At 50.3% G+C, this 60,948-nt stretch overlaps 2 protein-coding genes across 4 annotated transcripts; one reads left to right on the top strand and one right to left on the bottom strand.

Moving 5' to 3' along the window:
* Positions 1 to 1,980: 1,980 nt before the first annotated feature.
* LOC133915661 (protein BIIDXI-like) lies at positions 1,981 to 4,873 on the bottom strand. Its single transcript, XM_062358902.1, has 2 exons — positions 4,707 to 4,873; positions 1,981 to 3,339 (listed from the first exon to the last, which is right to left on the bottom strand). The coding sequence occupies exons 1-2, from the start codon at positions 4,771 to 4,773 to the stop codon at positions 2,294 to 2,296; spliced, it is 1,113 nt and encodes a 370-aa protein (XP_062214886.1). The 5' UTR covers positions 4,774 to 4,873; the 3' UTR covers positions 1,981 to 2,293.
* Positions 4,874 to 13,298: 8,425 nt separating this feature from the next.
* LOC133888720 (uncharacterized) lies at positions 13,299 to 14,484 on the top strand. Of its 3 annotated transcripts, none has more exons than XR_009903822.1 (3): positions 13,299 to 13,792; positions 13,888 to 14,090; positions 14,201 to 14,484. XR_009903822.1 is itself a non-coding variant. In XM_062329070.1 (3 exons), the coding sequence occupies exons 1-3, from the start codon at positions 13,392 to 13,394 to the stop codon at positions 14,254 to 14,256; spliced, it is 618 nt and encodes a 205-aa protein (XP_062185054.1). In that variant the 5' UTR covers positions 13,299 to 13,391; the 3' UTR covers positions 14,257 to 14,484. The 3 variants fall into 3 exon arrangements, 2 of the variants coding, with proteins under 2 accessions (XP_062185054.1, XP_062185047.1); XM_062329070.1 differs by having other exon boundaries at positions 13,299 to 13,773; positions 14,224 to 14,484; XM_062329063.1 differs by having other exon boundaries at positions 13,299 to 13,773.
* The last annotated feature ends 46,464 nt before the right edge of the window (positions 14,485 to 60,948 follow it).

Below are 60,948 nucleotides of genomic sequence, written 5' to 3'. Positions count from 1 at the left end.
CCCCTCAAAATAAGGAAGATCGATTTTAAGCAGGTGACCACCCAGATTACAGTGAGAATTGAAACACAATGGTGCGATCGACTTGTCTCCGAATGAACCGACGACGGCAACTCAAATGGGGTCATGTCTGGCGTACCTTTGACCAGGGTAGGCAATATGGTTGTCACCGACCCATATGCCCATCCCCCGGTGGTCTTGTTCCAAGTGGTGGCCATGAGGCTCGGGTTGGCACGTCGCTGACAGCACCCCCAATACGGAGGTCGGCGCCGATGGCAACGCTGCTCGCCACCTCGCTCGATTAGCTACCCAGCGACAGTGTTCGTCAACGCGAGGTGTTGATGGATTTGATCCACCTGTTATCACAGATCTTCCACGACCTGCTGCAGGCCATCCACGCGATCCTCCACAGACTTCAAGAACTGATGGTCTGCTGGTGCGTCTCCATCCTCACCTTCTGCTCCTCCTGGTCCTCCGTGTACTTCCGCATGAACTCCGTGAATTGGGTCTTCATGGTCAGTGTGTGTTGTTGCTGCCAAGAGAGGTACCAAAGTCGAAGGTACAGGTTCTCGCCGGTGAGGTCGGAGGTCGCCAGATTCGTGAGACTCCTCGACTGGGACTTTCGTCGAGCAGGTGGTGGGCGCTGGCTCTGATACCAGAATGTAACGAACCACGATCACGAGCAGCCTCGGACGCATTGGATGCATGAACACAAGCACAAAAAGCAGATGGTGAATTTAGAAAGGAAGAAGAAGAAGATCCGAGAAAGAAGCCAAGACCGAGGTAGTTCAGAGTGGGCAATTCATGCCACCGCGCTCGAGTTCAATCATTCCATAACCCATCTGTTCCATTCTCTTCCGGTTTATAACATACCGGTTCAGTACAGTTGTTGCCAGCTTGTCAACAGGCGATTAGTTACATATAGCAAGCGTTTACGGACTTCCGTTTGTAGGCATTGCTAGGCTTCCGTTGAGTCTGTCCTGACATAGTCCTGCCTGGAATTCAATCACCACAAATCTGCTGTTCTTGGTGATCTTGAGGTCTAAGGATTAGTTTCGCATGTTAGTCTCGAAGATTTTGCGATTCTATTGGAAATCTTTAGCACTTGTTTGTCTCTCTCGGCCCTCCTCTGTAGTCAGAATCCATAGCCTCGGTAAACACAGATTGAACAGCAAAGAGGGTTGTTCCACGGATACGAGCTCACAAGAAAAAGGATACACCTGTCAGTCCGGCGAAAATTGTTTGATCGTCTGTAGAAGAAGTTTCTGTCGTTGTTATTTCATATTCATTTTGGGGTGCATGTCAATCTATGAGCTCTGAAATACCAACACCTGCTTGGTTGGTCAAGCAGCGCATACGTCACCACTAACAATCTCCTTCCTGGAATTAGGTGAAGAGATCATGAGGTCCGTTTGAGGTACATTAATGTCGTCTGCGGGTAGCAGATCCATTGATCCAATCGTATTTTCCTCTCTCAGGTCCTGCTTGAACATAGAGGATTTTTACAGTATATCTAAATAAGTGCATATCGTCTATTTTTCTTATCCGGTGGTTTAGATTGACCTAATGATACTCTATCGTCCATCAGTATCATGGATATCATTAAAGAGTATCATGGGTATCATAAGGGTAGGATTGAAAAAAAAACCATAATAAACTTGTAAATTATATGTTTAATTAGAAAAGGTCAAAATATTAGTTTATTCTTCGGATAAGCTTTCACTTATTCTGTTCATTTTATTTATTAGGGTTTCCACCCTCCGTCGATCGGTCGATGATGGGTGGTGAAAGTCCGAAGTCCGGTCAGTCAATGACGTAATTACCTCTAAGAGTATCAAGATAATTACAATAATACCTATTAAAATAGACGATTGGATCACAATAATAATACTCTTCACCATCTAGTATTATGGTGTACTGTAAAGGTTCTCTGAACATAATTCTCTCGAGCAAGGCGATGGTTCTTTCGAGGTAGACAATGTCTGAAAGAAAAATACTTGTAACATTTGCCATTAATCCCGTGGCATCTTCAGTCTGGCCCCTCAGGTTAAGTTAATTAAACCCTTGAGCCAAACCACCACCACCTCTTCTTCACAAGGAAACACCAAACACGCGCCACTGCAGCTGCATCTGCAGCCAACCACAGGGCACACATATACCAAGCACGCCAAACCAAAACGCCTACCAATACTAAGAACCACGTACACGTCCCATCACATTACCCGCGCACGTACGTACACTACCCACTCCGGCCGTGCACGCATTGTACGACGTAAAACACGTACGTGGAAAGGCCTTACAGCAGCCGGCGGCCGGCGGCCGGCTTCTTGCGCAGGCCGACGAGCGAAGCGTCGTCGACGACGGGGCCGCAGAGCGTGCCGTCGGCCTTCATGTGGTAGAAGGTGCTCTGGAAGACGACGCGAGTGCGGTTGGCGATGGCCATGAAGTCCAGAACGGCGCGCTTGTACCCTCCGGTCCCCTTGGACTCGTACGGCACCCTGACGGTGGCGCGCGCCGCGTAGGCCTCGGCGACCATGGACCCCGCGCAGCCGTCGGCGGCGTCGCCCACGGCGAAGGACAGCCGGTAGCTCCACCCGGGCACGGTGCGCACCTCCTGCACCAGCGCGCTCTCACTGCCGCCCACCAGCTCCACGGCGCGCGCGCCCCGCGGCACGGCGAAGTGCGCCGAGTCCACGTACTTGACGGCCTTGGAAGACACGATCATCCACGCGGGGAGCGGTGAGTGGTCGTCCTCGATGTTGGGCGGCACGAGCACACCCCACGATGCGTTGGGCAAAAAGTAGGGGCCTTCCTCGAACCCCCCGTTCTTGAGCATGTTCCCCCTGACGAGCTTCGGCGGGTACAACGCCCGGATGGCGATGGCGTCGATGAGCGGGCCGCAGGCCGGGTCCTCCTCGACGCCGGGGTTGTGGATGACGAGCGTGACGACATCGAGCTTGGCCTTGAACGCCCAGGCGTACGAATCCCAGCCGTTGCTGCCGTAGATGGTCTGCATGGGGAGCACCCCCCACTCGGGGCTGACGGACACGTTGAGGCGCTCGGCCTGCGCGCAGGTGCGGGCCGCGCTGAAGGTGATGGCGTAGTAGGAGCCGCGCGTGACGGCGAGGCGCTGCCGGATGGAGGCCTCGTTGCCCAGGCGCACGGCGTGCGCGCCCTGCGGCACCACCAGCAGCATGTCGCCCTGCTTGTGCCCGGACTCGATGTACTCCACGAAGCCGGACGTCTGCCACCGCGGGATGGCGTTCACGCCCCTCACCACCGTGCCGTTCACCAGCTGCGACTTGGGCGGGCCCTCCTCGAAGTTGCCGTTCGGAAGCAGCCCTGCATCCATCCATGCTCGATCGGTTAATTTACTACTACTAGACCAATCGAATTAACCAAGAAAGCCACATGCAGCTGTAGCTTATTCAAGGGCCTGCAGCTGCAGGCTTGGTGATCGCAGATGGAGCTGAAGAGAGAGCCGCATGCAGACACCACAACTCATCAGGACTGCCTCTACTGCTCCTGTGATGTATCTGTAACCAACAGTCTACAGAGCTGACAGGGTGCACGTTACTACGTTAGCATGCCAACTTCGCTACCGTGGCTGTGTGCATGACTACATGTCTGTCGGTTCTGCTGCTGCGTCGGTTGGGGCTCAGACGCATTCACGGCTGCTCCATCTACCACATGCAGAGAACTGCACATGCATGGTGGGTCGGCAGCACTTTGTTCTTTTCTTTTCTTCTGAGATCAACACCGACTAATACTACTAACTAGTACACTGACACGATCGGTCTCTTTTTAAATTTAAAAACGGACGAATCTTTGACGGTGGAACATGTATCGGGTGCCGGGGTGGCATGCAGAATCCTCTTATTTTCTCGCTCTTTCGACCAACATGAGATGGCTAGACTAATCAAGCAGGAACAGCAGGAATATGCGCGCCATGTGAGGTGTACTCTAAAGTGTAAATCATGAGCGTTGATGCATGCATGCATGGTTCTCTAATAATCAGAGCATGAGCGTTGATGCGTGCGAGCGTGCATGATCCGCCCACGACAGCGACCGGAAATCATTTCGTCGTCAAGCTGACAATCAATGACTTGCATGATTCTCTTGATTTTGGAAGGTTCAGATCTAACCAGACAATCAATGACTTGCATGATGATGAAAAACCGATGCTAATTTGCAGATTAATTTGGCACTGGTAGTATTCAATGGGTAGTATTCGTAAACCGACCGATCGGTCATCGGTCTGACAGGGGATTATTATCAGGTCTGTACGGGAAGGTTGGTTACAGTAGAAAGGTGAAAAACTTGTTTGTGAAAGAGCGATTAATTCTATCTCGTGTGCTTGCCGATGGGATGACAGGTTGACAACGGTTAATTCTTACTTTGGTTACACACTCACAAGAGCTACGTAAAAGTTTGTGTCTCTGTAGTACTCTATATTGGACCCCTGTCATTGGTTACGTAACGACAGGGTTAGCAGTGTCATTGGTTACGCAACGACAGGGTTAGCAGGTCGTGTGAAAAATTAACCCCGTGCCTAGATGAAAAACATGGATCGCCGTAACCAGCACTACGTACAGACCATGCCGGAAATGCCACCACGACAGGAAGTGTCTGCTAAGAACTGAACGGCAGCATACATAACGGAGACAGATAGATGTTATTTCACAAGCAAGCTAGCTATGAGCTCTCACCGTCGGTGACGGCCGCGGCGGCGCGCGCCGCCGCGCAGACGAGCAGCAACAGCACGACGCGGCGCATCGTGCCCTCCTCTTCCTCCCGACGCTGCTTGCTGCTCTGATGTAGCCTGCCCTGCTTCGCAGTTCGAGGGGCGTAGGAAACGGGACGACGAGCAGAGCAGCGGGCGCGGCTGCACTTATAGAGCCAGACCGCGGTTAAACGGGCTCGAGGTTGGCGATTAATAGCGGCAATGCCACTCACTGCTCGTTACATCTCGTGGCTGTCAAACCCGCGCCGTACGCGTGTCCCGCGCAGGATCTCGTTTTGGAGCCGCTTCGAAATGGCGGTTCCGCCCTCGCGGGGACAGCCCCTGCGTGCGGTCACATGGCCCGCCTCTCGCTGAGCCTCGGCGTTCGGCTCCCGGAACCGGAGGAGATCGCGGGGGCCTAGTCTCGTCATTTCGGGTACTAATTTAGATTCTTGCTAACCTGACAGAATCAAAGAAATAAAGTTAATTTTTTTCCTTGCTAACCTGACAGGATCGAAGAAATAAAGTTAATTTTTTTCCAGTCAAAGACCAAAACCCATTCATAATCATATAGATTTTGAGGGTCCGGGATCGCCGCCCTGCTTGCCCCCGCCAGCCCTGTCTCCAATTCTAAGCGTACGTGGCTTAGCTCGTTAATCGATCTTTCACGGTTACCACGGCAGCCAAGGTCGATCATAGGGTCGGTCAATCCAACCATAGATCCAAGATTTCTCCGCACGACAAGAGCATGCATGCATCACCGATCAGGAACGTCGCGAAAGATCGATCGAGACCCATCAGCCTCAACAGCTGATACATGGTGCCGTGTGCACGTACGCCTTCAGCTATGCGGCGCTTGCGTGCCCATGCGATCTGCACAGACGAAAACTAATCGCTTGCACTCAACAGCTAAGGAAGCTAGTCATGGCCGGAGGACACGCGAGATCGGCCGCGATCTGGACGCCGAGCAAGGCCGGGGTCTCAGCCAGGTCCAATCATGCATGGTCTACGGGGAGAGACGAACAACGACACGAGTCACCGCATCGGAATCGCTGCACGCTGCGTGCCTGCCCCAGAAACAAGTGATGGTTCCATGTGCAAGGCTCTCTGTCGGAACTAGCCGGATAGATGCATGCACATTGAGTCAGTGCTGCCGCTGCAGCCCCCTGTGCCACTGCCATTGGTTAATGGAGAGCAGGGCTGGATCATATCAGCTGGCCCATGTGAGGGTGCTGTGCCTTACAGACCTACTAGCCTCTTAATTCCCAGGCGCCGATTTGGAGTTCGGAGGGTTTGGCCAGGCGCCATGTAGATGACGGGTCACTTATTAGCTACTACTTGTTGAGAGATTTTTTTTATGGAGTAGCGCTGTGCTTATTTGTTGTTGTTTTATGTTTACTAGCTAAATGCTCTTGTGTTACGACGAAAGTCAAAAAATTCTATGCGATATTGATTAAGTGCCGTAAGACACAATAAATCAACAAGTTCAAATTCATCACGAAGGACATATGATTAAAAAATGCATTCGTATTTTTAAGATCAACATAATCTCATTATAAAAATTCAAATTCTAGCTGAAGCTACAATTAAAAACCACCAATCAGGACAACTAGTACAAAATAATCGTGAAGTTGAAGCTAACATTAGCGCAATAGACAGTCATGCACTTAATATTTCTCATGGTGGGACAGGGCTGAGCGTTTGCGTTTCCGGTTCTCATCATCCTCACAGACAACTTATGGCCAGATATCAGCACCCTCCACTTCAGGTCTATTCTAAGAAGAGTTGTAGGTGAGAATTGTGAAGGTAACTATCAATCCGAGATCTATTCTAAGAAGAGTTGCGTCAAAGATAGGTCTTGAGTTAATTTGCTTATGTTAGAACTGAAGTTGTTGTTGCCAGTGGCTATATAGATTTTGTAGAGTTTGTGATGGCTAGGGTTGAGACGAAGCCCAACCTTGTGATTCATATTGAGGCACCTGAACCAACTGAAGCGGAGTGCACTGCTATATTTAACGCTATTCGTTCCCTATATGGTGATAATGGCCCTATGATTTTGGACCTCAGCTACCACATATTGTGCGACATAGAAAAGAAAGTTGCTTCTACGAGGAGAGAGATACACTTTATTACTAATATCTTAGCCGCGGTCAAAACAATTATTCAGACTGCTCTTGTTACCTTTAAATTGCTCTGCGATAAGTACGATGCATCTTTCACGAAAGGTGCAAGTGGTTCTGACCTTCAATGTATGCTTACTGCTATTGTTGTAGATCTTGAAGAATGCATGAGCTGCACAAAGAAGTGCGTAGCTCAAGTTGAAGAGAACGCTAAGTATGAAGCCTCTTTAGAGGATGTATGACTTGTCATTGATCCACTATAACAAATTGTAATTGTTTCCCTTATAAACCTAAACCAGTTGAGTTGCTTGGCTTTGGATGTTAATGGTTGTGAACGATATTTAACCTTTGCAGAAAATGAACATCCCTCCAGCTGTGCACTCCTGCTATTTTTTTCTAGTGCTAGTTTGTTGTTTATATTATTAGTAAATATTGAAGATCTCAAGTTAATATGCTAAACTAAATGGCAAAACATATAACAGATTTGAACTTCAAGAGGTGTATACCGCAGAATTCATGCAAAAAAGAAGAAATAAGAAAAAAGAGTTGCTACATGCTGATTAAAATCATGTAGAACGAAGGGGATTTCACTCAGTTAATTTCATAACTAAAAATTATGTTAATGTGACAATATCAAAATAGTGAGGTCATATATTGCATCAATCGTCGCACTGCACAATTTATACACATTGCATCAAACCCATCAGAAATAGGTCACAGGCGTAGACGCCGCCCTTGTCAGCCATGTGAGTGTTTATTGTGCGGTTCTATTAATCTGGAAATGGGCAAAAAGACATCCATGTTTATAGTACATATTGCCAATATCTCACACACTTCATTTTTGCACCCAGGATACACTTGATGCCATGTGATAAATGACCTTCATATTCCATCTGCAAGGACAACAGAATCATGGACTATCACTGAGAAACTGAAAATTCTCAAGTTTTTATGCATTTGCTACTACAATGCCAATGTATTGATACCTTGCAATTAGGGCTGGCCAAGGGGCCAGCTCGGCTCGGCTCGGTCCAGCTAGTTAGGATAACGAGCTGGCTCGGCTCGGTCCAGCTAGTTAGGATAACGAGCTGGCTCGGCTTAGCTCATTAGCGAAACGAGCAAAAACGTCAGCTCGGTTCGGCTTGTTAAAAGCTTGAGCCAGCTCGTTTGGCTTGCAAGCCATTTTCCATCGATGCCATTTTCCATCGATGCTCTTCTGACACAGCCGCGAGCAGCCAAGCTTGCCGCCATCCAAACCAAAACCAGAGAACCCATGTGCAGCATCGAGCTCACTTTCCGAGGATGCCATCCGTGGCCACCTGCCACCTCCCATACCATCTAGCACACCAAGGAAGAACATTTGGATCTAGACAAAAGAAAGGAGAAATTTTTGCAAAAAAGAAATGAGCAATCCATCCGTGCAAGCAATGTCATCCTCTTCTCACAAAGAAGGTGTGCTCCATTGGGGAAGCGAATCGAGCCTACTTGCTTGCGGGAGAAAGGGCCGATTCGTCCATCTCGCAGCTCGGGCTGGGCGGAGACGGCTCCCACCCTACTTCCCGTAGCTCGGGATGGGCAGAGACGGCTCGGAGAAGTGGATTCGTTGGCAGCGTCAGAGGAGCTTGGCAGCGTCGTTGAAGAATATGGCATGACTCGACGTCTTCCGGCGAGGAGGAGAGAAGCAAGTGGCGGAGGAAGCTGCAAGGGCTCTTGGCGACGAGCCGATGATCCTCATTGCAGATCTACATCGGAGGAGGCCGGACGCTGGTCGATGATGTTGTTTCCCTCCGACGGTGGCGCTCTGCTCAGTCACGAAGGGAGGGTAACAAAGTGAGGGAGAGGAGAGAGCTGATATGATGGGGGGGGGGGGCTCGGCTCCTCTCACATGCACACGGTGAAGTCTTGGGCTAATAGGGACTTGGACCGGATTGGTTGTGGGCCTGTGGCTGCGTGACTCACGAGCTAGCTCGAGCCAGCTTGTTAATTCAAACGAACAAAATCTCTAACTCGGCTCGTTAGATTTTAGAACGAGCCAAGCTGAGTTAGACACGAGCTGAGCTACTTGCAATGCAAGTCTCCAAACTTTTTGCAGCTTTGCCACTTCGTTTTTATGGACGTCGAGCCGTTCCAACAAGAGCTCGAGGAAGGTGTCCTCCATTGCTTCGATTAATTGTAGAAGAAATTACCTTCACCAGAACATTAGATTTGGTCATGACCTTCACCGAAACCTTGGATTTGCCCATGACCTTCACCACCTTGCCAACATAAGAGCCAGGTTTCTTATCTGTAGTCTTCCTTAAGCATTCTAACTGCAAAATCAAAATTGCGAGACAAATTCAGAGAATGTTAAACAAGATATAACAAACGTAACAAACCAGCTAATTGGACCAAATATTTTAGCACCGCGGATCACCGAGTGCCCAGCCCAACGAGGCAAACAAAACCCGTGCCTTTGGTTATGATCCGCACACGTTGAAAGCTAGGGAATCTATGAACCTTTAATCCGAAGGTATTGAGGCGTTTCTGGGCACAATATCATCAACCTGTAAGACTGAGCCGGTGATGTTGAAACATGAACTTGTAAGATTAGGATGGTGTTGCTTTCTGTATCGTGTTTCATGTCATCATTATAATGAACATGAAAACAAAAATGTAAGGATCAAAAGTTATCTTTGCCGCATCTGAGCGTTAGCTCAGTCGGCAAGGACTACGCCGCACGGAGCGCGCGTACAAGCCGGCCTGCGCTCGAGCTCGGGCTCCCACAGGCATGCAAGGGGTTTTTCCCCATTCTTCGGTGGGCTGCACGGAGCAGCCTCGCCTGGCCCCGCCTCCAACGAAGGCAGTGGAAATAGGCCCCACCATTTAAAAAGAAAGTTATCTTTGCCTGTGCAGAAAGCAGCATATGTTTTCCTTATCCATGATTTCATATTCCATCTGCGCAACAATGAATAACCTGAAACGAACAAAAAAAAAGAGATAGAACAATATAGCACTGCAATAGCTAAAACAAAAAAATAGATCTGAATATATGGGATTAGGTCCCAAAATTGAATTGGACACAGCATTGCCAACCTTCTATACATGCTAGGCACCCAGCGAAAAAGGCCCCTCGTGATCCCCTTTCCGCTGCTGAATTGCTGCGGTTTCATGAATAGACAGGAAATCTCCTTGACAACTATTTTTCACATGTGAAGACCTGAAAATAGATACTGACATATGGACATCCTGGTGCTATGACCACAAAAACAGACCTTCGATCACCAGCCATAAAGGAAAGGAAGAACAAGAAGCAGTGATAAACCGATGGGTTGTCTAAATAATGTCATATCTACGGAGACTTCAACTGAATAACTCATTAGTCTAGGAAATTGTGATCTTAGTCTGGTTGTAGAGATTTATTCTAGTTGTAGAGATTTATGCAGACTTCAACTGAATAGCTGAATAGCTTGAAAGCTCATTAGCCGAATTTGAATAGTTCGTAGGGCTATTTGTTACTTAAAAAAGTACTTGGCTTGTTGTAAAAAAATTGATCCGTGCTACACAATCAAATATTTTAGATACATCATCCCAAAAAGAAACTGTAAAGTCTAGATACACAGAAGCAAATATGTTCAAAAATAAGAATACACTACGATGGTTAAATGATTTTCACAACCTTTCTCAGACCATCCTATTCAAGTGATGTTGCCGCTCATAGTGTTTTGACTAATTGGGTATTGGACGAAATCAAAAGAAGCTATTTATGTATACACCGCTGCAACTTCCTCCTGGTTTATCATCTTGATCAAATTGTTAAGATTTAGCCGAGGAGGAGATGTACAGACAAACCTATGCATCACATTTTTTATATATACATGCCCATCGGTGAAGGGGATGGGTATTCAGGATGAGGATTGGTGGAGATTAGTTGAAAGGAAGTACGGCAGTAGAGCTTTTGACGATGACGACGACAGGGGCGGGGGTCCAATGCCTCCGAAATCTAATGAAAGAAATGATAACATAATAACGCAACACAGGTTAGACAAATCCAATCAAAGAATTGGGGAAAGATATATCCAAATTGGCAAATGGAGATTTTTTATTTCGATGCATTCATGTATGAATTATCCACCATAATTACACAAGTGGAAGGTATTACGCGACAGCTGAGCTGCCAAGCGGCTCCTTCGTGAGGCAGGGAAGGTTAGACCGCGCATGCCTATAGGGTTGGATTCTTAGAGCTATATGCAGCCACAACGTGGACGGAGGGTGACAACGACAGAAGGCAAGGCTGCGTTGTGGGACAAAGGAACAGCGCCACCGCTTGCCGCAGCCTGTATTGAACGGGTAGCCACTGCCGGTGACGGAAATTAGGTCGAGAGGAGCATAAGGGGATGACGTGCCCTCACTCCCTGCCGCCCCCAAGACCAAGAGCCCAATATGCCCCTCCACCCTAAGGTCAACGTCGGCGGCAGCGCTCGCATTGCGGTGACCTCTAACCGGGCACGTTGACCGGTGACACGTGGGCGAGGCCACAAGACTGCGAACGCTGAGAAGGAGTGAGGAGGTTGTTGCGGTGGGCCTCTAGGTGGTTGAAGTTGTGGGCCTTCTGCTGGATCCGGAGGTGCAGGCCATGGATGTGTTGTAGGTAGGACTACCGCAATCCCTCCCCTTCACCGCACCTACTTGTTGCCGCCGCTGTCTCGTTATTTGACACCATCAAATCATAAATCTACCAAATATAATGGAATTGAGGGCGTCGTACTTACCCTCCTTGCCTACCTGGGGCTCAGAGGCTGAGACATAGCCCATGGCGGCAGCATGAAGGGACGAGGAATAGAGAGTGGCAGGGGTGTCAGGAGGAGGTGCCTGCGGTGTTAGGAGAATGCTGCAGGAGGGGAGGGTAGGGCAGGCAGTGAGAAGGACAAATGTACTATGGATGGGGAATGGTGGCGCCAGTAGAGTGAGGGTAGGAGGAAGATGAGGAGGCGGTGTGGAGAGGAGTAGTATGATGTGACAACAAAATCACCGGTTCGTTAGCGAGGTTGGGACGATGGATGCACGTGCACGGGACGGGACGCGGAGGACCCACCTATTGGCGTGCCATTTCTACGAGGAAGGGCGAAATATCAAGTGGACAAACAAAAAGCGGGTGGAAGAAGGACGTGGGCAGACGAAAGAATTTATTAGAGATTTTTTAAGTAGTAGAAAAGTAGAGAAGTAGTAGAGATTTAGAGCTGTTTATTTTAGCTGAAGATTCTGAAAAATAGCTTGCATATTGTGGATTATAGAAAGTTTTTAGATTGTGAATTCTAAAAAACTTTGATAGACAGTTTAGTAAAATAGATTTTTATAATCTATAAAAAATGAAGAGAAACTAGATTCTTGGATTTCCACAATTCAACAAGTCTCTCCTACTTAAAAAAGCAGCAAGGCGTGTTCCGTCCGCCCTCTGCCTCCGCAAGATTCCTCCGCTGATTCGCCCGTCCTCCGTCCGATCGCTCCTTCGCCCCGCTCCCGAAATTGCTGCCCATCTCATCCTCATAGCGTGTACGAACAGTGCCCCCCCTCCGCCGCCAGCCCCGCCCTCGGCTTCTCCGCTTGGGTCCCATCCTCCTCGCCCCGCTCCCGAAATCACCGCGCGCCCCATCCTCATCGCATGCACGAACAGCCCGCCTTACTCCTCCTCCTCCCTCTCTGTTCCGCCCATCACCGCCCGTGAAATCCACTCGCGCCGGTGCGTGCCACCGTGCATGCTCGCCGCCTTTGCCGTGGATCGGAGCTAGATCGGCCGGAACCAAGGCTGGACGGCCGATTTCGCCATTATCGTCGTTGATCTTCACCGGATTCACCGCCACCTCTCCTCTGCTGGAGCCACCCTTCGTCGAGCTCGCCTTCACTGGTTACTCCTCCCTGCCACCATGGGCTCCACCGCCACCGCCTCCATCTCCGCTCCAAAAAGGACGAAAGCGAAGAGAGCAAATTGAACCAAAACTTCCCCAACCCTCCACTGCGGCGGCGAGCAGGATGGCGGCGGCGGAGGACGCGGACGGTGACCGCGTGATTGAGATCATGTCAGTGGGGGCGCTTTACCGCGGCGGCGACCGGGAGCACAAGGACTGGAGCTGCTCCAGGGTAAGATCGCCAGCTCCCTAGGGTTTTGCCTTCGCCTCCAAATCCCCTTTCGCCTCACCTTGCTGTCTTCGCCTGACTCGTTGCCTAATGTTGATTCATGTGGAACATTTGTATTTCTTTCTGTTTGTCCAAAATCTTCACGTCTAATGTTGATTCATGTGGCTTGCAGATTTGGTTTATGGGTGAACACTCTCATAACTCTGCAGAACTTGATAGTGTAAGCGTTGTATCTTCCCTTCTCCATTAAGCTGATTAGTTTTTCTTTTTGGTAAAATGTAAATTAAGCAGTTATATTCCAGTCCAGCTTTTATGTTTGATGAATTTTAATTATGTTAATTTTGAACAACTCAGCAACCCATAGTACTTTCTGATATTTCTATGTTATAAGTCATAAATAGGATCCGTAAAACAAGGATCTTAAGTGGCCTAGCTTGAACATGTCCTGGGTGGCTCATAGCCCCATAGTTGTCTTCTTTCAAATCACGCAATATAAAGCTTTTGCTCATGTCCATGAGTTATTAACTTGTAATACACAATTCCTACTGGCATCATATATCCGTAAGTGCACAATGATGTATCACTATAATAGCCACCGTTCCTCTGTTCTCAGCCATTATGGTTTGATAATTTCACAGGTTGTCTCTGTAGTTCTGGAAAATTATGAGAGTCCATATGCAAATTCTGATAATAATGATGCCACTGTTAAGGATAGACGAATTCGGTGGGTGAGTGAAGTTCTCAATGCTGAAGGTCATGAACCTCCTGCTATTACCATTTTGACAAGGGTTCCTTCATGGAAAGATATTAGAGCTGCCCACGGTGAATTAAGTTTGACAATGTAAATAAGTTTAGGCATGGAGTACTTAGAATTTTTTTTGTTGTACTAGGTTTCTCTAATATCTTATCTCATTTAAATAATTTTTTCCCACGCAGAGAAGAATCAGAAAGTCCAAATTTTTGGTCAGGAATTTGTCTGCACAACCTTGCTAGAATATCCAGGGAAGCAACAACAATCTGACGAGTTCTGGAAACTATATTCCATTATTTTGATAATAACAATCAGTGGTCACCTTCCAAAGGATTTGCACTGTGTGTCCTTCTGGATATATGCAAATTGTGATGGAGAAATATGCATGGTATTCATTATTTCCTCAATCCTCTTATTTTATTTATATACATTTTGCACTTATCTGTGATATTTAGATAATCTGTGATATTTGTCTTCAATCATTGCTGGTGCTGATAGAAATTTAAATCATTGTATGCCAGGATAGAACACACATATATTGTTGTCTATGTTAGTCAAGCATCTTGAACACAAGAATGTATTGGGACAACCGAATATGATTTTAGATATCATTGAAGTTACAGTACGCCTTGCTGAGCACTCCAAAGCTCAGTCTTGTACAACACTAATGACTGCGATAAGTGATATGGTCAGGCATTTGGGTAAAAGCATGCAATCCTTGGTCAGTGATGCAGGTCCTGGAGACAACATGGTCAAATGGAATAACAGATACGGGAAAGCTGTAGATGAACACCTTGTTCAGTTGTCTGGAAAGGTCAGTTTTTCTAAAGATATTTTAGGAGTGGATTACTTTATTTTCCAGTGTTTTGTAGCTCTACTATAGCTGCAAGCTATGGATAATTTCTTTAACTGTTTTTTCTACTCTCCAGGTTGGTGATGCTAGGCCTATCCTTGATACATAGCTGTGGTACTAGAGAACATTTCAAGTTCTACAACTATTGCACGGTCAACTATCTCTGCAGCATATCGCACAGCTCAAATAGTTGAATCATTGCCAAACTTGTCACATCAGAGCAAGGTAAGGTGATAAACAATATTATTCTTTCCATATCTAACGTATTCGTGCTCTAACAGACTTTATTTCATATCACAACTTCCTGTGGGTCATTTGATAAAATATCCATGAACGCAATTGTAGTGTATTTGAATCTTTTGTGCTCTAACAGACTTTATTTCATGTGTATATGTTCAATAATTCATGTGCACATGAATATGTTCAATAATCCATGTGAGTGAGATAACTTTAGGTACTTCTTTATAACTTCAGTAATCAACATCGTGCTGTAAGAATCTATTTTTTTTTAATTACCTCCCAGTCTCCCACCAATGAGCTAGGCTCAGTTCCTTTCCGTAGTTTTTTTTTGGATAAACCACCAATCGTATAGTGTTGCTTCGCTTTATTTCCTTCATGAGTTACATAGCTGTTTCTAACTGAATGCACATCTGGTAGTTTTCTTTCATTAACGAATACAGGCATGTTTTTGGATGATAGCTGTTATACCCTTTATTGAGTTACATGCACCAACTCACCAAAAGGTGGGCAATATACTTCAACATCCTTAGGTGAGAACTTGCATCTTCTTATAGCAGGCATATTTCTACTTGCCTGGGTGAGAGCTTGCACCTTCTTATTGCTTGCATATTTCTATCTGCTAATGCCATGGTCATGCGCAAAATTCCTTTTTATCACTGTTTAACAAATTAATCCGCACCAGTCAGGATGTTAAAGAACATTGATTATCATGCAAGTTTTTAAAAGTCAGTCATGTTTTATTTGCTGGTCAACCATTCTCACATGTGCAACTTTTGAATTGTACTGCCTACACTGCTACTTCTAAGTTGAAAGGCCAACTTTTGTATTCGCCACCTTCACGCCAAAGCCGCGCAGCCCTCCCGCGGCCTTGGTCCGCTCGCGCGCCGAAGCCATGGAAGGCGATGGCGCCGAACTCGAGGATGGTGGCAGGGATTCGTCGGTGCAATTGTCGGAGCGTGGCTTCTTGACGTACGACGACAGGGGCACAGCCACGTGCATCGCCCACCCGCCGCCATACGTTGCGACGGGAATATAAATATTCATGACAGTGTGAGCGTTGCCTCTTCGCCCACCCGTGCGGCATGTGGTTGCCCTCCTCGTGGTGGACCTGCTGTTCATGGTGCTACTGCTCAACACTCATAATGAACCGGCCAAACACACAGCTCAGATAGTATCGCATGCATCAAATGGTTCAGAATCTTTAATTAGTACCGTCATGACCTCATAAAAACACATGTGTGATTTTATTGCTAACTTGGACAACCTTTGTAAACATATATGCGTTTCTGTATATTTGGCATACTTAACTATATTTTTGTATATTTTGCACACTCAACTATGAAGCTGAAAACTTATGGTTGGAGAATGACCCTTGCCAATTTTCAGAGAAGGAAGTCATAATAAAGGTAGAATACAAGCACTGTCCCAATCTCACCATTATCGACACTCCATGCCTCATTCTTTGGTCCTGGCCGTAAAAACCGAGTTTTGCAGGTACTTTTTTCCTATTGATTTTATTATATATAATCTGTCAGTTACATTAGTATGCTACGTCACTCTCTTTAAATTATCTCTACTGTATAAAACAGGAGTTGATTCGTGCGTTATCCCCTCCTGTCAGTGTATCAGGAACCAGGGGTCCCTGAGTCCCGAGACCGAGCCGGCCATCCGCCACGCGTCACCATCCAGCGAGGTCCACCCTGCAAGATAAGAAGAAGCTAAGTCCCGGGAGAAGGTGCTCGGGGCCGCCGCCTCTGGTTCCCGAGCACCCCAGTTCCCCGATGATCCGCAGAGTCCAAGTACCGGGAAGGAAGTGCTCGGAAGGGTTCTCGCCTACCCCCGAGTACTGTAGTCCCCCGATGATCCAAACAGCCAAGTGCTTGGGAGAGAGTGCTCGGGGCTGCACGTGGCAGCCCCCGAGGACTCGGTTCCCCGAAGGTCTCCCCCAAGTGCTCAGGAGAGAGTGCTCGGGGCTGCACGTGGCAGCCCCCGAGGACTCGGTTCCCCGAAGGTCTCACCCAAGTGCTCGGGAGAGAGTGCTCGGGGCTGCACGTGGCAGCCCCCGAGGACTCGGTTCCCCGAAGGTCTCCCCCAAGTGCTCGGGAGAGAGTGCTCGGGGCTGCACGTGGCAGCCCCCGAGGACTCGGTTCCCCGAAGGTCTCACCCAAGTGCTCGGGAGAGAGTGCTCAGGGCTGCACGTGGTAGCCCCCGAGGACTCGGTTCCCCGAAGGTCTCACCGGAGTGCTCGGGAGAGAGTGCTCGGGGCTGCACGTGGCACCCGCCCGTTCAGGCCACACCGAACACTCCGGAAGGCCGGTGGATCCAAGATGTCGTCGCTTTGGTTGGCACTGCCCGTCGCCAGGTGCAGGCCGGGAGTCCTCGCACCACCTCTCAGCGAGGTGCCGCCAGAGCCGGCTCCTCAACGGGCAACGCCCGCACGGGCCGAGGGGCCTCCAGGCGGAGTGCCGTCCCCCTGGCCGTGTCCGAAGCCCGGGACCTTCGCTTGCGCCTTGGCGAGCGGAGGGGCCACGAGGACGCCCGAGTTACTCTCGAGCGCCAGCGGGAGACCCGACAGGGGGTCGGGACAGAGGACCAGGCTTCCTCTCTCCCGGCCCGAGGCCACCGGGAATCCCCGGCTCGCCGCCACTCGCCACCAAGGACCCCTACTCGTGCTGCGGGGTACGGCACCGGCTGCCGTGCCTTCACCACCGAGCTCCGCCGGGTCAGGTGGCCTTCCAAGTTCCGCCCCGAGCTGCCGGAGAAGTACGACGGGTCCATCGACCCCATCGAGTTCCTCCAGATCTACACAACGGCCGTCCAAGCGGTCGGAGGCAGCGAAAAGGTGATGACAAACTATTTTCATGTTGCCTTGAGGGGCTCCGCCTGCTCTTGGCTTATGAACTTACCCCCAGGGTCTATTAGCTCCTGGGATGACCTGTGCCACCAGTTTGTGGCCAACTTTCAGGGCACGTTTACGCGCCCCGGTTTGGAGTGCGACCTCCACGTCGTCCAACAGCAGGAAGGGGAGACGCTACGGCGCTTTATACAGCCCTTCAGCTAGGTTCGCAACACTATTCCGCGAGTGGCCCCCCATGCTGTTATTGTTGCTTTCCGGCAGGGCGTCCGCGACGAGCGGATGCTCGAAAAGCTAGGTACGCACGAGATCGAGACCACTGCGGAACTCTTCGCACTGGCCGATAAGTGCGCCAAGGCTGCGGAGGCCAGGGCGTGGCATGCTCCTCGCCCCGCCTCCGACCAGCCAAGTTCTTCCCGCTTCGACAAGCGGGAAAAGAAGAAGAGAAGGAAGCGCGAGGCCGCTCCCGTTGAGCCGACCCAGGTCCCCGCTCACAGGGTGCCGCCAGAGCCCGACCGCCGGTAAGAGCGCTGGCCGGGCGTCGACCGACGTCCCGTCAGAGCCCCTGCTAGGGCTCCTCCTCGAGCCTCCATGCCCACGAGGGCCCCGACACCAGCTAGGGCACCGGCTCCAGCAAGAGCCCCGGCCCCCGGCCGAGCTCCTGCTCCAGCGAGGGCCCCCGCTCCCGCGGGGCCCGAGCCAGGTAAATGGTGTCCCATACACCAGACCAGATGGCACAACCTCACGGAGTGTCGTACGGTCAAAGGACTCGTGGAGCAGCGCCAGAGGGAGCGCGACGAGTCCCGCGGAGGAGGCGATGCTGAGGTCGCCCCCGACAACGCCGAGCTCGGCTTCCAGGAGCCCGAGCACGCCGTCGCCTTCATCAACGGAGGCGCCTACACACCTTGCTCGCGCCGTGGCATTAAGGTCATGCGACGCGAGGTGTGCTCGGCAACCCCGAGCGAGGAGGCCGCAAGGCCCTTGAGGTGGTCGGATGCTCCGATCACGTTCAGCATGGCTGATCACCCCGCCAGTACTGCAGCCGTGGGGCGGCTACCTCTGGTAGTGTCTCCCACTATCTGCAATGTTAAGGTCGGCAGAGTGTTGATCGACGGTGGTGCCGGCCTCAACCTCCTCTCCAAGGAGGCTTTTGAGAAGCTGCAGGTGTCCTCCCGACGCCTAAAGCCATCGCTCCCCTTCTGCGGAGTGACCCCCGGGCACTCCCTGCCCCTCGGGCATGTCGAGTTACCCGTGACGTTCGGGAGCCGGGACAACTTCCGCACGGAGTGCGTCCTCTTCGACGTCGCGGAGCTCCCTCTCCCCTACAACGCCATCCTCGGGCGTCCGGCGCTCGCCAAGTTTATGATGGCCGTGCATTATGCATACCTTACGGTTAAGATGCCCGGCCCCGCAGGCTCCATCTCCGTGATCGCCGACTCCGGCGGCGTTGTCTCCTGCGCTGAACAGTCATACATGGCTCTGGTCTCAGCGCAGGCCGAGGTCGATGGCTCTACAGGGGGCCCGGGACCCTCTTCATCCAAACCCCGACTCGCCGCCGATGCCTCTGTTCCAACGAAGGAGGTCGTGGTGGGCGAAGATGCCACCCAGGTCGTCCGGATCGGCGGTGACCTGGGCAGCAAATAGGAAAGCGCGCTCGTCGCCTTCCTCCGGGCTAACGCATACGTGTTTGCCTGGCAACCGTCCGACATGCCCGGGATCCCTAGGGAGGTGATCGAGCATCACTTGGCAGTGCGTCCGGATGCCCGCCCGGTGAAGCAGAAGGTCCGGCGACAGGCGCCTGAGCGCCAGGAGTTTATCCGCGAGCAGGTCGGCAAGCTCCTCGACGCCGGATTTATCCGAGAAGTCCTTCACCCCGACTGGCTCGCAAACCCAGTTATCGTCCCGAAGGCCAACGGCAAGCTCCGCATGTGCGTGGACTACACTGACCTAAATAAGGCTTGCCCTAAAGATCCTTTCCCTTTGCCTCGCATTGATCAAATTGTAGATGCAACTGCGGGATGCGATCTTTTGTGCTTTTTAGATGCAAACTCTGGGTATCACCAGATTCACATGGCCATAGGGGACGAGGAAAAAACTGCTTTTACCACTCCGGTGGGGACTTATTGCTACATATCAATGCCTTCTGGCCTGCGCAATGCTGGATCTTCCTTCCAGCGCGCTATTTGTATTACCCTTGACTCGCAGGTTGGCCGCAACGTCGAAGCTTACATCGACGATCTCGTGGTCAAAACCCGAGACCGCGCCACCCTGCTCGAGGACCTGACCGAGACTTTCAACAGTCTCCGCTCTACCCGCCTCAAGCTCAACCCGGAGAAGTGTGTCTTCGGGGTACCGGCGGGCAAGCTCCTTGGTTTCTTGGTCTCTGGCCGAGGAATCGAGGTCAACCCAGAGAAGATCCGGGCCATCGAGCAAATGCGACCCCCGGCTCGACTCAAGGAGGTCCAGCGTCTCGCCGGCTGCATGGCAGCCCTCGGGCGCTTCATCTCCAAGCTCGGGGAGCGAGGGCTCCCCCTCTTCAAGCTTCTGAAGAAATCCGGTCGTTTTGACTGGACGCTGAAGGCCGAGCAGGCCTTCCGCGACTTAAAGAAGTACCTTACTTCGCCGCCCGTGCTAGTGGCTCCCTCTCAAGGTGAGCCCCTACTGCTCTACGTTTCGGCCACTCCTCAGGTCGTGAGCATAGTGCTGGTGGTGGAGCGCGACGAGTGTTCAGGGCCGGGTGCTGGGTCCCAGCTAACAGAGGCCCCCGACCACTCACCTGTCCTCGCGGCTCCCCCTGGGCAAGGGGTCGAGCCCGAGCACACTGCTCCTCCCAACCAGGGAGTCGAGCCCGCATGCCCGGCCAGCCCCGACCGTGCCGCCGAGCCTGGGGGCTGCAGCAGCCCCCCGGGTGAAGCCGTCATCCGGGCCCGCCGGGTGCAGCGACCGGTGTACTTCGTCAGTGAAGTCCTCCGGGAAGCCAAGACAAGATATCCCCAGGCGCAGAAGCTGCTCCATGCCGTGCTCGTCGCTTCCCGGAAGCTGCGCCACTACTTTCAGGCGCACAAGGTCTCGGTGGTTACCACGTATCCACTGGGGCCCATTCTCCGCAACCGGGAAGGCACCGTGCGCGTTGTCAAATGGGCAGTAGAGCTGGCGGAGTTCGACCTACACTTCGTCAGTCGCCAGGCAATCAAAAGCCAGGCGCTCTCCGACTTCTTGGCAGAGTGGACGCCCGTCCCCTACATCGTCCCAGAAGAGATCTCTGCCTATCCCGGGCACGACGCGCCCGGGTACTGGGTTATGCACTTCGACGGCTCCCTCTCGCTGAAAGGCGCAGGGGCCGGAGTGGTTCTCACCTCCCCAACGGGTGAAGAGCTCCGGTATGTCGTGCAGTTGCAGTTCCGCGCATCCAACAACATGGCGGAGTATGAAGGTCTCATCGCCGGCCTCCGGGCTGCGGTGGGGCTCGGGATTCGTCGCCTCCTGGTCAAAGGGGACTCCCAACTGGTCGTCAACCAGGTATCCAAGGAGTACCAGTGCACGGATCCTCAAATGGCAGCGTACGTGGCTGCGGTCAGGAAGCTCGAGAGACGCTTCGATGGCCTAGAGTTGCGGCACATCCCTCGCCGCGACAACGCTCTGGCCGACGAGCTCTCTCGCCTGGCCTCCTCACATGCGCGCGTCCCTGCCGGAGTCTTTGAAGAAAGACTCGCACGGCCTTCCGTCCTGCCTGCCGAACAGGATGAAGGGGAAACCTCGAACTCAATTCAGAGGACCCCGGCGGTGCCCTCAGTGGGAAGCCCCGTCAGGGCGCCGTCGTCCGACGAGTGCGCTGTGCTCGCCGAATGTTCTCAAGATGCCTCGTGGATGTCTGAAATTCGAGGGTACTTGAAAGAAAAGTTCCTACCCGGGGATGAGGCGTCTGCCGAAAGAGTTGCTCGGCAATCCAGACGCTATGCCATAGTAGATGGGGATCTCTACCGGCGTAGCGCAGGAGGTGTCCTCCTGAAATGCATCTCCCGGGCAGAGGGCGGCGATCTTCTCGCTGAGGTCCACGAGGGCGAGTGTGGTGGCCATTCATCGTTCCGCACGCTGGTCGGGAAGGCCTTCCGGCAAGGTTTCTACTGGCCTACAGCTCTCCAGGATGCTTCTGAGCTGGTTCGGCGCTGCAGGGAGTGCCAGTTCCATGCAAAGCAGATTCACCAGCCAGCTCAGGCTCTTCATACCATTCCCCTGTCATGGCCTTTCGCGGTCTGGGGTTTGGACATTCTGGGTCCATTCCCCCGAGCAATCGGGGGCTATGCATACCTATATGTCGCCATCGACAAGTTCACCAAGTGGCCGGAGGCGGTCCCAGTCATCAAGGTGACCAAAAACACGGCGCTCCAGTTTATCCGCGGCATCACCAGCCGCTTTGGCATCCCGAACCGGATCATCACCGACAACGGCACACAGTTCACAAGTGCCCTGTTCGGGGACTATTGCGAATACCTCGGCATCAAGCTCTGCTTCACTTCCGTGGCTCATCCTCGGAGTAACGGGCAGGTCGAGCGCGCCAACGCGGAGATACTGAAAGGCCTCAAAACCCGGACCTATAACGTGCTCGCTAAGCACGGGAAGGGATGGGTGGACGAGCTGCCAGCCGTGCTGTGGGCTAATCGGACTACGCCAAGCCGCACCACCGGGGAGACTCCGTTCTTCCTCGTCTATGGCGCCGAGGCAGTCCTCCCCTCCGAGCTCACTCTGGGCTCCCCTCGAGTGCATGCGTACTCTGAGGGTGAGCAGGAGCAACAAAGGCGCGACGACGTGGACTACCTGGAAGAGCGCCGGCGGCGTGCCGCCGTCCGGGCGGCTCGATACCAGCAGAGTCTGCGGCGTTATCATCTGCGCCATGTCCGGGCCCGGTCTCTCGAGGTGGGGGACCTAGTTCTCCGACGCGTCCAGTCGCGCGAAGGAATGAATAAGCTGTCCCCTGTGTGGGAAGGTCCCTTCACCGTGATTGCGGTCCCGCGGGCAGGTTCTTTCAGGTTGGCGACGGAGGAAGGACAGCCACTCCCGAATCCGTGGAACATCGAGCATCTCCGACGCTTCTACCCGTAGATGGTCGTGCTCGCGGCTCAGGTCAGCAAGGCCGGGGGCTTCTCCCCGCCCAAGCAGTCCGAGGGATCCGCCCCTTGGGTAAGTTGCTGTCGCCCAACCTTGTAAATATTGCACATTCAGTATTTCAATAAGAAATCGCTATGTCGAAATATTTTTCTGGATTCCGTATGTTTAATCTGTCTGGTGAGGTGCTCGGTTGTGCGAGAAAAAGTTCGCTCTCTCATTTTCCCCGCTGATAAAAGAATCCCAATCGGTATGCAAGCGAGTAGTCGCCGTTGACTTACGTCCGGCATGGTAGGCTATGGTGTTCGGTGTCGTGGCAGGCTTCCGGGCGCTACCGAGTTTCGGGGTGCTCTGGGTAAACCCATCGCTCGAGCTGCTCGAGTAGTCCGGAGCTCAGGCCCCCGGAGCGGGCTGTCGATGCTCGGTCTGGTCTGTCATACCCGGGCGCCACTGAACCATAGGACCTCTGGGTTATGCCTCTGTCCGCTCTTGTCCGCCGGTTTGGGTATTCAAGAGGTCTCGGGTCAAAAACGAGAGCAGTCTATAGCAAGTACCGCACTAACAGAGCGCACCAGACAAAGAAATTCTATATTCTCTCTTAAGTCACAGGCTGGCAATCACGAGCAGTTCGGCCGCGAGGGCTTCAATGCCCCGGTCTCTGGTCGGCCCCAAGGGTCCTCGGGTGGTCCTACCACTTAGGCATGGGTGGTCGAGATCACCCGACCCCGGGAGCCTCGTATGCCTTTGGGCACTCGGGCGCTCCGTTGAAAGAACCAAGTCCCTGGGCACCCGAGCTCGGAAGCACACCCCTCCTGAATCGGTTGGCCGGGAGGCCGACAGCTGTCCGGTGAGTGGTTATATTCAGACAAGTCTGCTTTCAGTAAATATATGTTCCCGAGTCATTCTCGGGGGCTCTCGCGCTTTAATCTGTTCGGCGAGGTGGTCTCCTCGCACGCAAAACCCTGCCGTGTGTCTACTTTTTCCCAGAATGATAGAGCGGTTTGTAGAAAGGAGTACCGCACGTGCGGTAATGTCTGACCGAAGCCCTTCGTGGTGGTCGTGGTGTTCAGTCCGCTTTTAAGGACCCCGAGCACTACCGAGTCCTCGGGTGCCCTGGGTAATCCTACCACTCGAGCTGCTCGAGTAGTCCGGAGCTCAGGCCTCGGGGGCGGGCTGTCAGTGCTCGGTCCGGCCCATTTTAAGCCCGGGCACCACCGGACCACGAGGACTCTTGGTCACATTCTCGCCCGCACGCGTCTCCCGTCTACTAACTGAGTGGTCGCGAAGTGAAAAAATGTTCACTGGGCACGGCGTGTTCCGTGCTGGATCGATCTATCTCCCGGGCAAGGAAGTCTGTGTCTTTGTTTCTTAACTTAGACAATGTGGACTCGCGAGGGCTCGAGGGCCGACTACGCCAGCAATAGCGATCGGGACAACTTCGTTCTCGGGGATGGGAAGGTCGGGAACGGCCCGACTGAGTACTCCCCGGGACTTCCAGGCAAAACATCAGAAGAAACATCAAACACTCAGAGAAATTGGAGTTGTGAGCCCAAGGAAAAGCTGCCATTATATTCACAAGACATATACAAGGCATTTTCTAAGGGTTCACTCCTATATTTACATTCATCAAGACGACAAAAGAAAGAAAAAAGCTACAAAAGATCTAGTCGGCGGCGGAGGCGTCGGCTGAATCCTCTGAGTCATCCCCGGGGGCTGGCGGCGGCGGCACCTCTCGCCTGAAGCCAGCCGCCACCACGGCGGCGGTACTCCGGACCGCTACCCGGGCGGCCTCTCCCTCAGCCTCGACCACTCCCTCCCGCGCCGGCTCCAGCGGGAAGTTCGGGTCCCTGCTTCGGTAGCAGGCCAGGACGTGCTCGGCCACTGCATGTGCCAAGCCACGTCCCTCCCGGGTGGCAAGTTCCTGGACCGCCCAAGGCAGGGCCTCAAGGCGCTCGCAGACCTGCTGCAGCCCCAACACTTGTCGTGCGGGGCCGTCGCCCTTCTTGTCTTCGACGAGTCGTCCGAGACCACCCTTCTCTACGGCCCGCCGCATCCGCCGGAGTATGTCTTCCAGCATATGCTGCAGGTTGACCCGCGAGACAAAAGCGGTCTCGAGCTTCTCCTTGGCGGCCCACAGCTGCGCCTCAAGTCCCTGGTCCCCGACCGGACCGGAAGAACCGCCGACTGCTACGGAGCCGGCAGCCTGCTTCGTCTTGGCCACCATCTCGGATAAGGCGCGTTCACGGGCGGTTAGTTCTGCCTCGTGCTTCGCGTTCTCCTCCGCCCTGGTAGCAGTGGCCGCTGCCGCCGCAGCAGCCTCGCCCTCTCGACGACTCAGTTCGTCTTCTCGGTGATTCAGCTCGCCCTCCCGCCGGGCCAGCACATCCTCCTGCTGGGCCACCGAATCCTCCCGAGCGCCGAGATCCGACGCCGACAACTTGTTGTCCACCTCCCGAAGGGAGACATCCTCCTCCCAGCGGTAGATCTCCTCTCTGATTTTCCGGAGGTCGTCGTCCCAGCGCTGGAAGTCGGCGCGCGTCTTCTCGGCCGCGCCCTCCCGGCGGGTCAGCTCGGCTTGCCGCTCCTCCGCCGCCTGCTCCCGAGCTGCGACTACCACCTCCCTCTCCTGCGCTTGCCCCATCCTGGCAAGGGCCTCAGCAGCTTGCTGCTTCGACGCCTCAGCCAGGCGGGCGGCGTCTTCTCGTTCCCGCGCGGCTTCTGCCCGCGCGGTCTTCAAAATTTCTTGTTCCTGCACGGCTTCCGCGCGGATGTCTTCTAGGAGCTTCTGCTCCCGCGCGGCCGCCGCACGGGCCTCCTCCTGGGCGCCCGCCAGCCGCGCCCTCTCCGATACCAGGCGGGCGCGCTCGGCCTCGAGCTCCCCCTCCTTGGCATTCACCGCTGCGCCCAGCCGCCCAACCGCTACCTGGACCCCTTCGATGGCGGCCAGGAAGGGGTCGACGGGCTGGCCGGGCACCGGTGGGGCCTAGGCCTCCCCGCAGAGTGCCTCCGGGGGGTTCGAGCTCTCTGTAGGGCCCTGCACCGCCATCCGCCCCGGGCTCTGCCTGCCCGGGGTAGGCTCCGCCGGCGCCGAAGACTCGGACGGCGGCCGCGTTCCCGCATCGGCCGCCCTGTCCGCCGACCCCGACAAAACATCCACCTCCACCGTCATCCGCCCCGGGCTCTCCGCGCCCGGGGTAGGTTCCGCCGGCGCCAAGGATTCGGATGGTTGCTCCGTCCTCCTCTCGGCCGCTGCCTCCGCCTCTCTCCCAGTGGCCTCCACGACAATTGGCGCCTCTGCCGTTCCTGTGCCCGCCTCCATCGACGCAGCCGGCGGGCTCGGCCCTGGCCTTGGCGCCCGCGCCTTCTCTGTCGCAGTGGCGCCCGCGGCCGGCATACGGGAGACAGATGAAAAATGTCAAAGCTTAGTTCGGGCCAGAAATACCCAGGAAAAAGCAAGAAAGGAGACTCACCGATACTGCCACTTGGCCGCTGGGAGCCTGAAGTCCGGGTCTGGCGCCGTCAGTCCGGATTCCTCCCGCCGCCTCTTCCGCTGGGGGCTCGGCGGGGCCGCTGCGTGGGCCTCGGGTGCCGCTGCGAGGGTCTCAGGTACCGCCACGCGGGTCGCGGGCGCCAGCGCAGGCCCCATCCGCACCAGCCGCGGCTCCAACACCGGGAATGCCGCCGCTGCCGTTGGCGACGGCGGAGAATCCGGCACTAGAATCAGGGCCCGGGAACACTTTCCCCGGTCTCTCGGCGCCACCTCCTCGACGGTTTCAGAGGCGCCCTCCTCTCTGGTGCGGTGGCTGCTGCCTGCGGCGGCCCCATCACCAGCCCGCGCCGAGCTGGCAGTAGCCTCCTCGTCAAGTAGCTCCTCCAATCCGGGGAGCTCGGAGGCCTCGGGGCTCCGGCTCCTCGGCTGGTCCACAGGCCCCTGGGCGTCAAACTCTTGCAGCTGCGCCATGATTGCCACCCGGTCGGGGTTGGCGTAGAGTGCCATCTCCGGCCACGGAAGTTCCGCCCGGCCCATGTCCTCCGTTCCGGTAATCACCCGCGTCATACCCCTCAACTCCCCCGGGCCCAGATCCCAGCTTGCGCCGATCTGGGTCCGGGTGATATCCTCCGGCCCGGTGTAGAACCAACTCGGCCGGGCCCGCTCTCGCAGAGGCGCCAGCCGACGGCGCAGAAAATCCACCACCACCATGACGGAGGTCAGCCCGGACTCGCGCAGCTCCAGGATGCGCTCCAGCACCAGCTTCAGCCTCGCGTCTTCTGGCGGCGGCGCCTCCCACGTCGATCGCTGAGGTTCCGCCGCCACCTCTGGCAGTTCGAGGCGCTCGTGGGGGTCGACGTCGACGAAGAACCAGTCCCGTCGCCACTCCTCCCACTTGCTGCGCAGCATCTGGGGAATGTAATGATCCCCCAGGCCGTCCCGGAGCCGAAGGTTGCAGCACCCCGCGACGTCCACCGTGGAGTGCCCCCTCTTCTTCCCCACCGGCCGAAGGACGAAGAAATGGCGAAGCAGCGTCGCCGACGGCGCCACCCCCACGAACATTTCACAGAGATGCGCGAAGACCGCCAACACCACCACGGAGTTGGGGCTTAGGTGCACCAGTTGAATGCCGTACGTCTCCAGCACTTGCAGGAAGAAGGTGGAGAACGGCGGCACCAACCCCGCCGCCACAAAAGAGGTGAAGAGGACGATCCGCCCTGGGACGGTCGTCGCCGGCGTCACCACCACAGCACCTTCTTGCCCCTCCGGCACCAGCAGTTTTCTAATCTTGTCCGCCGCCTCCTCGTTCCTCAGACGAGACTCCGGCAAGATGCTGTCCGAAGCCTTGTCCCGGCGTCCTCCTCCAACCCTCGTCATCTCGACAAGAATGAAAGATGTTTTGGCGGTGGAAAGAGAGAGAGAAGGAAGAATGCTCCGGTCGCCTGAGAATTTCCTAAGGGCTTCGAAGCACAAAGGGCGCAAGAGCAAGAAAGCGTAAAGAGGGGGACAGACCGATCCTATCCCCCTTTTATATCTCGAAAGTTCAAAAACTGCCGCCCAAACGGTTCGCTCGGCGAAGCGTCGCCTCGATCGGCGCAACCGCCAGGCGAATCTCCCGCCGATCGCGCAATGTCAGCGGCTGCCTGGCGTATTTTCCTCGATCTGCGCAGCGACCGCGCGTGCCGCCCGTACGGTCATCATACCCTTCGGAAGTTGTGTGGACACGCGTCCACTCATTTTCCCGTTGGGGCGTACTTGAGGTCTGGGTCTGTAAGTGCCACCTCTCGAAAGCCTGCCACATGGCGTCTGCGCCAGCCTCGGCCTCGGCCGCAACGAAGGGCCCATCCGCCGTCTCCATCCCGTCGCCTACCAATGGGCCCGGGGGCTACTGTCGGTGTATCAGGAACCAGGGGTCCCTGAGTCCCGAGACCGGGCCGGTCATCCGCCACGCGTCACCATCCAGCGAGGTCCACCCTGCAAGATAAGAAGAAGCTAAGTCCCGGGAGAAGGTGCTCGGGGCCGTCGCCTCTGGTTCCCGAGCACCCCAGTTCCCCGATGATCCGCAGAGTCCAAGTACCGGGAAGGAAGTGCTCGGAAGGGTTCTCGCCTACCCCCGAGTACTGTAGTCCCCCGATGATCCAAACAGCCAAGTGCTCTGGAGAGAGTGCTCGGGGCTGCACGTGGTAGCCCCCGAGGACTCGGTTCCACGAAGGTCTCCCCCAAGTGCTCGGGAGAGAGTGCTCGGGGCTGCACGTGGCAGCCCCCGAGGACTCGGTTCCCCGAAGGTCTCACCCAAGTGCTCGGGAGAGAGTGCTCGGGGCTGCACGTGGCAGCCCCCGAGGACTCGGTTCCCCGAAGGTCTCCCCCAAGTGCTCGGAAGAGAGTGCTCGGGGCTGCACGTGGCAGCCCCCGAGGACTCGGTTCCCCGAAGGTCTCACCCAAGTGCTCGGGAGAGAGTGCTCAGGGCTGCACTTGGCAGCCCCCGAGGACTCGGTTCCCCGAAGGTCTCACCGGAGTGCTCGGGAGAGAGTGCTCGGGGCTGCACGTGGCAGCCCCCGAGGACTCGGTTCCCCGAAGGTTCGAACAAGATCGTCCGACGACCCGAAGGGTCCCATCGTCGGGGTGTCAGCGAGTCAAAGGCCCAATGCCGTATTTAATAGGCACGCGCGGCCTGACATCCTGACATCCTGACATTCTCAGCTGCCCACGCCCTGGTGTCAGACCCTGCCATGCTCTGGCAGGGGGGCGTGGGTCCATTAAATGCACGGGTCCCGTCCCTTTTCACCCGGGTGCCTCGGGATAACGTTGTCAAAATCGAAGCGCTCCGCCTGCCACCCTGCCCTGGCAGAAGAACAAGACAGGGTGGGCGCACCGGGCACCTCTGTGGCTGCCCGGTGGGCCCTCTTAATGGCCCCGGAGGACATCCACAGTGGCGGGTGGTCAGATGCACGCTGCAATTTTCCACCGCCCCTGTCACTTCGCCAAGACGGAATGATGATGCCTTTCTCTGTGGCGCCTTGGCATTCGCGCCCCCTCTTTCCCATTCTGGATAAGTCGAGGTCGGTGCGCCTATAAAAGGAAAGAATGGAGAACACATAAAGACAGACCGAAAACAAGGAAAACAAAGCAAGAAAGCCCCGACAACCCTCAAGAAGCACCCGAAGCCCAGATCAAAAGGCGAAGAACATCACAAACAAGCTCAAGCCAAGCTAGAACACGAGAGCCTCAAGCTCTCTGTAGACAGCTCACCCCTGTAACCAGATACATCCTTGAAGAATTCCCTTCAAGGAGAGATATAACACTCGCACAGGAGTAGGGTGTTACGCCCCCGTGCGGCCCGAACTTGTCTAAACCCCGGTGCATCCATCTTTCTTGCACTAGGTCGATCATCTCCCACCACCAGCCACTGCATTTATTTCCGTTCCCATTTATTTCCCAGACAAGCTCGTTCAGGATTATCCCCCCGGCCGAATCTTTAAAAAGGGGTCTCTCGGGATCCCTGCGACAGTAGTTCATCCTCCGACACCTCCCCACTCCCCTCTCGCTACCCACCTAATAAAAAACTGGTCTCCCACAGCCTCTCACCTAATATTTGCATACAACATTCTTTTTTTTGCATATAGCATTTTTTTTTATAATATGCTATCGTATTAGTAGGATATACGTTTGAAATATTTGGATACCGTTGCAACGTATGGGCATTGACTTCAACTATGATTTCAGAATTTTCTCTAGAAGGAATCCAAAACGACACTCGTTGAATAAGGAATTGGAATAATAATTCTTGCATGGTTGTACGTATGCTATGTCACTTTTATTTAATAAATTTTTGACGCCCGTTGCAACGTATGGGCAAATAACTAGTGAAAGACAAATATTATATATATATGTATAGTAGATAAATAATGAGAGATTAAAGTTATTTTTGGAAGATCCAATTTTGCACGGTAATTATTTGATCAACTCGGATGAACGGTGAAGATTATCAGATCTATCACAACTAGAAGATTGTAAAAGGCTATAGCAATAAGTTGTCTATTTTTTTTACAACTTTTAATTATAAAAGTAAAAGTCACACTTCAAAACTAAAACAAATTCCCTTAATCTTGCCATCTCATGCACTGTCTCATTAATACGTGATGGAAACGATCGGACATGTGATGCATCTCGAGGCTAGCTGCTGCTGTGCGTTTCTTGAGCTGAAATCGATCGGTGTCCGGTTCTTTTGGCAAGAGGCGCGACGTTTGCTTCGCCGAGCTCTGCTTCCGGCCGGCGTCAAAACTACATCGGGAATGGTGGCCTCATGGCAAGTTTACGCCACCATATATTTTAAGTCAAGCACATACATGAAAGGCGTTTCCGGATGGCCTCTGGGGCGCCGCGCGCGCAGACAAATCACGGGACGTGCAGAGGCTGCGTATAGATCAACTGCAGTTCCATTTTCTGTGCTGCGCTTTGGATTTGCATTTGGCTCGAATCCTTGGATGCATCCGGCTCCGTGATTTGTGCTGTTAGGTTTCTGGATGCAGAATCAAACCGATCTTGTCTCAACTATGGACTACGGCAGGGGTAAAAAAATAGGTAAAAAAAAATAGATAGTATGTATCTAAATTATTTGATATTTGTATCCGTTAAAACATGAATGTAGATATTTATATTTGTATTTATTTTTAAAATGGATATAAAATAGATGTATCCGAATTTGTTTTCAAGATTCAGATTCAAATATGGATATCCGAGTTACTTTGAATTTGGATGTGAAAATGGACAATATCTGTATCCGAACCAAATTTCGCTAAAGTTTTATAAATTTCAGAGGTGAACCAAATTTATATATTCCAGCCCAATTAAATTGGAACAAATTTCAATCAAATTTGACCAAAAATTTAAATTTTGGACATGAATTTCGAATGAAAATTCTAAAATTTCGGCAATTCTAGTAACTCCAAATGAGAACGAATTTTTTGCGCATCAAAATAAAAAAATTTGTCGTTAAAAGTGTAGCATATTTGTATACAAACCGATTGAGTAGATATCCGAATACGGATTCAGATTAGAATAATCTAATTCATATTCGTATTCGAGAAAATTTAAAGTTTTATTTATATTTATATTAAAATATAGATAGTAACGTGAAAAGTGAACTATTTGACCTATATTTGATTAGTTTTCACCCCTAGACTGGCAGACAGCTAGTGGCAGTACGTGTATAGCAGCAGTCTTCGTCACAGTCCAGTAGTCGAGTTGGTTTTACTCGCTCGCTCGACCAATTCCACTATGAAAATGGGACATCACAGCTAGCTGCTGTTGCAGATAGGGAGGCTGGTCCCTGCTCCTGCATGTCCGTGCCGACTGTGCACATCACCTGTGTCCTCGATAGCTCGTTCGAGATCGGCAAGATAAGATCACAAGCCACTCGAAACAAGCTTTGGCGTACGTGTACTCCACATTATTTGTTCCCCACACCCGCCGCTGCTCTAGGAGGATGAACTCTCCAACAGGAAAACATATACTCCAAGCCCAAGGTGCTCGACAACAGGAAAATGGTAGCTATATATTCTCGTGCAGTCGTGCTATCACGCACGGTACGTCCGATTTTCCAGACGTCGCCTGCTTAGTTTCCTTCGGTAGTGTTTGGATGAGTGTATGTGCCTATCCATATATAAGGTGGTTTATGATATAAGTAAATCTTGGTGTTTGGTTGATAGATGATATGAAACTGTTTAGGATAAAATTATATATATTCTTAGAATATTTATAATAGATGTTGAACAAGCTCGAACGGTAAAATTGGTCGAACCACTTTGTCCAGGACCAAACCATCATATGTTCTCGCGTAGTGCTCACCTCCCGTTGAAGCATTCGTCTCCCATCACATTTTGCTCGGATCTAGGAGCAGCACCACACTACCGGATTTTGATACTTTGCAAGAACAAATGTACTTAATGAATTAAAAAATGTTTGCCGAGTGTAAACGCAAGAACACTCAGCAAACACTTGAATTTTTTTTTGTTACAAATGCACTTAATGAATTAAAAATAGCAAATGGACCCTAAAAAATACCAGATTTTAACATCGAATATGCTATGCTGTATGTTGAGTGTAGAAAAAGTTTCAAGGTCAAACGACGATTGAACCGTCACTTCGGCTTCAAACCTGATCCGTTCCCTCTCGAAACAACGATTCTTTCTCGGAGATGCTTCAATTTCTAAGCATTGTACGTGATAACTTTTGCGAAACCTTCTCAAATTTTTATCACAGCCTCTACGTATCATATCATGACACTATGGCAAGTCTCATGTTTTTCAGACTTCGTTTGTTTTTTTTTTAGAATTAGAAAACCAATAAGCTACATGTTGGTGGTCGAGTGTTGCCGCCTAGATGTTTCAAATTTCTTTTCATTTCTTGGGTAAGGCCTAAAAATAGACTCAACAATATGAATATGATTTTTCTACCCATTTTTGTTCATTATTTCATGTACTTGCAGATCAAATTTGACTTATATCCATTAAAAGCCAGGAAATGCACTTAATGAATTAAAAATAGTAAACGGACCCAGAAAAATACCAAAGTTTAACATGGAATATTCTATGTTGTATGTTGAGTATAAAAAAAGTTTCAAGGTCAAACGATGATTCAACCGTCACTTTGGCTTCAAACCTGATTCGTTCCCTCTCGAAATCACGATTCTTTTTCGGAGATGCTTCGGTTTCTAAGCATCGTACGTGACAGCTTTTGCTTCTTCCACTTGGCAAGCATTGAAAATTCCTTCTTTGTCTGGATGACAGCTGGAATGATAGTATATAGCAGAGAAATTCCTTTTTTAAGGCAAGCAAGAAGAATTGTCATTCTCCTTTGTTTGTGAGCTCAGCTCATCACACGGTAGCATCTTTGACACATGTTTAGAGCACAACTGATTCCAAGGGCCGCTCCCAGGAGTCCACATCTGCTGCATCTCAATCTTGAAGCACGACTGAATTCTAACTCCAAGTTCATAACAATATCATCCTTAAATCATACTGCAGTAGTACCGGAATCGATGTGTGGCGGCCCTTGGTTGGTTGTTATTACGAGAAAGAAAAGAGAACAAAAGGAAACCAAAAAGAAAATAAAAAAAAATAGTTTGTCGAGTGCCTAATATCGGGCACTCGGCAAACATACATGTTTACCGAGTGTCCGTTAGACGACACTCGGCAAAGGGGCGACTCGCCGTCAGCCGCCGAACGGAGGGACACGTGGCGCGTTGTTTGGCGAGTGCCCGAATTCACCGAGTGTTTTTTCTCTTTTTGCCGAGTGCTATTGTTTGCCGAGTGTTTTTTAATGAATTTACCGAGTGCCTAATTGTTTGTCGAGTGCTTTCGTTGGGAACTCGGCGTAGGTGGCTGTTTGCCGAGTACCCGATATAATACACTCGGCATACACGTAGGCACTCGGCATAGGTCTCGTTTCCGGTAGTGCCACTAGGCACCCTTTCTTCTGACCATTTACAACCACTGCCCCCGCTTTCATGTCCTCGCTGTGCTGCTCCCCATCGTACCAGGCTCCTCCACACTGTGGTAGTGCATCGCATCGCATCGTTTACTCCAGTTCGAGCAAATGAGGGTGGTGAGACGCCTAGGGACCAAGGGTGCCGAGGTGGAATGGGAAGTGGACCGAATAGAGGACGATCTACATGGCCATCAACACGTTCTACCTGACAGATGAGCAACTGCAAGACTCACCGTCGTGGAAGGATGAGATCCAGGTTCCATTGTAGATTAGGGTCCTGTTTGGAACAGCTTAATTCTGCAGAGCTTTTGTGAGAAGTTGGTTGTTCTGAAGAGTTGCTGCCTGGAGAAGCTGCTGCCTAGAGAAGCTAGGCGTTTGGCTCCCTAATTCTCTATAAGGAGATTGTCTGTGCTGAGTGTAAAATAACTTGTATGCCCTTAAAGCTGATGGTGAATTGTTTTTTTCCTGAATAAGCTTAGAAGACAATATTTGAATTGATTTTTGATGGTTTAAGATGTATCATGAGAATATTGCCACATTAATAATTTATAAATTGAAGAACTGACAGAGGTGTACGCATGAGTGGCTCAAGATGGTTCCCCCTCAACGAATGAATAGACCTTTACCTTCTTCAGCAGCTGAGCGAGCAGGCAGAACCTTTCATCATGGACAAAGCTGAAAGACTAGCAGCTCAACTCCTACCATCACACTACTGATCTATAATAGCTAGCCGGCAACTGGGAAAGCAAAACCGATAATGAGCAAAGCGATGATAGAAATTGGTACGGATTGGTTCTAATATTGTCAAAACATCAAAACAGCACTGTATATCAAAAGTTAATGAACAACTTAGCTTAACCTTGGTTGTACAACAAAAGGCATTTTGCATCAACCATGAATCCTGAGTCAAGTTGGCAATTTGATACAAATTGATACAAATTGATCAGTATCAAAGTGATGACACAAGATAACTAAAATCATAGTACATAACAGGATAAATCTCAAAGTGATGACACGAGATAACTAAAATCATAGTACATAATAGGATAAGTCTTAAAATGATGACACGAGATAACTAAAATCATAGTACATAACAGGATAAGTAGAAAAGTGATGACATAAGATAACTAAAATCATAGTACATAACAGGATAAGTAGAAAAATGATGACATAAATAGGTCTTCCTCCGCAACCTAACGCTTCCTTCTGTCCTCCTATGTCCTCTTCAGCCAATTCAGTCTCCCATTTGGTGTCTTTAAAGTGATAAACACATCATGATACTCCTTTTTGATAAGAAGCTGCGTGGCATAATAGTGCTCTTCACTCCCTTCTTCAGCCCCATCCTGAATTACTAATTCAACCATTTGAGCTATCTCATCTCGCACATGATCAACCACTGCAGAAGTAGCAGAATTTGTACTGCTTTGGACCTTCAAGTCATATGCATCCACCAACTGCTTCATATAGTCATCTCTACAAGTCTTCTTCATCTTTCCCTTGGGGGAGTCATTAGCCGGCCTTTTGTCCCTGAACAATGGGTGGCACACCATTCACATCCTCAGCCTCACCATTATCATTCTCTCCATGAATTCCTGGAACAAAGGAACTCTCATTTGTACAACTAATAGCTTCAAACATTATCCTCAACTCTTCCTCTTGCTCAACTGGTGCAGTCTTAAAAGTGATACAGTCTGAAAATACATAGAAGAATATAAATTTCAACACCATAAAACAGATTACTTATAGAAACAACATATTCATCAACTGACCTCATTTTGCTCAGTCTACCACTCGTCACTAGCTGTAATGCATCCTGTCACAGGATCTCTCCCCAAATCAGCGGCCCTATTGTTTAAAGTCTTCCATTGGGTATACGTTTTCTTTAAGGCATCCCATCTATTCTTCATTTGCCCTGGGGTATATGACCTCTTTGTTCGGTCCTGGAACTTACTTATAACGTTCGCATACCCTAAACTATTCAAGCAATGTTAAGGCCTATTATGTGCCTTCACTTCTTCCACACAAATTTCATTGAACACCTTGGCAGCAAATGGATCCCACTTAGCAATGCACTTGGAAGGCTTTTCCATCTACGATTTGCATTTGAACATTACATCACAAAGAACTTATGAGCCACATGAGTATCAATTTCATTCATTGCATCAGTAGCAATGCAAAAAATAGCAAAAATGGTCTGACATGTATAACAACTGGTGCAATCCATCGATCAATCCATACAACAACAATAGGTTCCATACAAGATTTATAAGAAAATGAGGCAATGTCCACAGGTCCAAGACTAACCTTCAAGTTAGGCCTAGCTTTGGGGCCCCTCTCTGTAGCAAGCTTAACCAGCTCGCCCACTCCTCTCTGATCAAGCACCTGATATGTGGATAAACATGCAATAGGCGAGTTACTAGGTAGAATTTGACAGAAGCATGCATGTACATAAAAACCAGGAGGACATAAAAAAAGCCTAAAAGAAACAATATGCTCACATTTGTAAATGATGGAAATACAGGTACAACCTAAAATTAAAAGGCGAGAGAGTTCCTACAATTTTACCTCAAAAGGGTCATGTTGGAGGATACCCTGAGCAAAAAATGGGCTGACATGCATAACAACTGGTACAATCCATCGATCAATCCATACAACAACAATAGCTAAATAGAACTTCCATACAATAGCTAAATCGAACTTCTACACACAGATCTAGCATTTTCTATCACCTAGCAAAGGGGGAAAAGGAGGAATGGAGTACCTCGAGTGAGGTGGCGGTGGTTCCTGGCGAAGCTTGTACGGGCGGTGCTCAGCCGTGGAGAGGGGCAGCGGCCCGGCTGTGGAGAGGGGTGGCGGATGCCTGTGGACAGGGGGCGGCTGGAGGGAGGCGAACCGAGGCAACATCGTTCGGGCAATGCACGACCGAGGGACATTGACGGGGGCAGTGCCATCCTGGCGATTCATGGCCGAGGGAGACAGACCAGGGTAGCACCGCCCGGGCGAGGAGCGGCCGAGGGAGGCGAACAGATCCCGAAGATGGGGTGGAGGTGCCCGTCTGGTATGTCATGGACGGGGACGGGGAGTAGGGATCCAAGGTTTATATCAATGGCAATTGCGGGTAAATACACCCCAACTTCATGCCTCCATACGTCCGGAAATGCCCGCGTTCCTCAGAATCCCGCCTCGGGCCGATTCCGCATCGTAGGCAAAGTGCAGCATCCACACGAAGCGCGTTCGTTCGACGTGGGCCTGGAAGCGGGCCGTTTGGGATCCATTAGCCGTGTTTTTTCACCAGACGCGATGGATAAGCGGTCCCAAACGGGGCCTAAAGCTTTTTTGTGTCACTGCATCTTCTTAATTTTGAGGGAGTTGGAGAAAAATGCAACTAGATCTGTGCATTGCTTGGATCGTTAGCAGAAAGATGGCAAAAAAGGATTACCTTTATCCTCGATTAAGTTGAATAGCTGATAATTTATTAGTCGTCAGAGGATGAGTGTTTGCTGCCTCTGTGCATTTCTTTCGGGGTGGTCATTTTAGTTGTAGAATTGGCTTCTTCTCAAGTTCCTAATATGGGCAATGGAGTTGTAAATTTATGTAGTAAATGCTTGCTTGGCTCCACCATTTTGCAAATCAATCCTGTAGTTGTAAATTGAAGTTCAATTTAGTGGAACTATGGAATTAACAGATTTTCATTTGAGACTGTATCTCGATGATAAGTATGGCATCTCGATGATAAGTATGTTGTATACAATAGATATTTGGGCTGAGTGGTCCGAGTCTTATATGCTGCTACCATTGTGATTAAATTGGTCTGGTCCCAAGAACAAAATTCTTATTGATTCTCATTTGTCCACTGCTTACAACTGCAAATTTTGTCTACAGCTTATAAGAGCATGTGTAGAGGAGATAAGCTCACCTTATGTAGAGATGAGGTAAGCTCATTTCATAGATTTAGTAATCAAACAAAAGTTTATATAGGATCGTCACATTTTATACAATCAATTAAATAAAAATATATATCATTTTATATAACTAACTAAACATCAAATTTGTACCAAACCATCTAAGATCAACATATCCAGCTGAACCATCTCCATGTGAGAAAACTACCTTCTACTCTGAATTGATACTAGCTACATAATCACCCCACTGTTCCATAACTAGACTGACAAGCCACCATCAGGTAACTTGTTCAGCGATCAAGCCGGGTGTAAACTACATGCATACTCGATTTTGAAGAGAAAATAGTGTCAGAAGTGGATAAGTCTTGTGGAACCCATCCATGGAGGGTTTGATGTTTTTGATCGACTGTGTGTGGGATAGCTGTTGCAGGGGGGAACGAGGAGGAAGAGAGCAAAGTTGTCTGTCTCCCTTCATCCCGTCGGTTCCGCTGCTAGACAGGGCCTCAGCCCGCGAGCGACACAGGGCATGTGATGTGAGCCCTGCCTGCGCTCGCGATGCGGGGTGAGCGACCGACACGAGCGCGAGCGGGCTGACCGACAGATCGATCTGCCGTTGCCATCGCCCGCCGCGGTGCAGCCGTGTGCGCGCCTGTCCGCCATGTGCTGATGTACATGCTCCAGGGCCCTCGGGCCTTAGTGAATCGTGAGCTGTATGGCGCTCTAGCATAGAAACAAATTTTATAAGATTCTGTTTAGAAATGGTCTCATAAAGCTCTATCTATACTGTTTATCTTGTGTAACTAGTTTAAAGAGGAGAGAGAAATTAAATACGTATTATCATAAAAAAAATCTTTCATAGAACAAAATGTTACAAAATTTACTTTCCTCTGGTACCTACTCGCCTCATTTGCCCCTTTCCATTCGCTAGCTTCCGCTCTGGAGATACTAGCCGCAGGGCCGGATCTCGCTGTCGTCGTCTTATGTGTGGCCCGGCGATCGACCGACTTGCCGTGGCATCCGCGCGTACACGACCCATGGATGGCTCATCATTCTGCCCCGGGCACATGGATGGACACGATCGGCTCGGGTGGTCTGTCGCCAGAGGTACAGAAACCTGTGTCGCTCTCCCCACACGTACCTGGACGCAAAACGGCAGCGAAGTGGCTGGTTTGTTTGAGCTCTGCCAAGGCCGTACATAGGCGTCGATCGCCAGTTCGCCGAACGCGCTAGTCAGTTATCACGTCGTGTGGCGGGCGCCGTAGCGGAAACAGAGAAGACATGCCGAGCGCAAACCCGATCCGTCGTTTCAGCCCAAAGGCCATGCTCACCGGTGTGCATGAAGCGCGTCGGTGAGGTTTTTTTATTTTTATATTTTTAACATAGATATTTATAAAAATATATTTTGGATGGAAAGATTTACAAAAATATGTGCATATCGCTTTTAAAAAGCTGCAGCCCTTTTAGACAACGGTAAGTATATCACAGTGGTACGAACAGCCCTTACCATTCTCTCATAGGATGGTTAGGTCTTACAGAAAGCACGTCACACTTATCGCCTCCTGAGAGGTTACTTAGGTCCCTTATCATTCTCTTAGGAGGCGGTTAGCCCTTGCGCCGGCCCCTCCACCCCTTGTTAGCCTCTATAAAAAGGTTGGAATTCAACCAAAATGACCATTTTAATCCAAAAAATAAGAAAGAGAGAGGGATGAGAGAAGAGCAAGGCAGCACAACAAAATCTATTGTTTTTATCTGTGGACGTTTTAGATCTTAGTTTTCAGTAATTTTTCTAGACTTTTATTTTTATTAGTAATTAAAATATCACTAGATCTAAGGTTTAACGACATAACAATAATTGTATTAAAATGAGTCTTTTCTGTCTTTTGTAATATATTGTAAAGATCTATCTTAACATGGTAGGATAACCATCAGATGTATAGTTGTATTTAGAGTATGATAGTTTTGATTATCTAGACTTTACAAAATAGTGATGTGGGTAATAATTATAGATAATTAGAAATTTTATTAAGTATACGAGAGTTTAATTACTTTAAATTGATTAGTTTGCTTATGAGCAATATTAATTGTAGTGAACTAAAAGTATTGTTAGATGATCATCGGTTTCGGTAATTTTGTTAGAGTTTTGATAATCAGAAGTATAGGTTCTGGTATTAACGTTGGACATATTTTTGGATGTTTCTATGTATGTCTGATAAGCTATATTTTCAGATATATTATGATAAATATCAGATTAGTTATGGTCCTAGCAGTGTAAATCTCTCGAGATTTCAGCATGTCGTCAAGAGACTTAGTAGAGCCAATGTGAGGACTATAGCGAGCGTGTGCAAGTGGTTGATGCGCTATTTTCAGCTGGATCCTCAACACCATGAGCTTAAGATGAGAGCTGTGCTAAGTTGTGCTACTTAGAGGTACTTTGGGGAGCTCATCCTGATTAATACGACAACTATATAGATATAGTATGTGAACGTGGTCTCCCTCTTGTGCTACTAGCTGAGGCATATCAGAAGGATTCAAAAGAGATAAATATTAGGGAAGCAGTAGCAGGAACAAGTTAGACAGTGGTGGATGAAGTAGACTCAACAACTTTGGGGGACGAGTAGAATGTTGGAGATGTGCAGGAGATGCAACTGAGGGTGTAGCCGATGGGGGGGGGGGGTAGCACATCTCTAACATAATTGAAGAGATGGAAAGGGAGGATCAGGAGCTCGAGGAAGCCATTGCCGATGAGGATTCATCCGATGAGGAGGAAAGTGCACATGTTCAGAGTGGAGAATCAGAATTTTTCAAAACTAGTGGTCAATGAGGGTCATTAGACACCGTGTGAATATCATGAGAACGAGATGTCCCAGGGTGCTATATACCCTAATAAGAAGGTTGTTATTGATGCAGTGAAATACAGGTTGTTGTCTCTTTAGAGGCAGTTCAAGGTTATGAAGTCAAGCAAAAGGGAGTACGACGTTAAGTGTTTGGTGTCTGATTGTCCATGGCGGGTGCACATATTCAGAGGAAAGTGGGTTGACCACTAGGAGTGTTTAATAGTTAAGGAGCATAACTGTCACATTGAGGAAATAGAGTTCTTCCACTAGAACTTGTTATCTGTTTTTGTTGCCAATGTTATGTACGGAGATATTATCAACAACCTAAAGTATGAGCCACGATCAATAATTCGTGCTATTGAGGAAAGGTTCTAGTATACAATAAGCTATGTAAGGCATGGAGGGCAAAACAGAAGTCTATTGAGATGAGGTTTGGTTCATACGGAGCATCATATGACAACTTACCATGTCAACTAGCCACAATATGTGCGAGAAACCCTAAAAGTTACTTTAGCATCAAGCATTACCCCTCGAGTGAAGTGTCAGGAATGCGAATATTGCAGCGTGCTTTCTTTGCATTTGTGATAACCATCAAGGCATTTAGGCACTACCGACCCATCATTTACTTGGATAAGACGTTCTCACTGGGAAGTATAAAGGACATATACGATCTGCAATTGGGGTAGACGATAACAATCAAGTCATGCCACTGGGGTTTGCCTTTGTGGAGAGCCAGAATGGGATATCTGGTATTAGTTCCTTGAGTAGGTGAAACATACTATTGTTCTGAACCAGCCTGATGTATGTTTGATTCATGATAGACATGCAAGGCTATTGCAGGCTTTTTGTTGGATATGCAATACGGCAATATTCGTGCAACAACAAAGTGATCCGACTTGAAGAGCAGGTGGTGCATGAGACATATGAGTGTGCATGAGACATATGAGTGCAAACTTTTACAAACAATTCAAAAACATGCACTTGATGAATCTTCTCAAAAAAATTGTGTAGCTAAAACCAACAGAGAAAGTTCAACGCACTATAGGCAAGGCTAGACAAACTAGCCACGAAGCAGTCAGCTGAGGTAGCAGACGCTGGAGTCGAACCGGTTGCTCTTGGACCCATCCCAACAGATACTCTCCAGATAGTAAGGATGTCAGGGTCATCTGTTAGGAGCTTCTCTCAGTGGATACAAAATGAGTCAAAAGAGAAATGGGCTTTGATGTACGTCACTAGAGGGGCAAGGTATGAGATAATGATAACTAATCTTGCTAAGGTCTATAACTGGGTTATGTGGTGTATGAGATCTATCACTCTTGTTGGAATTGTTGAAGGTATTTTGCATAAAACTTGTAGATGTTTTATTGATCGCAATGTAGCTGCTTCTAAGGCAATGACGGATAACTGTATGCTGTATGGATCGATTCTATGTGAGTACATGAAGAATGCCACAAAGAAGGCACATATACACCACGCAAATCAGGAGGGAACTGCAGAGCATATGTTCAATTTCTTGTGTCAGGATAAGGGTCGTAGGGGTGGTAGACGTGAGCGCCATGTGCAAGAGTGAGTGGTTAGGAATGAAACATGCAGCCGTTCGTGCTAGAAGCCACAATTGCTACACAGGCCGTGCACACACGCCATAGCTGCATGTAGGGAGTCCAATATGCTACCCCAATAATATGTTTACCGCTACTTTATGAAGGATCAGATATTGAACACATGGAACCATAAGCTTTATGGCTATGACATTATTGATACGTTTATAAGTGATCCTGGTCCCTTGTGAATCTATGGGCCAGACTTTGAGAAGATGAAGTACACACCGAAATGTTGACAAACTCGGCAGATTTGGAATGATATGGATGAATCTGAGACGGGTCCAAGGGTGAAGCGATGCAGCAATTACGATGAAACTGGTCACACATACAAGAAATGTCTAAGAAATGCACCTAGTGTGCAGATGGGGTCATGACGGCAGTCAAGTGTGAATGGGTTTATCGTATCTGGATATTATATTTGTGAGATTTTCGCCTAACCTATGTACGTTGTATTTAGACCTTACATTTGTATTTGATTGTATATCTATATGTTATAATTTGTTCATGTAACTGTGTGTACCTATATGGTATATGCTATTCACGTAACTGTGTGTATATGTAATCTGTTCATGTAACTATGGGTACCTGTATGTTATACGTTGTTTATGTAACTATATATATATGTATTGTACAAACTGTTTATATTTATTTTCAAGGTAGATATGGCGCACCCACCGACTCTTGTGCTTCTTGACCCTGCAGTGGACAAGAAGCACCATAGCTACTTGTCTGCCATTCACCAGACTGAGTTAGGAGTTTTCCAACCATGTAGCCCCGGGGAGCTACTTACGATCGATGATCATTGGAAGCACCAGTATGTCGCGAGTTATCTCCGTATAGTTCTAGTTATTTATTTGTTGTATGTTCTACATTCACTTAATATTCCAAATGATACAGGTTGGCAGCAACTAGACTCCTATCGCTGTGTCGTTTGGTGAAGGCCCGAGCGACAGAGAATGTCACACCTGGTTTTAACGGACAAAACCAGATGCGGCTTATATGTGCCCAAGATGTTCAACACACATAAGAACGTCACAGGTGAAGTAACAAAAGCAATACTTTTACAGAATAAACATTAAACTCTTACAACAATTGATATATATTGTCTTCTATGAAGATATCTGCAGCAGAACAAAAGCACTGGTGCCAACAACATCGCAGGCAACCGACCGGGAGACACATGCCTAGAACATAACAACCTCGCCTTGATAGTCTTCAATATCTTCACTCACTGAGCAGCATCACACATGTCGCATGGCAAAGAAAAAATAGCAAGTGTGAGCATATGACACGCTCAACATGTATGGGAAAGATAATGATATGTAGATTTACAACAAGAATAGACTAACACATGGTATATTTGCATAAATGCGAGTAGTGAAAAGATATTTGGACTCAGAAAATATTAAACAATTATTAAGTGAATGTAACCTATACAGTCCAACACCCAGCATACAAGGCTCCCACCTTGCATACCATAACCGTATAGTACTCCCTATACTATAACCAAAACCACAACCAAACCCATAACCACAACCCACTAATCATATGAGGATCCAAGTCTCCCGTAACCACGGGCACGACTGTTATAATAGTTTTTACACTCTGTAGAGGTTGTCCAGTTTTCCCCACGAGTCAGTAAACTCTATGTTGCTGTGTTCGTGAAGCACTTAACACACGCCAGTGGTATGCCACCAAGAAATCACTAAATGATATTTTTCACTAACCAGAGCCAAATCCAGTATACATCTTCCCACTAGGTTTCACCGCCAGGGTTTACGCGAGTCTAACTCCTACCTAAAAGCCCCCTTTTGTGCTGACACAACACACACTGGATAGACTCTAACTAGTATTTCACGTCTTACCCATATCAGCCTCATGGTTGGTACGTTACTTCTTGGGTTGTCGCTCCATGAACCGGTCTTTACTTTTGTTACTTGAGCAAACACTAAACCAATAACATAACCATGACAACCACCAAAATCACTTTGCTCAAGGCCTAATGGATTAGACTGAAAAGGAAATGCGGATTTACCGGAACTATCTTCCTATGGGAAAAGCCTTTATTGCACAATCACTGCGTTAAGCTTGACAACATCATTGCACAAGATTCAAGAAATGTAGGGTAGACATGACTTCGCTGACTAGGCTAAAGACAATGGTGTGGTGCTGACTTGGCATACTATGCAAGTATCATCTTGGATAAAAGAAGAGGTATGCTAAGATCCAGTCTCGACCACCTATGATCAAATGGCCAGGGTTACGCTTCTAGCTTAAGGATACTACCGGTAAGTCTGCATAGCGGCGGCAGCTCGGGTTTCGTCGAATACAGTGATCGGGCGTATGGTCACTAACATCGATGTCGGGCTTTAATGATGTTTCAGTGAAACGAGGAAAGCATAGCGTAGAACACGGAAAGACTAACTCAGCGGTATGGTTGGTTTTGGAAGGGATCATCCGAGGTAGCGGCAAAATAGCGATGACTGCTGCTAGGTTTGGTGGTGATCGCGAACAAACGCAGCAACGAAGATACTCGTGTTCCCTAAGGTTTGCTATGAAATTTAAGAAACCATCTGAACAGAGAAGTTCATATTTCCTGGGAACACAATACTACGATATGGGTTTTGGTAGATCATCCCCTGAGAGGAAGAACGATCAGCGGAGATGAGATGGGTGATGGCTGTGATATGCTATGATTGGGAATCGTGTTCCAGTCGTATCACTGTACAAACGGGAATGAGCTCCTAGGGTCATGTAGAAGACTCGATGGGACACTCATGACGTGGTTGGTGCATCCATACGGCTTTTGGATTGACGGAGAACTCGAGATTGGCATCAACGTTCCTGGCCAACTAGCGCACTGTTCGCCATGCCCTTTCACCAGCACATGACCCATGATGTTACCCATGCCCTCACCAGCCAGGTCAGCCAGTAAATCAACCAAACCACCGCCCCCTATTCTTATTCAACCTCATTTTTCGTTTATCTTAAATTCACTCCAAACTCAATTTAAATTCAAACCCTATTCAAATATCTCTGCAAAAGTTTCTTTTCGAAACCCTAGATATACCTAAAGTGTCTTTGAGTTCAAAAATGCATCACAAGATAAACTATTTGAACTCAGACTTATCTGCGTAGTACTGATTTTGGGGGCCATAACTCCTAGCTCCATTATCCAAAAGGGGACTTCCATAAGTTCAAATCGAAGCTCTCGATGAGACCTACAACTTTGGTATTGTTAAGATTTGCATTTGTGACCGTTTGAACTCCGAAACGTCATGAATAGATAAGAAATTTGAATTTGGATTTGGGTAGAATTTGAGAAAGAGAACAGATTGGCTTTAAACAAGGATATGGATAAGATTTGAATTGAACTCGAGAATGATCAGGTATGACCAAGGATTGAATAGATGATGAATCCAAGAATTTTGAATTCCAACCATTAAGACCCTTAACTTATTCACTATTGAGTTTTGTAAAAACCTTTTCAAAATCTTTTTCATTAAAAACACCAAAGAGAAAGGAAAAGAAAAGGAACTCTAATTCATTTACCTGGCTCCTAACAAAACTCAGCATGCAATGTACACAAAATAATAACCTATTTTGATTGATTAAGAAAATAGGTTTTAAACCTATTCTACTCACGAAGCTATTCAATAATCTTGAAAAAATTTAGAAATCTGAGAAATCTGAAAATCAGGGTGTGACAGAGAACCATGAGGCAGCCGCGAGGCGATTCTATTTTGACGCTCGCTGATCATTGCACTGGTCAACTGGTGGAGGCCTGAGACCCACACTTTTCACCTCCCCTGCAGCGAGATGACTCCGACATTGCAGGATGTAGCCTACCTATTAGGCTTACATTGCGCTAGAGCTGATGTTAGAGTCGTCAACGTGGATACAGACTGAATCAACATCATGCTTGCGTGGTTCAACGCTGTTCAGCGGAAGGACGATGCACCCGTCTACGTTCTCGAGTTCCTGTCGGATCCATGTGGTCCATGAAGAAGTGATTCCTCTAGTTCCAGACACCTTGCAATTTACCTTCTCATTTACTTTACGATTTCCAAGATGTATACTCATCAGGATTTACATTACTTCAAGCATGCGAAGTTGGATCATCGTTGGTGATGGCGAGGCCCACGAAGTTGTTGTCTTCATCATCGCTTGAATCATCACTTGAGCTTTCGCCGGAGACCCTTTCACCAACAATGTAGGCTTTGCGGCCTTCACCCTTCTTGTTGAAGAGCTTCTTCTTACTTTTGTCTTGATCCTTCTTCTTATGCTTATCATCATCCTCAATTGCATCAATCTTTTTAGACTTGTTCTTGTTTTTCTTGTCGGGATGAGGGCAATCATATGATATGTAGCCAAGGTTACCACAATTGTAGCACTTTTTCTTGTCTCTATCATCGAACTTGTCAAATTTCTTTGGGTGAAATTTGTTCTTCTTGGGATCATAGATGTAGCCCTTCTTTTGAAACTTAAAGATCATCCTTGTGGTTCTTCTCACAAGAAGAGCAAGTTTGGTGTCAGAGTTATCATCATCATCATCATCGCTTTTACTTGATGATGGGAGCTTCTTCTTCTTGTTCATTTTGTCAATTATATTTTTCTTGAGAGCAAGATTCTTCTTGGATGAAGACTCATGATCTTCAAACAAGAACATCTTATGAGCACATATCTTCCCGATGGCGTTGGTGATGGTTATATCATTGATGTCCCTTTCATGAAGAAGAGAGATGATAATATTGTATTGTGGCTTGGGAAGCGCCATCAAGATCCTACGAATATCATCTCTTTGAGATAATTGAGTGAGTTCAAGAGAATTGATTTCTTCCACAAGTATATTCATGTGAGAATACATATCATTGCATAACTCATTAGGAAGCATCTTAAATTGATTAAGAGCATTCACAAGCACATGATATCTTTCCTCATGAATTTTCCTAGAACCCTTATAAATTTCACAAACAGCGGTCCAAATCTCATTAGCAAATTCCTTGCTCCTAACTCTAGAAAAAACCTCTTCACTAATTCCCTAAAATATAACATTTTTTGCCTTAGCATTCCACCTAACTTGTTGTTCGTAAAAGGTTGATCAAACCCAATGGAGACGGCTAGCCAAACTTCGGGGGAAGTAGCCTCAAGATAGCTCGTTATGTGAGCTTTTCAATAGGCGAAGTTCTATCCCTCAAACTTCGGCATGCTATTTCCACTCCTTGGAGCCATTGCTCTAGGATTTTAAGCCTATCAATAACACGTGACTCTGATACCAATTGGAAGGATCGAATGGCCCAAGAGGGGGGATGAATTGGGCAATCAAAAACTTATACCAAAAACTAGAACAAATAGAACCTAAGCCCGGAAGAAAGTAAATGCGGCTACACAAACAAGCAAGCAAAGATACTAGGAAAATACGGAATTTAAAACTTGCAAGAATGTAAATGCTCAAATTAAATTGCGGAATAGTAAAGAGATAGACAAGAGAACACTAGATTTTTTTTCCCGAGATATCGAGGAGTAGGCACTCCCCCCTAGTCCTCGTTGGAGCATCCACTAAGGATATCGCTCCCCCTTGAGTCACCAAGACTTAAGTGCTCTCTCATGATTGTCACTTCTCCATATTCGAATTGGCGGACATCAAACCAAGTACAAAGCTCTTCCCGGGGCTCCCATAGAAACTCCAAGAGCTCACCGAGAACACCACCAATCACCAAGACCAACTAGGTGTTGCCAACCACCAAGAGTAACAAGCAAATAGCTTCACTTGACCAAGATCAAGCCTAGACTACAGTTAGATGCACACTTGCTACTCTTCAAGCACTAATAATGTCCTTAATCTTGAATTAGGGACTTGGAAATCAACTTAACACAGTGTATGAGCTTCTCTAGGTTGCTTCACCACCAAATGAAACCAAGTGGAGGGGTATTAATAGCCTAGAGATCCAAATTATAGCCGTTGCCTAACCACCAGTTTTTTCTGTTAACACCAGATGATCCAGTGATTACCATCTCACTCACACAGGACAATCCAGTGAGTGCAGACTCCGAGCCACACTGTGCCAGCTACCATTAGCTGTTGATCCTTCGGTGTACTCATCCGGTGAACATTGAATTCACACCGAACAATCCGGTCAGAAGAACCAGGCCAAAACACCAAGTTGCAAACCTCTCTACAAGAATTAGTCCGATGATCCATCTATGCATGCACCAAACCATCCGGTGAGTGAAGCCTCTTCTGAACCTCTCGACAACATTGCTCTGGTGTATTTGTCCGATAAGCACAACATAAACACCGGACTATCCGGTGAGTAGAGCTTCATTTTTCTGCACATTGAATTTGCCTCTACAAGAAATAGTCCAGTGATCCCCTCTTTCCATCACCGAATGGGAAATTTCCTTCGGTTGAAAAAGCTCTGGTGCTCTCGCCGGTGTAACACTTCGAAAATTTTAGAACATGTGTCACCATGAAAATGCTCCAGTGAGAAGACCTTCTTTATCACCAAACCATTTGGTGTACTCAATGCCTTCTTGAGTTGAGAAACATGTTATCCAGTGAGTTTACCTTTCACATGGCCGGACTATCCGGTGAGGTAAACATCTCCGAGCTCATCCAATTCAAACTTCTTTGAGCTCTAACTTCTCGACATCTCTATCATGGGCTTCTCTGAACTACATAGTGCTAGAATTTCACAAGTGTGCATCAAACTAAGTCTAGACTCAACTCGGCCAAGCTACTACTCTTAGGCCCTCTTTATAGTATGGTCAAAAGACTAAGAAAGAAGATCTATACTACTCTAAGTGTCCTTCATCTTCTTTGTGACACTTAGAACTAGAAGATACTTAATCTTGATGCACATCTCCTTTGATCGTCCATATAATCAACTTCGGGACTAAGAATACCCAATCATCATTGTGAACTAAATTTTTGTATACCCTTCAAAATAAATTTGTGAGTGACAATGATACGGTTTTCATTAATCACCGAAACACTTACCACTTATCTAGGGACCTAAATGCTACAGAGGACCCTTCTTCCCTACGCGCGGGGGATCGCAGATGCAGAGCCCGATGATGTCCCCCAGTTTAGTTGGATCTCTGTTATCCTGACGGCGATATATCGGGCCTTGTGCGACGTGTGCACGAATAAGGAGCTTGGTTAGTGCACCAAGCTGGATTTCGCTCGATCAGTGTGCCCTATTGGGACGGTGGACGGGATGCCCAGAACCGAGCTGGGCCAAGCCGAGAGGCCCTGATCTGGCTCAACTTCTTTTTAATTTTTTAATTCATTTATTTACCTTTTTCTTTTAGCAAAAATTTCATTTATGTACCATGATTCAAATTTATAATGTGTTGATTTAAAGATTAGATTCAATAATCTACAAAACCTATTTGAATATTTGCAAGAGCATTTAAATATTTTATATGCAATTTGTTGGAACAATTTATTTGAATTGTTGAACTAATATATTAAATTTGTTGGGGTCTTTTTAGTTTAAAAATATATTTAGTATGGATATTGTTTTTCTGCTCAAATTCTTTTTCCTTTCCAAATATATTCAATTATAAAGACTTGGTTCAACAATTTGTGAGGCCTGCATCAACAATTTGCGATAACATGTTCAACATTGTTTAGTTGATTTGTTGAAACACTTTATTTTAATTGTTGAAACAGTACATTGAAAATTTAGAAAATATAAAAAAATAAGTTAGATCTTGTTTTATTGCATTAATCACGAATAACACCAGATGACTTTCAAAACATACACCCGATTTGAGAGAAAAAATACATCTAAAGTATTAAAACTATGTAAATCCCATCCCACTCCCACACCTACCTATGGCCCAATATGAGAGCACCGACCGATTAAGTGCCATGATATTTTGATCTATGGACAAAAAAGGCGTAAACACCATCGATAGATTTCTATTGAGATATATGTCGATCTATCCCACTTCTCTTTGCAGCCTTCTTCGTTGTCATCGTCGCCACTGCCCCCCCCCCCCCGCCCCATGTGCTGCCACCTCCCCTTCTTCTATCAATGCCACCACATATCTGCCCACACCACCAGCTTTGACTAATGTGTATTTTTGGTTTTCTTCGTTTGAATTTGAACTAAGTTCATAATTCAAACCAAGATACAAATCCCTCTCAGATCTGTTCTCAAACAGATTTCAAATTTTGGAATCCATCTTGGGCCATATATCTCTTTCAATCCCTCTTTCTCTAACCTTTCGGCCCATCCTATTAACTCTCTCTCTCTCTCTCTCTCTCTCTCTCTCTCTCTCTCTCTCTCCCCCCCCCCCCCTTTACTCATTTCACTTCAGACCAGATCTCCCTCTCCTCTCTCTTTCAACCCAGCACCGCCTCGATGGCTTTCCTTCCCCTTTTCCTCTTTTTCACCGGGACGACCAAACCCAACTGACAGGCCATCCTGCTCTCTTCTCCCTACATCATCTAGGCCTTTTGACCCAACCTGGCCACGCCACCACCCTCACCAACTGATGGACCCATATCTACAGCTCCCTCCTCGTCCTCCTCCTCTCCCTCTCTCTCCTACCCGAGCATGAGAGAGAGTGAGCTTAGCACATTGAGCATCCTGCTCACACCCGCCTGGCCACCTCCTATGTAAACTTGAGCCTCTACACAAGGTTGTACCATGGTGCGTGCTGGCAACTAAACCAGGACAATGGCTCAACACACCATTGTACGGAACACCAGGACAACCTCGTCACCTCATCAAGTAGCCATGTACCGGAAGCCCCCCTTTTGTCGTATCACCGACCCAACCTGCCACCACTCTGCCACACTATGTGCATGCTTGATGGCCTCACCAAGCTGAATGGTTGACTCGCCAACTGAGCACGATGAGCATGCATCGACACACCACCCCGAGCCATCCCGTTGAGAGGTACCACGGGCAAGTCCCATCCCATCTCTCCTCCTCATATGCCATCATTGTGATTGCGCCATGCAAGCTCTTGATCATCCTGGCATCCTCGCGTGCTGCTCGATCAATCTTTGTCATGCCACATGCGCACTTGAGTGTGAGCCAAGAGCATGTGCATCTCCCCTCATGTCCCAGCCAAACCAGCGAGCGAGTGAGCTCCCTTGGCCTATAAATAGCCTCACCATGCTCCCCTCTCCTCATCCTAAGTCCTAGAGCACCAAACCGCCCACTAGAGCCTCTGGTTCACCTTTCTCCTCCTCTCCTGGTGAGCACCGCTGCCAGTGGCCCTCGTCGTCAATGAGCTCACCTCGGCCTTCCCCTCCTTGTGTGTGTCTTGATGAGATGGACTTGATGATGTGGTCGTGCTGAGCTTGCAGGGAGTAGAAGGGTGGAAAGTTGAGCTTGACCGAGCACTAACAAGCACCTTCAGTAGCTCCGACGACAGCTACCAGAGAAGCCCCATCAGCTAGCTATTCATCTGTGTGGCTTCTTCATCGATGAAGAATACTTTCTCCCTCCTTGTACGTAAGTCAGAGCTTGGAGGCACAACCTCATCCTCAGAGCTGAGCTGCCATCACTACTAACATCTTCTTCCTCTTCTCCAATCACCTTGGGCCATGCCCCTTCACTGCTACTAGCTCGGTGAGCATCGTCATGCCTCCCTTCACCTCTTTGGTTCTCCAGTTCCCTCTCTTTGAGGTCGCATCATACTCTAGGCCACACACACTTAGAGCTCCTCTGTTTTTTCCATCGATCTTATGGTCGGCCATCCTCCGGTGGTCGCCGCAGGTTGAGAGTTGGTTCTCTAGCCTTGTAGAACAATCATGGAACCTGTGCGCACTGTAGCTGATCACGTCATTGCCCAGTTCATCGTTTCTCCATTGAAGTAGACACACCGCCTCCACTGCTCATCGTCGGTAGCCATTGTGATCATCCCTAAGCCACATGTTGCATAGGGTAGCTTGAAGCCACCTTAGGGGTCCACAGAGCCATCCTGTGTCGCTTCTTGGGCATAGGTTCCCTCTACACGCCTCCTCATCGAAGCCGCAGTGTTTCCTACCACCATCACTCATCGTAGTGTGTTGGTGATGCTCCTCTGGGCCACGATAACCATTGGTGGAGCTCATGAAGTTCCGTAGGAGGGTCTGCTCATGTTGGTTTGCTTCAAGAGAAATCCCATGTGTGCTGTCGCTTGTATCAACTTAGACAAATTCTAGCCACCATTATAGCTTATCGCCAGCAAGGTGGTTGCCAGTGTTGAGTCCTATATGGCCGAAGAATCTCCCTGGTGTAGATTTGGTCATGTTTCGCCACTGTTTTAGCAACTCCGGCAAGAAAGACGATGAAGCTCCACCGTAGGAGTAGGGATCAACATTGTTAACGGTCTCCCTCTGGTCACTGATGTCAGCCGGCCAGTCCACATAGATGGTTCATGGTGGATTGCTCTCTGGACTCGATCATGGTCCACAGAATGTGGACCTAGTCCATAGTTGGAACAAATCAACTAAATATGTTGACTGTGTGTCCTGGGCTCACATGTCAGTCTTTGAAGGATTATCCTTTTAAAAAATATTTATTAATTATAAAATCTAATTTAAATACACATAATATTTCTAGGGATTAAAGTCATGCTAGAGGAAGATTGATTCTCAAAGTTAGGCTTAGACATTCTAGAGAGTTCATGAGATTTCAACTTACTAAACAATATCTCACAATAAGTTCATTAAAGTTGGGGATTTTCTCAAAAGCATAAATTTTTATCCCTCCTCTCTCTCTCTCTCTCTCTCTCTCTCTCTTCTCTTCTCTTCTCTTCTCTTCTCTTCTCTTCTCTTCCCTACCTCGCTGAGCACTACTGACTGCGGCCCACACCAAAGGTGAGCGCATCTTCCTACCAACGATGCTCTACTCCTGTTGGTGCTAATCATGCCCTCCTACTGGCGCTAATTGTTCCCTCCACTGGTTCTTGTAGGCAGCAGGAACAAAATTAGGGGGAGGGGAAAACCATCGTGAAGAGGATCATCGGCCCCAACTATATCCGTCCTTCTTCTTCTTCTTCTTCTTCTCTCTCTCTCTCTAGTTAGCATTTCTGCTACCACGTTATTCCCTAAGGTACATCGTGCCCTTCTATGATCTGACGATCACTTCTTGTAGCTTGGGGAAGTCAAAGTCGTCTCATTGCCGAAGCTTAGGAAGAAGCCATCGCCGTCATTTGTCTTCTTCATCGCTAGCCACCCTCCTTCCTTCTGAGCATTGGTACATCTCCCCATTTCCCCTTTGAACTCCATGTGTGCTAGCCAGCCCCATCTATTTCGGTTTGCTCATAGCACTCCTCAAGCATGAGCTCTATTCGTTGCTACTGCCAAACTTCACCACCGTCCTCAACCAACCAGTCCTACGCGGTCATAGCCAACCCAGCATGACCCTAGTACTGCGTAGGAGCTACTCGATGCTTGGGATAGGCTAGGGTATTCTCACGCACACCCTTTTTCTCACCGCAACCAAGCCACCTCTAATGGCAAACTAGCACTGCTCTGGTGAGCCATTGACTACATGGACCCTACCATCGAGTTTGTCTTCTCCCATAGATTGTTGGCATGTGCCCCTTGTCAAAGTCCAGCCTCATTATGCTTTATACTATCTTTAATTAAAAAACTTGTGATAGTTATGATCTATCTTGCTATGTCATGCCTCGAGTACTTGCTTACCATGTTCCATTATAGCCCTAGTTTACTTCCATCATTAGTTATAATAATGTTAGATGATGCCTTGCCAACTAGTATGCTTAGGATAGTTACTTCTCTCTTCTGAGATGATTACACATGATCAATATCTGTTATCTTGCATAAAATTGCAAACTTGTGGCATGAGATGTGGTGCTTGTTGGCGTGTGTTTGGAAAAGGAGGGACGGTGTGATAAAAATTATGAAAATATGTTTTAGTGGGGGTGAGTAAGGTAGTCCTCGGGGGATGGTGCCCTTTGAGAGCTAAGTCTGCCTTTATGGCATTCGTTGCTATTGAAAATGCTTGCCCCGACCATATCAGGACTGGATCATTATGCCGTCATGCTAAGCTACCCTTATGCAACCACACGTCCTTGGTTATTGTAAAGGGATTGGATCTCACCTTTTTGACCTAACCAGAGAACCACCTAGGGTTGAGAGAAACAGGAGATCAAGAGAAGACTCAAGTGACCTATGTGGTGCTTGAGATATGGTTGGAGAGTGTGGGTAAAGTTGTACACCTCTGCTGAGTGTTAGTCTATTCGAATAGTCGTATCTACGGTCATGGACAAGCAAAGTTTGACCACACTTTTGTTATACTTGGAGTGTGAGTAATCCTTGATGGATGAGTGTGTAGGTCGTGTGTCGTGTTGTGGCAAATGCTGGTTGTAAGCCATAGTCTGGTTGGTACTGTGTGTCCACCAGCCTAAAAGATGAGAACCGTGGAGAACAAAATAGCTTCTCTCAGGGCCAAAACCCCTATTTATGATTTTAAAGTTTGGGTGAATAGTTACACACTTATAACTGAATAACACACTTAAACATATGTATCAAAACCTACTTTATGCTCAATGCTATACCTTGTAGCTTGTCGGAGGATTAACTCCTGTCGCAGGGATCCCGAGAGACCCCTTTTTAGAGATTCGGCCGGGGGGATGATCCTGAATGAGTTCGTCGGAGAAATGAATGAGAGTAAATGCAACGGCCGGTGGTGGGGGAGACGACCTAGTGCAAAAGGAAGTAAATGCACCGGAATTTAGACAGGTTCGGACCGCACGGGGGCGTAATACCCTAGTCCTGTATGGATGCGATAACTGTCCTGAGGAAGTCCCTCAAGGATGTTGCTGGTTACAAGAGTATTGGCCTAACTAAGAGCTTGAGGCTCCTTGTTCTTCGGCAGGGACTGTCCCTTGTGCCTTGTGTTCGTCTATGGTTCGGTTCTTGATGCTTGGGTGCTTGAGGACGGATGCTGGGATGCTACGATTCTTGGGTTGTCGGATCCTTGGACCTCCCTTCTCTTCTGTGTGCCAGCTCTTTTTGTACTTGACGGCTGTGACATGCCCCGAACGGGAAGGAGGGGGGCACAAGTTCCAAGACGCCATGACTAGGAAATGCGTCATCATTTCTTCTGGGTGAAGTGACCGGGGGTGGAAAAAACGCCGCACGCCCGGTCACTTGTCACCATAAACGCCCTGGCAACGGGCGCCGTGGAGAGGGCCCACCGGGCATCCGCGGAGCAACCCGACGTGCCCGCCCTGTCTTGTTCCTCTGCCACAGCAGGGCGGTAGACGGAACGCCTTGATCCTTGCGATGTTATCCCGAGGCAAGTCGGATGATACGGGACGGGACCCGTGCAATTAATGGCCCCACGCCTCTCTGCCAAAACATGGCAGGAACTGACACCGCGGCGGGAGCAGTTGGAGATGTCAGGCCACGCACGCTCATTAAATGTGGCCTCGGACCTCTGACTGATTGACACTTCATCTGTGGGCCCCTTGGGGGCCTTTCTGGGTCGTTGGGGCACCGAGTGCTCGGGGGTACTGTTCACCTCCACAAGCACTCTCTCCCGAGAATACCTATCCTTGTCCTCGGGGTACCGGGTGCTCGGGGGTACTGTTCACCTCCCCGAGCACTCTCTCCCGAGCACTCTCGCACGATCCTTCGGGGAACCAAGTGCTCGGGGGCTGCCACGTGCAGCCCCGAGCACTCTCTCCCGAGCACTCTTACGCGGATCCTCGGGGAACTGAGCGCTCAGGAGCTGCCACACGCAGTCCAGAGCACTCTCTCCCGGAACTTAGCTCTTCTGATTGTCGGGCGACTAGGGAGCTCGGGGGTGACCGGGCACCTCCCCGAGCACTCTCTTCCCGGTACTTAGACTCTGTGGATCATCGGGGAACTGGGTTCTCGGGGACCAGTGACTGTGGCCTCGAGCACCTTCTCCTCGAGACCTACGGCGTGCAGTTGGTGCATCTGAGCCCCAACTCAGTCGTCGTGCTGGCGGTGTTTGCGCACTTCTGTGAGATGTTCGTGGGAGTGGCGTCGTCGGTGACGCTTCTTCGGCACTTCTTCGCCCTACGATCGGCCACGAAGAAGAGAGGGTACTCCACGGCGGACGTCGCGGGCTGCTGCAACCTTCGGCTGCGGGACAGCATGGGGGAGCGGTACATCCCCCAGGTGCTGCGAAGCAAATGGGAGGAGTGGCGGCGGGACTGGTTCTACGTCAACGTCGACCCCCACGACTGCCTCGCCCTGCCGGAGGTGGCGGCGGAGCCCCAGAAATCGACATGGGAGACACCGCCGCCGTCGGACGCGAGGTTGGAGCCGGTCTTCGAGCGCATCGATTTCCTGCGCGACGCCGGGCTGACCTCGGTGATGGTGGTGGCGGACTTCCTGCGCCGCCGCCTGGCACCCCTGCGGGAGCGGGTCCGGCCCTGCTGGCTCTACATCGGGCCCGAATATATCACCCGGACCCAAATCGGCGCAAGCTGGGACCTGGGCCCGGCAGAGCTGAGGGGCATGCTCCGGGTGGTCACCGGCGTGGAGGACATGAGCCGAGCGGAGCTCCCGTGGAGGGAAATGGCACTCTGCGCCAACCCCGAGCTCGCGGCGATCCAGGCGAAGCTCCCGGAATTCGACGCCCAGGGGCTCGTTGACCGACCGAGGAGCCGGAGCCCTGAGGCCCCCGAGCTCCCTGGGTTGGATGAGGCGGCCAGCGAGGGGGCCGCGAGCAGTCCAGTGCGGATCGGTGGCCCGGGCGCCGCGAGTGGCGAGCCGCATGCCAGCGGTGGGGCCGCTGCGGGCAGCAGCCGTGGCACCGGTGGAGGAGGCACCGCCAACAGCGGAGCGGCGGTGGCGCCGGAGGACCGGGGGAAGTGCCCCCGGCTCTTCATTCCCGTACCAAAGTCCCCGCCGTCGCCATCGACAGCGGCGGCGTTCCCGGTCTTGGAGCCGCGCCTCGTTCGGATGGGGCCCGATCCGGCGCCCGGAGACCGCGCGGCGACCCCGCCAAGCCCCCGGCGGAAGAGGATGAGGGAGGACTCCAGGCCGGCGCTATCGGGCCCAGAGTTCAGGATCCCGGCGGCCAAATGGCAATATCGAGGGACCAGGACCGCGTAAGTTTCGTCCTTAACTCTTTCTTGGGCGTGCCTCGCCCGAACTAAGCTTCGGTTTTGATCTTCATCTTTCTCCTGCAGGCCGCCTGCGGGCGCCGCTGAGGGCCAGGGGCGGCCGAAGGTGCCGAGGCCGGCGCCAGCCCCCGAGCCGAGCGCGCTGGCGGAGCAAGGGCTAGCAAGCGCGGCTGCCGGGCCGAGGCCAGCGGACGCGGCGGCGGAGGCGGGGCAGACGGACGCGGCGGCGGCGCCGGAACTGGCGGACACGGCGGCAGAGCTGGAATCGGCGGGCGCGACGTCCTTGCTGGGATCGGCGGATGCGGTTGCCGAGAGGGTGCCGGTAGACGCGGCGACCGAGGCGGAGACGCAACCGTCCCCCGAGCGCTCGACGCCGATCGAACCTACCCCGGGCGTGCCGAGCCCGGGGCGGATGATGGCGTTGCAACCTTCGGGGATCCCGGACCCCCCGGAGGAGGCTCGCGGGGAACCCAGTGCCCAACCGGCGCCCGGCCAGCCCACCGACCCCCTCCCGGTCGCGATAGAGAGCGTCCGGGTGGCGGTCGAGCAGCTGGGCGCGGCGGTGGACGGGGAGGTGGCGCATCTTGAGGCGGAGCGCGCCACGCTGGCCACGGAGAGGGCGCGGCTTATGACGGCTTGGCACTCCTTCGAAGCCTGGCTTGTCGCGGCGCGCGCCGCCAACGAGGAGGAACAAAGCGCCATGGAGGAGGCCCGCACGGAGGCCGCGCGGGAGCGGGAAGTTTTGGAGACCGCCCGCGCGGAAGCTGCGCGGGAGCGAGAAGACACCGCCCGCCTGGCTGAGGCATCGCGGCAGAAGGCTGCCGAGGCCCTTGCCAGGGAGAGGCAGGTGCAGGAGCGGGAGGAGGCGGTCGCGAGCCGCGAGAGGGCGACGGAGGCCCTCCAGGCTGACCTGACCCGTCGGGAGGGCGAGGCCGACCGGGCTCGCGCCAATTTCCAGCGTTGGGCAGAGGAGCTCCAGGGCATCGAAGGGGACCTCCGACTCTGGGAGGAGGACGTCGCTATCCGGGAGTTCGACACTGAGATCACGGCGGCAGACCTGGGCGCCCGAGAGGACTTGCTGACCCGCCGGGAGGGTGAGGCTGCCGAGGCGGGAATGCGACCAAGAATCCTCATGGTTTGGTGGTGCCCGGGCTTAAGACGGACCGGACCGAGCACCGACAGCCCGCCCCTGAGGCCTAGGCTCCGGACTACTCGAGCGGCTTGAGCGATAGGATTACCCAGGGTGCCTAGGGACTCGGTAGTGCCCGGGGCCCTTAAAAGCGGACCGAACACCACGACCACCATGAAAGACTTCGATCAGACATTACCGCACGTACGGTACACCTTTCTACGGACCGTTCTGTCGTTCTAGGAAAAAGTGGACACACGGTAGGGTTTTGTGCGCGTGGAGACCATCTCACCAGAAAGATTAGAATACGAGGGCCCCCGAGGACGACTCGGGAACAAAATATTATTGAATGTAAATTCGTCTGAATTTAACCACTCACCGGACGGCTGTTGCCCTTTCTGCCAACCGATCCCTCAGCCGGGGCGCTTGGTTCCCTCAGCCCGGGCGCTTGGTTCCCTCAGCCCGGGCGCTTGGTTCCCTCAGCCCGGGCGCTTGGTTCCCTCAGCCGGGGCGCTCGAGCATCAAGTGGCGCGCGAGGAGCCCGGGGTCGGGTGATCTCGACCACTCATGCTTAAGCGGTAGGACCACCCGGGGACCCTTGGGGCCGAGCAGCGACCTAGGCATCGAGGCCCTCGCGGTCGAGCTGCTTTTGCTTTGACTGTCGATCTGTGACTTAAGAAAAATGGAGAAATTCCTTGTTTGGTGCGCTCTGTTAGTGCGGTACTTGTTATAGACTGCTCTCGTTTTTGACCCGAGATCTCTCGAATACCTAGACTGGCGGACAAGAGCGGATAGAGGCATAACCCAGAGGTCCTATGGTTCGGTGGCACCCGGGTATGACAGACCAGACCGAGCACCGACAGCCCGCCCCTAGGGCCTGGGCTCCGGACTACTCGAGCAGCTCGAGCGATAGGATTACCCAAAGCGCCCAGGGACTCGGTAGTGCCCGGAGACCTACCATGACACCGAACACCACAGCCTACCACATCGGACGTAAGTCAGCGGCAACTGCCCGCGCGCATACCGGTCGGGATTCTTTTATCAGCGGGGAAAATGAGAGAGCGAACTTTTCTCGCACAATCGAGCATCTCACCAGACAGATTAAACATATGGAATCCAGAAAAATGAAGTTGACACATGATTGCACATTAATATTCATACTGAATTGACAATTTTTTACAAGGTTGGGTGACTTACCCAGCTAGTGGTAGCCCCCGGTCAACTTGGGGGGGGGGGAAGCCCCCGGCCTGGTTGACCTGAGCCGCGAGCATGGCCATCTACGGGTAGAACTTGCGCAGGTGCTCGATGTTCCACGGGTTGGGAAGCGACTGCCCATCTTCTGCTGCCAACTTGAAAGAACCTTCTCGCAGGACCCCGATCACGGTGAAGAGACCTTCCCACATAGGGGATAGCTTATTCCTTCCTTCGCGTGACTGGACGCATCGGAGAACTAGGTCCCCCACCTCGAGAGACCAGGCCCGGACATAGCGCTGATGGTAGCACCGCAGACTTTGCTGGTAACGAGCTGCCCGGACGGCGGCACGCCGCCGGAGCTCCTCCAAGTAGTTGACGTCGTCGCGCCTCTGCTGCTCCTGTTCCCCTTCAGAATAGGCATGCACCCGAGGGGAGCCTAGAGTGAGCTCAGAGGGTAGGACTGCCTCAACGCCGTACACGAGGAAGAATGGAGTCTCCCCGGTGGCGCGGCTTGGCGTGGTCCGATTAGCCCATATTACGGCGGGCAGCTCGTCCACCCATCCCTTCCCGTGCTTTGCGAGCACGTCATAGGTCCGAGTTTTGAGGCCCTTTAGTATCTCCGCGTTGGCGGCTCAACTTGCCCGTTACTCCGAGGATGAGCGACGGAGGCAAAGCAGAGCTTGATGCCGAGGTCTTCGCAGTAGTCCCCGAACAGGGCACTCGTGAACTGGGTGCCGTTGTCGGTGATGATCCGGTTCGGGACACCAAAGCGACTGGTGATGCCACGGATGAACTGGAGCGCCGTGTTCTTGGTCACCTTGATGACTGGGACCGTCTCAGGCTACTTGGTGAATTTGTCGATGGCGACGTAGAGGTACTCATAGCCCCCGATTGCTCGGGGGAATGGACCCAGAATGTCTAGCCCCCAGACCGCGAAAGGCCATGACAGGGGGATGGTGTGAAGAGCCTGAGCTGGCTGGTGGATCTGCTTTGCATGGAACTGGCACGCTCTGCAGCGACGAACCAGCTCGGAAGCATCCTGGAGGGCTGTAGGCCAGTAGAAACCTTCCCGGAAGGCCTTCCCGACCAGCGTGCGGAACAATGCATGGCCACCGCACTCGCCCTCATGGATCTCAGCTTCTTGACTACTGCCACGTACGCCGCCATTTAAGGATCCGTGCACTGGTACTCTTTGGATACCTGGTTGACCACCAGCTGGGAGTCTCCCTTGACCAGGAGGCGACGAATCCTGAGGCCCACCGCGGCTCGGAGGCCAGCGACGAGACCTTCATATTCCGCCATGTTGTTGGATACGCGGAACTGCAGCTGCATGACATACCGGAGTTTTTCACCCTTTGGGGAGGTGAGAACCACTCCGGCCCCCGCGCCTTTCAGCAAGAGGGAACCGTCGAAGTGCATGATCCAGTACCCGGGCGCATTGTGCCCGGGAAATGCAGAAATCTCTTCCGGGACGACC

This window comes from Phragmites australis, chromosome 1 (assembly GCF_958298935.1).
Source record: "Phragmites australis chromosome 1, lpPhrAust1.1, whole genome shotgun sequence".
Lineage (NCBI taxonomy): Eukaryota > Viridiplantae > Streptophyta > Magnoliopsida > Poales > Poaceae > Phragmites > Phragmites australis.
This window is presented reverse-complemented; position numbering and strand designations above follow the sequence as displayed.

Excerpts from the sequence above, each read along its gene's own strand:
- LOC133915661 (XM_062358902.1), bottom strand. The coding sequence starts at position 4,773 with ATGCGCCGCGTCGTGCTGTTGCTGCTCGTCTGCGCGGCGGCGCGCGCC. Across the intron at positions 3,340-4,706 it reads CGCCGCGGCCGTCACCGACG|GGCTGCTTCCGAACGGCAAC; the intron begins GTGAGAGCTCAT and ends GGATGGATGCAG.
- LOC133888720 (XM_062329063.1), top strand. The coding sequence starts at position 13,392 with ATGTCCTGGGTGGCTCATAGCCCCATAGTTGTCTTCTTTCAAATCACG. Across the intron at positions 13,774-13,887 it reads AGATATTAGAGCTGCCCACG|AGAAGAATCAGAAAGTCCAA; the intron begins GTGAATTAAGTT and ends TTTCCCACGCAG. Across the intron at positions 14,091-14,200 it reads GTGATGGAGAAATATGCATG|AAATTTAAATCATTGTATGC; the intron begins GTATTCATTATT and ends TGGTGCTGATAG.